Here is a 68,417-nt window from a genome sequence, read left to right as displayed (position 1 = left end):
CATAGGACGCTTCATCTTTTCAACAACGAGATCGATCAAGCGTCTGTTGAGAGGAAATTTTTTCTTATTCGTAATTATAATCTTTCTTTTCTTCGAGAGAAATAAAGAGACGAGACTTTCGAGCGACACATTGAAAGAACTTTAATTGAATCAGCGTGAAAAGTTTGTGGAGTGTCGCGAGGTTCTACAGCGCTAAAAGGGGTGGGGTGGGGGTAGAGAGGGCCTGGCACCCAGTGGTGGCCGCCGGTGGGGCTACGGGGGCGCTCTCGTCGCTATAGTTTAATGCGACGCTATCACACTACATAGCGTGACGGTCAGCAGCAATATACATTAACGAGTCAGCGACCACCACTGGCACAGGATCTCTGCCACGGTTCTATATATATATATATATATATATACACAACTGGCAAATGAGTGCAAGCATACGAGGGCACAGCTTTTTCCTCGTTATTGAACAATCCGCGCCATTATGATGGCGACTAGAACACTTTTGGTACTGCGTGCATGCGACTGGCTAATACGATGTGACTCGTACCCCCACCCCTCCTGTTTATCGAATCCTTCCAAACTCGCGCGTTAAATTCGGCAAATTTGCCAAAAACCACGACTCGCCACCATTGCTTTTCTTAATTGCCTCCTGCTGAAGTATATATATATATATATATATATATATACATTTATTTCAATAATGGATCGAATTTTTCTCAGGGGGTTATGGTTTTTGGTTTCACGGTTTCAGCGACTGGCTGCTCTTATATGCTAATGTCTCGTTTGGCTCGTGTTTCAGAGTAGTTTCAATATTTTACTAGCTCGAGCTAACACCCTCGCAGGGGCGCGGCTCAATCAATTACGACTATGGACAGGGTGCGGTCTCTCCTACCAGCCAGCTTTTACCTTTAGCCCTGGCGTAGCAACAAATCCAACTCCACTCTGCCATTTATCTCTTTCTTTCTTTATAAATTCTCCGAATGCTGAAAATCTTGCATATAGAATCTGTAAATGAAGAGGAAAAAAGTTGGAACGTTATCGGTGGACGAGAAACGAAGGTGATTGCTCGAAAGGGGATTATGCTCGGATTCGATCATTTCCGGGCGATTGCCTCATCGATGATAAAAGTTGCCTCGCAACTTTTGCCATTGCCGTTGGAAAATTTTCAGTGGTGAATCCGATAGGTCGGCTGAAATTCGTGCACAAATATTGTTCGAGGTACGAGGATAAGTATATTTCTCAAGCTCGCGTCACTCGAGTGTTATTCGAATAACGGTGAATCGCGCGTATTTTTTCGCGTTTTTCCCTCAAACGCGCGAAAGAAACTTGGAAGAGCGCCCTCTGCAACGTCGACGCCATTGATGAAAATTCTTCGCGGTAAATTGAGTGAAAAATCTTCAAAATTTCAACGACACTTTCGTTTACGCGTTTGTCGCAATTTTAACTCGAGACTCGCGAAAAATGTTGTTACTTGCAGGATTCAAGATGGCCGCCACGAAGGTTCTCACCAGGCATGCGTGGATCGTCGACAATCGAAATAGAAAGAAGCGCGTCCCTTGTAATAATTTTGAAAAGTCTCGGAGAGAGATATTGCTCCACCGATGACAGGAGTTGCCTCAGCACTGTCGCAATTATCGCTGAGCAAGAAGAAGACCTCTCTTCTCGGATTGTGGATTGGTTTCGTAAGGAGGAGAGGGGGTGGGGGCTCCTCATTTTATTTATAAACCGTCGCTTTTTCACACTGGGAAGAAAAAAATACACGATATAAGCCAAGTGAGATACGAAAAAATGGCGCAAGGTTATCGAGAAATCGTTCGTTTTATCCTTCGTGTTTCGGAGCTTGTAATCTCTAACGGCCACTTTATGTACTCTCCTCCCCTATACAAATAATGAAAAAGTCCCATAAACTTAAAAATAGTACAAAACCATGCTTAGGAGCTTATCTCGGAAACGACTTACGAGATGGTTCAACTTTTTATGTAGATTAATTTCAATTATTAGACAACGAAACGTTGTGTGTGTATATATAACAATAATAATTTCTTTGTTACTGCTATTCGATGGATAAATTTAGTCTTTAGCATTTCAGTACTTTCTTATATATAATATATATATATATATATATATTCACAAGTATCCCGTCTCATAATCAGATGAGATATACAAGAATACGGTACGTATATATATATATATATATATATATATATACGAGTGTAGCAAATATCGATTATATTATCGAGTCTCGGAAGACATTTCCCCTTGACGAATGATTCTCGGGTTTCTAGCAAATACGATAAAGCGCGGAAAAAGCTTGCTACCTAAAAGGAACGCGCTTGGATAAGATAGCCGAGCAGTAATTAAGATAAAGGAAAAGCGCTTCTTTGTTCGACTCGTTCGCTCGTTATTATACAGAGCTTAACAGTTTCTTATACCGATACAACGTTGCAACGGTTACAAAAAAATGAACTATTTATGCAAAAGCCAATTAATCTTTCATGTTGAAAAACATTAATTTTTCTTCAAAAAAATAATAATTTCTTCATCGATGCTCGTCGACGAGGAAAATTGATATTTCTTCCAGTTGAAATCGTCAAGCGAATGTTTCATCCTCTCTAACCTCTCGTGCTTTTGCCTTTTTTCTTTTGTTGGTTTCTGGCGCGATGCGCCGCGACGCGACGCGACGCGACGACTTCTAAATATATACCGGGGATAGGACGGGGACTCTCTTTCTCTCTCTCTCTCTCTCTCTCTCTCTCGTGACACTTGTTTCATGTAAATCAAGTCGGGACACAAGGCAAAAGAGCGTCCCGTCATGGTCGCTATGAATATATAACAGAAGAGACGACTCTCGATATTGGTATAGAAAAATTTCTCTCTCTCTCTCTCTCTCTCTCTCTCTCTCTCTCTCTCTCTCTCTCTCTCTCTCTCTCTTTCTGCTATATAAATTGACTTTTGTAGATCGAACGCGAATGAAATTGAGAGATGGGAGAGCGAAGGAGGGTAGGGCGAGTTTGCTGATTCTCATGCTGGCTGTCAGGTGCAGCAAGCAGATAATTAGCATCGCGTCTGTATTTATTGAAAATCAATGGGATCCGATATAATCTGAAGAATTCTCATGGGCGAAGATCGACGATAAGCTGCTCCCATGCAGCCAGGGAGAGTCGAGCACACACACATTTACACGATGCATGGACCGCCGCCTCCATACATCGGATCTCCAGACGCTGGCTCTCCCGATACTCGCAATCGCTGAGTCACCTTCGGACAAATCGCTATTCGCCATCGCTCCTCCAGTCGAATCCCTCGGCCAGGCCCCTTATATTGCCCCGAAAACTATTCCGTTCTTCCGGAAATTAAATTATGGACCAGAGACTAAATTACGTACGCACCAATTTTTCAAAAGAAAAGGAATATTTTATCGTACGAGCGAACGTTTTTCTATGTAATTTTTGACGGAGTAATGAAATGGAGGCGCCATCTTGCCTAATAATTGGAATGTGGAAATTGACAAAGTTGGTTTCTCCGAAGAAAAAGGAAAGAATTCCGTGTAGAATTTCACGTGGGAATGGCTTTCTCGTTGATATTGGACTCCTAACTTCCTTGTACCGATTGTGAGAAGACCCTACGTACCGAAGGAGCGTCAGCAAGGCGTTCTTCTTCTTCGCCGTGCGATAAGAAGGACGAAGAAATATAAGGCGACCTACACGCACACACATCAGGATTTCTTATCGTTCCTCCACGCACGGTACTCCTCCTCTCGACGGAATCACAATTTTCAACGGTATATGCACTCAGTTTTACCTGCAATATATATATATATATATATATATAGAAGCTATGACGTGTTATTTCGATTGGATAAAAATATAGTCAAAACTATGGAGTGAAAATATGTGTAATCAAAGATAGGTTGCAAGAGCCGTAGGAAAAAAATATTCAATAAAGATTGATTGTTGGCTAAAAATAATAATCGAGAGCATGCGAAAAGAGTTGGTAGTTAATTAAAGAGATTGTGATTAGAGGGGAAAATTCGAAAGAGACAAATTGTGTGGTAAAATGGAGGAAATAATGTTGGGGATATATGAAAGTATTTTATCGGAAGATCTGAGTAGGACCGGTGAACGATAAAGATGCCGTTAATTGGCTGTCGTAAGTTCCACGTTAATTATACTCGAGTGCGTTATTACAGTCTATTGGTAACGGTAAGTGCCAGGGTAATCGAAGGAAAGCTAACTCCAATTATTTCAGCCCTATAATCGATGATTTTCGGGCCCCGCGCCGGTCTCGTATCATTTGCCCTTCCAGTCTCACCGTTCCTTCTTCCCCGAGCAATATAATTCCCTATAACGTCATTCATTAATAAAATACAGCAATTTTACCATTTGTACTCACACATTTCAGTATCGATGATTGTACGGAATTAATAGCCAGACACGATTTATAGCTTATGGACAGGAAATTGATCGAGATCGATGATTTTTTGGTCGATAAAGCCTCCGTGTTCGTTACAAATGCATCGAGATGCAGAATTTTATTCATGAGCGCTCCTGAAAGTTACATAATACATTAGGATTCAGGAAACCGTTTATGCATCGGGCCTCCGTAATCTGTAGATCGTCTGGATCTCGATCTTCTTGAGGCTAACTCAAGCGACTGTGAGAAGTGGTTAATAAAACGCCTAGGAAATAGCATTTCTACACCACTCTTCAACAATGCTCGTAATTTCAGTTAGAAAAATGATACAGGAATACCGGACAATACTTTAACGACCTTTGGAACCAACTGCACGAGCCTAGGAGGGAACAGGAAGTACTTGTACGTTTTATTCCATACTCTTTAAATAGAAAATTATTTAACTTTACTGTTCCTTGTGAAGACGACAATCTTGGATCACGATGATATTTGCGAAACGGTCGAAGATAGAAAGGCTGAACGAAACGTTCTTCACCATCGTCTTATAGCTGTACCTACTCCCGTTCAAATATTCCACACTGCGAATCCCTCGACTCAACCTGTAGACGCATCTTCGAAAAGCCAGTCGAATCTTTTTTCTCTCAAAGATGAAACCATAGCAAATCCTTGCAACGAAACAACATGAAAATGACATTGGAATGTTCAATTAGGTTGCTGTGAAAAATCTCGGCTAACCCTGAAGCGATCATATTTGGACGCAACTTTGATGCGTGGGTACACTTTTTCTGGTAGGGTCTAAATATCAGAGAGAAAGAGAGAGAGATAAGGTGGTCTAATGGTGGATTAGTGTAGAGATTAGAAAGGTGGAGGTGGGGATAGTTTACGGGGTCAGAAAAGGATGGGGCTGAGACTAGGATGGAATATGGAAAAGGGCAGAAGGGCAGAACTGGAGCGCACGCGAAGCTTCACCACCACTTATCACGAAAGTCAAGCGAGTTCTCGTCCCATATCGAAGTCTCTTGCAATATACTGGAATTTCAAGACTCCGATACGCCTCAAAAACTCGCGTGACCGATAATAAAATATCTCTAGCTTCGTGTTGGATCCTTATCGAAGCTTCGTGTCGAGAAAATTCACGAAGAAAGCTCGCCTCTTTCCGTTCTTCGCTCATAAACGAAAAGTCCTTTCGCCAAATTGAATCGTTCGTCGAATCGTTGATAGGTTAACTGAAACAATAAAATTAAATAAAGAAACAGTCATTATCAAGGTAAAAGGGACGAAAAGGCGATTGACATCTCTGAGAGACTCTGTTCTCAATTGTCAATCGCTCTTTTCTTTCCGAGTCTTAAAGGTTGCGGTTTTACAGGCGATACGTGTGTGTGGACATTGTCACCCGAGGCGGTGGCGTTGGTTCATCGATTTTCTGAAAGGCTGCAAGCCAAAGTACAACCTCAAAAGGTCGGTTTTATTTGCATAGCCTGCATGCCATCCGCCAAGTTTCATAACCTAAAAATTCGTACGCGTAGACTCGCGCTATTTATTCCCGTAATCGTGAGGAGCTATTATTTACACAATTTTATGCTCTTTGTCCTTTTATATATATGTACATTCTCCACTCGTGTCCTTTAAAGACGCTTCGTACTGTTCTTCCTCTTCCCCCCATTTCCATAGTATAATTATTTGTCTTTCTCATATTTATTACTTTGCCTGCCGTCTCTCTCGATCTCCTGTTTTCCTTCTCTTGTTTCAACTCAATCCTCCCCCCCCCCCCCCATCCACCTTCTCCAATTCTCGCACCTTACACACATATAATTATTTACAGATAAGAGGAATGGATATGGATAAAGTAGATAAGATACTGGGTTTCTTAAATGACGCGAAGAATAAGAGAAAAATGTATTAATAGCGCCGGGTCTTGTTGGCGGTAGCTTCTCGCCGTCTAATTATAGCAGAGACTCGATAAAGTTGAAGCGAAAGCAATGGCGGGCATTCGTACGATGACAGAGGAGTAGACGGAAAAGGGATATAGAGAGAGAGAGAGAGAGAGCGTGCGCGCGTGTGTGGACGTGTATGGGATGAGGGGGAGGTGAAAACGGCGTCTGGCGTCGTTTACTTGGACAGTGACGAAAGAGATTCTCTCCCGCATGCAAGTAACTATTAACCTTAGAGAACACTCGAATCCCTACATCGTCTCGATAACTCACCGTAATAACTCTGAAAAAGCAGCAGCAGTCTCTCGAGTCCGAGAAATTTCCGACTAAATTGGGAAATTGTTGGGAATGGAACGTGAGTTGCGAGGTGAGAAGCTACAAGAATTCCCGAGTATCGCGTAAACGGGCCGTGATTGTAAAATACCTAGAGTAAATTGTGCATGAATGAGAGTGGAACTTCCGGTGGGAGCTGCGTGCGTGGTCTGCTGTTGCTCAGGTGAATCGTTGCGGACGAGCGTCGCCTGCGTCGCCTGCGTTGCTCGGCTGCTAACGGCCGACGGCTGGGAGAGGGGGGAATGATTGGCGCGATTCTCGTTAGAGCGCAGCATTTTCGAGTCTATTTATAGAACGGCGTGGCAATGGCAAGTATGCGCCAGCGAGCGGTAATAGCAAGTGGTAGCAGCCGGCCAGCATGTGTCGCTTTCTCCGCCAATGAAGATAAGTCCTACTCTCCTCGGTGCCTCGACGGAAATGGTCGAGATATTTGCAGTCCGAGGACGCACTCGCTTCCACTCAACTCGAAACACCATTGGATTCCCACCCTATTCCCTCTCTCTCCGAATAACCTCTGATAAATAGGTTAGTTTTCTACACGGTTTAGGATGCACTCGCAGGCAGGCATTTGCATTTAAAACATTATGACATTTTTGCAGCCTCTCCGGTCCATTTGCTCTTAAAGCAATATAGGGAATTTGCTTTAACGACCAGTTTCATAAATCGACGAATCTCTTTGAAAATTACATTAGGTTCTTTAACTGTAGCCTTTTTTAAGGTAACGTAATGCGGTGTTTGAGTAAGAATAAACGGAGGAGGATCGTGGACCTCCCTGCACTTATACCTACTTACGTGGTTACACCTTGGCTTGCTGTAAATTACGCGTCGATGGCACTCTCGGCTAAAAAGGAGAATGAGAGAGGAGAAAGAGAGTAAAGTGGACGAAACGAGAAGTGGCGAGGACGCGGGATCCGAGATGCATACCGCAGTGCCGTATAAACAACCGACATTTTTCCAGAAAAATTAACAATTTGTTAACTTTTCATTCTCAGCCAGGTGGGAGGTTTCGACAATTATGTATAATTTTACTCTTGGAGGAATAGTTTAACAATCGAATAGTGGAAGAAACGATTATATCGATCGCGTTGGACGCAGAAAATACACGAGCAGTGGGAAAATTTGAGACTCGCTCGAAGCTTAAATATGGAGGGCAGGAATGTTGTTGATCCCGAGGAGATAAGTTGCATTTTAGAGTATATCAGGAGCGGAGGAAGAAGTTTGAGGGGAAGAGGCGGTACATGATCGGGGCAACAAGGATCCGAGGACCGATCCTGCGGAGGAGCAGGATGGTACGAAGGGTGGATCAACCGGTCCTTGGTCCGAGACTGGCTTGGCTTATCCAGTCAACGAACTCGACCGTCGACGAGTCTACGGCGTGACACTGACCCCTCCAGGGTAAACGGCCCAAGCCTGCCGCAAGCTATATCAATGTAAACGCTACTTTTTATGCATCGGCATTTCCAAAATTCTTCCAAACTCTCCATCCGGAACCGTGACAATCTATGTAGATACAAACAACTATCTCTCTTTTTAACATATCTTTTCGAAACGAAACAAAATGTTGGTTCTGGAAGAGGAGGGATTTCGAGCGAGAGAGAATCCGTTGAGAAATGCCACAGGTTCGGAGAATAAAATAATTTGCGGTGGATCGCGGGGGCGGTACATCGTGGATAGATCGACCATCGATCATACCGCTGGCTGGACAATTACGCGGGCCTCATTAGCATCCCGGAATAGACGGGATGGCTGGTGTAGGTAGGTAGGACCACGCGACGCGGTGACCGATCGTTGTCTACCCAGACCCGAGGACGCCGTTGGCGGTTGGCTCGGTCCACCCGGCACCCGACACCCCAGTCTCTCTCGTCACTGCTCCCGCAAACTTTCTCAACGCAAACAGCCAGACTTGAGACGCGTCCATTAATTTCCCACCTCCCCTCGAATGCTCTAAACTCTCTCTCTCTCTCTCTCTCTCAAAACCAACAATTCGATTCTCCAAATTCGTTTTGATGGATCGACTCGATAACAACGGTGACTCTTGTGTTTACCCCCATTAAACTTATCAAGATCCTTGGTGATCTTGGAAAAATCCTTCAGAAATGAATCAATATAGGTTAATTTTGCATGGATCGAGGAAAATTCTTCGCTTCGCTAGTCTGTTTCCTTCATTGAAATTGTGAGAAAAACGTTAATAACACATTTTTTACACGAATCGTGATCTTGTCGAAATTGGAAGTTTTGCTGGCTCTTTGATCGAATGTTATGTTAAGAGATCAATGGAAGAGTCTCCAGAAGAATTAGCCAGGCGAGTTCGATGGAGGAGTCCAAGTGGAATAGAATGATTCTCTTCTCGGCTACGGGGATATAATTATAACCTTTCCACCTAGACTCTCCCTCTCCCTCTCTCCGGCCTCTTTCTTTCTCATCGCTGCTCCAAGATCTAACTTTACACTCCTCCGCAGCCAAAATAGGCGTCTCTAAAATAGGCTAAACTAACCCAAAGCAATCTCGCTGCAATTCCACTATATACGAGGGCGCCACCTTCGTTCCAGCCTACCGCGCGCCCGCGCAGATCATGCTTTGACATTTTTCGGTCAAATCGGCTCGTCCCATCCCATCCCATCAAGCGTTAACGCGTTTAACGTCAAATTCCTCTCCAATCCTTCATAAGAAAAAAGTACCGCATTGTATTTCTTTATGTGCACAAATGAAATAATCGAACCGAATTTCTCGAGACGAGAAAAAAACAATTTGCATCAGCAATTGCGCCAATACTCGAGGGTCGCCAGACCTTTTCTTACTCTTACAAATTACTAAAAAAGTAGGTTGAGTCTCTGACGGCCTTGTTATCTCCACCGACTGTCCAATGGTCTAACGTCTGCCAAAAAACAATAGTAGCGTCTAATATGCATAAACCGAGCAAATAGCAACCGAGGAGCTCGTATCGATTAAAAATTGAGATTATTCGTTATCCGTGAAGGATTCTTATAGCGACCAAGGTTTTTTTCGTGTCGAAGATCACCTTATCCTATATACGCATATTTTATGAGTGACGTATGTATGACGTATATTTATGGTCTCGTAGCAAAGTGCGAGTCAATATGGACCTTCGACCCGGCTCGGCCGGCTCTAGATGAACTTAGCCTCGACTCAACTTGCGCAATGCACGCTTTTCTTTTCGGCCCAAACCATTTTTACCTCGTCGAGTCTGTCGAATCTTCATCCACTCGCTCATAATTAATGGCGCGCGCGCAATATTATTAGAGTATAATTATAATAATCGCAATTACCGCCGCTATTATTGTTCCTATTGACGTTGATGGATCTTATCGAGTCTGGCCAATTGATAATTTCCATGCTGGACGTCGCACACGTAGGAATATTTGCAGGGTTCGGAGCGAGGTGTGTGTGTGTGTGTGTGTGTGCGTGAGCTGGCTGCCACGAATGTCGGGGCCAGGGAGCCACCGTGCACCGACGCACCGTGCGCCCTATGTATTCATATATATATATATATATATATATATAGTCAGTGAGCAGCGGTGAGTACTGAGGCTGCGCTACGAGATCGTACGGATATCGTGTCTCGGTCTTTATCCAATCGGTTCAATCGACCTCAGGCCGTAATTTAATGCAAGGTGCGATTGCGATCCACCGATCTCCAAAAAAGAACTCCTCCCTTCATCCCCCCTCTCCCTATCAACCTTCATTCATTCTTGCCGAATAAAATCCAAGCTGATCAGTGAAAATACGGTGCACGCTCCAACACTAATATCTTTTATCGCTTCTCTCTCTCTCTCTCTCGTTACGAATATTATCCCACGATAATTTATCGCTATTTTCACGCTGCAGCGCCCCGCATTCGCGGACAATCGGAGGGCTAGAAACGGTGCTGCCATTAATCTTCGCTCTCCCAAGCGAAATCACTGAAAGATTTTTCTTTCTTCTTTTTCACAAAATTATGGCCAAAAGGACTATACGTTGCCTCTTACTTTCGGTTCTATGGTATACATATATAGCATATAGTGACCATCGCATTAGTTTTTGGTATCAGAGCCTCCTAACTCTTAGTTTAAAAATTTAACCAATCGAGCTATATATTATAAGTTACAATTTCACACAAATGTTAATTATTAATTTTTCCTAGATTTTTGGACAAAGATTAACAAAGTTTGTTCGTTATCCCTCATTACAAAATAAATATGTATAGTTACAGTACATTATATATGATATATCTAAACGATATACTGCTCGGAGCTTTAATCGTGTTTCTCGTAAGGATGGATGTTATTAAAATGATCCAGGCACACTCTTACATTCACGAGGATAATCCTGGATTAACACGAATTTCCATGAGAAGAGAAGAGAGGCTAATGGACCAAAAATTCGCACCCTCGCTCGGCCCGTAACTTGTCAACGTTTATTTCTGTTTTCTTGGTGCTATATGTGTTCACCTATGTATCTATATAACTACACGCATAGGTAGGTTTTACAGCGGAGAATATAGGAATAAATTAAGCTCGTGTATGTTTTATTCAGAGGAGAAACTCGAGCTTAAATATGCGCTCCTTTCAGTGGAGATCCTCGAGTTCCGACTCTTTTATTGCACCATCCATAATTCGTCGCGGGCACCGGATGACCCATGTGGAACCATGCTAATTCCTCTTGCAGCGAGAACAATAAATATTCCTCAGAAAATATCCATTCTTTCTCGAATCGGACACTCTAGGATCTCGAGTGTCCCATCCCCGATGCAGTTGAGGAACGCCAGAATTCTTCCACCGAAGACCGCAGCGCAGGATCGGAAGAGACAGCGAGGGAAATATTGAAATCGGGGAAGGAGAGAAAATTTCTCCTTCTCCAACTAAACACAAGTTATTATTGCAGTGTCACGAGGTAGAATGGTGAAACTCGCAACGCTTCTTGTTAATCTTAATCGAGCGATATAATTTTAATTGACAAACCAGGGTGGCTTGTGTTATTTATACGGATAAGCATGCACGGAAGTGGCCGAATTGCCATCATCCTTGCAAGTCAGTGTTTGTGGCTGGGCACACGCGTGAATATGTATATATGCAGGCGGCAGGTCAGGGGTCAGCTTACATATTCATTGACAGTGTGCCACTTGCTTCCGCCCCGGTCAAGCTTGCTATATACGCTCGTTACTTTCAAATCGTTGTTATAATGCCCTAGCTTCCTATCCGAGTCTAAATACTCGCTTGAATTTTTAATTTTGCCCATTGTCCGCTTTTCCAGCTTGTTATTTCATTCCCATCGGCTTATTCGATCAATCAATATATTGCTCCTTTCATTAAACCCAATTCATTTCAGTCTTCCTTTATACGTCTCTCTATATATCTTCTATATATATATATATATATATATATATATATATATATATATATATATAATAATTCTATCTCTATTTCTAATTTGTTAATTTTCTTTAAAAATAATATAGCAATAAAAAGGTATAGAGAGTTTATCCTTTCACTCGATCTTTCTACATGTGTTTTATCTCTCTATTACTCTTCGGCTCTGTCCCCCTTTGCTTCTCCAATCTACTCAAACGATAAACTATTATTATACAATATTCCTATACGCAGTTTCGAGAAAAAATTATAAAAAGTATGGCGGTATATACGTAAACGTATATTTTTGCTGGGCGTATAGACTTGCGTAAAGTTTTTTACGCGTTATCTGACTCGTTAATGTCAGCGAGTCGGGAGATAGGGTGTTTACGTGGTGTTTCGCCGCGAACCATGACATCTTCACCCCCTCCGATCCCACGGGACTCGGCGTCGATAACCTTCGAGGCCGACCCAGAGTTCTTCATTGCGAGTATTTTTACGCCAGTAGCATTTTATCGTCTACACCAAGCTCTCTGCACCACACACAACTCGGACATTATCAAAACTTTTCCACTTTCCAAGCAAGCCCACATGGCCAATATTTTTCCTGCAGCTAGAATTCACCCCTATTTTACAAAAAAGTTTCCAGCAAATTAACCTTTCTAGCTTCGCTCGCCTTATATTCCAAGCGTATCCTTTCGACCTAAATCAGTATATACATATAGACACAATAATCTCTGTCTATCATCTGACGGTGGGATTTTTACAATTCGACGTCGAAGCTGCATCGGTCGCTCGATCTGCATGGCCGACGATAATCTATTCATCAATATTTAAGCGACGCCTCTGTTTCTCCTGCGCCGCGAGTAAATTCATCATAATTCATGGTGGATTCGAAACCTGTTGGTCCATTGCTTCCGTTGCATCGATTAGCATAATTCCCTGTCGATTTATCATTGCGCAGGAACTCGCGTACCGAGCCTCGGTCGTTCATCGCGAGCCTCCTCTTTCTCCTCGCATATATATATATATATATATATATATATATATACATGCAATCTTCCCTCTCCTTCCATCAACTTTCAATTACCGCATTAATTCTTATTTCAGGGGGGTGCTCTCTCGTCCCTGGCGTAAATCCATCGGAGGAGAGGGACGAGCGAGCGACGGATTGAACGATCCAAGGTGGTTTTTTGGAAGTTTTCTGCTTGACGGCTGAAGGAGTTGTAGGTCTCGAGACAGCCTACACGAGGTGGCCCCGAGGGACCGAGCAGTCGGCCCATATTAGTCCACGAAGAGACCCGAAGCGAGCTGACGTCAGAGCAAGGGACTCGGACGAAACACACTCTGTCAGGATACTCCGGACGGTCAGGACTTTACAGGCTCTATACCCGCCTTCGGCCACTAACAAATACCTACGCTCGTCCATCTCGATAATTTTCACCGAGCAGTCGTCGCACTCTTTCCATGGTGCATGGGACCACGTCGTTCTATCCTCTCCATATGTATACATAAGAATGTTTTATCTTGCGTTCCGTATATCCCGATGAATCCTTTGGAACCAATAAAAACATTCCAATAACGGATACAGCAGGATCTAACCTGAAAGGAGAAAAATCTCCAATTACTTTTCAATAGTGTTTTTTCATTAGGGCTATAATTAGAGGTGGAAATGAGAAGAGGCAGGCTTCTTTCTCCTATGCGGTTTTCTCCTTTGGAAATCTCCGAAGAATCTTACCAAATGCGCCAGGTTTATTGCATCTGTAACGCATTGTGGATTGTGGCACGTAGTGCTTGCCTGTCCATTTATCGCTGCAGTGTCTCTCCTTCCTTCGAGCCGATTACGTCGAGCGTCGACTTGTTCGACGAGTATAGTCAAGTTGATTGGTTCGACGATGATCCCTCTCCTCTTTCCCCGTCGAAAGGTACCCCCTCTCTCCTGTCCTTACCAAATTTCTTCCCAATCGCGTCTTCTCTCTCTGCAGCCTCTAAATAAACAAAAACAATCGTTGCAAAGTTACGAGCAATTTTTCAATCAGTCCATGACACGTTTCTATATATGCATGTATCATAATAGATAAGAATCTTTCATAAAAAGTTGGGGGGAGCGCCTCATCATCAACAGGGAGTGAAAGCGGAGAAGGAATTGGTTAATTGGATTTGCGCAATTTGTGTGATTGAATTGGGTTTAATTGAGGGGAGGCAGATATTATCATTTTGTCACGACATTGAAGACGAAGAAAGAAAGAAAGAAAGAGAGAGAGAGAGATGGCATCTGACTGGTTGGTGGCAAATCGTTAGGTGCGCCTAAAGGCAGCACAAATCGATAGTGACCGCCACTAAACGACCGCAAAGTCACGCAATGATTACGCACTCACCCCTACATTTCGCGAGCAACACGCAATTGCGCTAATCGCTTCACAATTGCTGCCTTCGCGCGCATTCGTCCTCCACATTTTTTTCTTCTTCGAATATCCGTCGAGCTATATATATATATATATATATATATATATTAGAACCAAAACTTTCCTGGAATTTTCTCTCCAATTTATCACACTCAGATTTTTTATATAAAAAAGTTTCCAGAGATTTCGATGCTAGGTACTCCGCCATTTTGCAGGGTAAAGGTGGTTGCTGGTCCAGAAGGGATGCTGCGCGTACGCATCATCGCAGGGGATGTCGAAATTCATTGGACCAATGAGATGCGGTTGCTGGAAAGAGCTCGTCATTTGTCCGTTGTTGCCAATCTTATCGCTGGCGAATTATTTGGAGAATGGCGAAAAACCTCCATTCTTTCCAGACCCTGTAGGAGTAAAAATATTTTGCATTAATAACAAAAAGAAATAGGAATAGAGAACAAGAGAGAATTGTGTTGTCTCAACCACCTTTCCAAATAGGGGGTGGTAGAGGGTGCGGCTTTCCTTCGTAATCAATACCATTCTGCGGTCTCCAGGTTCTTGCTGAGCTACGTAATACCATTCTCACTCTCACTCTCTCTCTCTCTTCTTATAATTCATGCGTATTGCGACCTCTTAGTTAATATATTTTTGTTTATGAGAGTGCTGTTTTTGTTATTTCAAGTATATATTATATATTTTGCTCTTAGGCAGCTCCGATATTCTTGTACATAATAAATATATATATATATATATATATACCTCTTTTTCATTGTTATCGATTCCTTCCTCAAGAGCACCAAATATTGCGCAATTCATCACTTTGATATCTTCACACTATCGATTGTAAAATCAATAAAGTCCGGGTCTCATTAAAGTGGTCTCTTGCTCAGTGTTTTCCGTCTTATTTTCAAAACTATATGATTAAAATTCTACGACCATCATAGCCACATTACTACTTTCTCCAACGACCGGTGTATTACATAGCTTGTTTACTATTAATCGGATGAATGAATTCTTGCACCCAATGTTTATCGTTGCGGCCTACTGTAGTTTCCCTATTGCACACTAATACACTATATGCAAATACATGGCCTTACCGACATTCTCGAGGCTTCGTCGCCAGCTTTTTGCCAAGTTGAACCAAGTATTCCATTTATTCTCCTTGAGAGGAAAAGTTAATTTTATTGTAAACGGGCTGACGGTAAGATATATACATATATGTGTATAACCGCAGTCATGTGCTGCCACGTTACTTATTTACTTCTTGCCTCACACAACTTACCAAATAATTTCAATCTCACGTGTTCCCATCGTCTGAAAATTCAATCGCAACAAAAACCTTATTTTTCACCCATTCGCGTTCATATAATGAGTTTCTTTATTCATCGGTGTATAATTGGACTGCATTTATAAATTAAATCCTCTTGTTTATTTTTCTTCTTGTTGCCTATCGTGTGTCGTACATATAAAACTTCGGTATTGCTTCGTTGAAACGTGATTTAAGGTTACTGCTAAAAGTTTTATGATTGTTTTCTTTTTCCATAAGAGTTTATATCCACAAGATGAACGTAATGCAAGTTGCTTGATGCTGTAGTGACTGTAGTGGTTGAAAATATTTTGTTTTTCAATGAGATTGAACACATGTTCGAGATAAGTGAGGTGGCTTATTACTTAGAAATTCATGTTTAGCATTTTTATGCTTATGTGAATTAGGACGTTTTAATTAATGAGGCCAGAACTGCAGAAGCCAGTAGCGCCTCCCGTCAACAAAATACCAGAGCGATGACAATTATAACGACGACGGGACGCGGGAGTGACTCCTGCTGACTGCTAAGGACTACTGTATTAGTATACTGAAGTGTCTGAAACAACGAAGCTGTGTGCATAATCGTTGCGTTCAGATTTCAGATTAAAATCGAAAATGATTTTCTTACCTGTCCTAAAGCTCATTAAATCTTTTTTTAAAATGGTGAATCTCTTAAATTTTATCTTACTTATATTTATAAAGGAAAATTATTCCAATGAAATACTCTTCTCATTCTTTCAAACAACGCTAAATGGTTCGATTTATCTCAGTTGTTTGTTTTGTTATCCTTCCTGCGCCGGTAAAATAGATACCTTTGTTGCTCAGTGGATACAATGATTGACGAAATTTGACCAGATGGAGCTGTTGTCAATGAGATAAAAACTAGTAACAGTTTTAAAGGTTAACAACAGCAACACGTGGAAAATCGTCGTGGTATTATTTTCAATGTTTATCTGTGATATTTAAAGTATAAAAAATATAAATTACAGTTGAATATATGCCATGAGTTTTCAAAGAGGAAATTCGAATCGAACCAGACCCCAAAAATATAAAAATCAGCACGCGTTCAAGAATGATTTACATGATAAAACTGTCAAGACAAAATTTATTAACAATTTACAGGTGGCTAATGTTTGTGAGAGATGCAAGAAGATAATAGAATGGAAAATTAAATATAAGAAATATAAGCCTTTAAAATCACCTGCCAAATGTACGAAATGCTCTGAGAAAACTGTGAAGCATGCTTATCATATAATGTGCCTACGCTGTTCAAAGGAAAATGATGTTTGTCCAAAGTGTGGAGAAAAAGGACCCGTTCTTGAAGGTGAACTCAGTTTAGAAGAGACTATGAAACTTGATGCTGATATGCAATTAATGCTGAAAAGTCTGCCAGAAAGAAAACGAAGAACGTTTCTCAGATATATGAGTAGCGATGGTGGGTATATTAAATATAATAAATTGATTTTACTGTTGGTACACTTTTTATTGCTATATTTTGGGTTTAGCTGCAAAGAAGGATGGAACAAAAACTCTGGAGATAAAAGGAGTAGACTCAAGTTTAAATTTGGAAGAATATACCGAAGACAGGAAAGCCAATACGAAACATGATTTGATACAAAAATTGAAACAACTTAGTGTAAACACAAAGGAAAATGATTCTGATGCTGAGTTAGATGATCCTGATGAGTCTAATTATACCTCCGATGACAGTGATAAAGATAATATGTAATAAAAAAATGTAAAAAAAATGTTAATAAAAATGTTCAATTAAAAACCCCTCTCTTTCTATCTCCATGAATTGCATGTTTCCAAAATCAGATTTCGTTTGTTTTAGGAAAAATAGAAACCATAACCAAATTCAACAACAAAATGACAACTGTTTAGGCCACAAAACTATCAAAATTTTCCATATTAATTAACTGAAAAAATAAATTAAAAAATATAGAAAAATGTCATCAAAAAGGGAAGATGCACCGAAAGAGCAGTCAATCATTTGCGGAAAAATAGGTAAAATAATATATTTTATGAGAAACAGATTTTTTTAAGTTACAGGTTCTCCTTATGAATAATATTTCTGTATAATTATAGTTCCTGGACCAAAGTACAAGCCGAAGCCTCTTGTGGGCTACAAGGATCATTGCACATCAAAATATCGCAGTCCTGCGTACTCCTTTGGCAGCCGAAGATTTCCCGATCCAATTTGTAGAAGCCCTGGACCCAAATATAAACTAGAATATCCCCATGGGATTGGCTATAGCCTCGGACTTCCTTCAAAACGAAATTGTGCGTAGCCTTTTTTACAATTCTTCTTTTTCAAAAATTTATCAGTTTTTAAAATTAATTAAACATGATACACGTACGAATAATATAGGGGTAAGCGAATCGCCAGGACCTAAGTATGATATACGAGCAGGGCCAAAAGGGCCCGTTTACTCCATCAAGGGAAGAACAGACACCAGATCCACAGATTGCAATCCAGGACCTTATGGTGTTCCACCAATAAGAGACGCTCCAGCTTTTACAATGTAAATAATTTTTTCTTGATTTTTACATTTATATCCTATATGAAACCTACCATTTAATTTATTACTGAAAAAAATTTTAGGGGAATACCACTAGCTGATCTGCGACGCCATATTGGACCTGGTCCTGCCCACACACCATCCAATTTGAATGCCTATAAACCGAAATATCCTGTTTATAGTTTCGGCCAAGACTTACATAGGAAATTACTTTGCGACAGCCCTGGTCCCAAGTATGACCCAACGACCATACACTTCAAACGGGCCCCGATTTATTCATTTGGTACCAGACATAGTCCCTGCGCACCTCCGTATATTGTAGAGGGCGATGACAGATGTTAAATACTGACACTAAAGAATATACAAAACCTCAAAGAGACTCAATTCACGTGAGGAAGTGATTTAAGCTCTAACTGAAAAGATCTGATTCTCTTATCATTGTAAGCCGCAGCTCCAGTAATCTCATGCCAATACAATGTACTCTCTTTCGGTTTTACATCCTCGTTCGCTTTAATTTCCTCCTGAATTGTTTCGGTTGCTTCCGACATGCAGTAAGAGATTAATTTATGCAGAACTTCGATAAAGTTTATAATACTCAAGCCGAGAAAAAAACTGCAAATGCCACCATAGCAACCTGACAAGAGCGAACAATAGAGGATTTTACAACGCAATTCGATACACAGACATATATATATATATATTACATAATTTTTCATACTCACTCATGAGCTCATACCAATAAAAAAGCACGTCCTGCCTCAATCTTATGCTCTCTGGCTGACCAAAAAATATATGCACCAAACTGTGGTTTCTTATTATAAATCTTTCCCTTTTAAAATAATAATAAAAAAAACGTAAAACATTTTAAATATACAATGTGCCTTTTTACGTTTGGAAGTATACCTGTCGTAGACTAATTCCGAAACGTTAATAGGAATACTGCTGGTGTATGCAGAATAAGAGAAATGTTCGCACGTTGGTAAACAATTGCAATTTAAATATTTCCAGCTTTCCGATGAACCAGCTTTCGTAAATGGGACCATAGGTCTCTCTATTCTGGGCTTCAGATTTATCCATCTTTCTGCACAACAATTCATTAACGATGTACCAGAAGACTGCAGAAAATCTTTACTCGCAAATTCTTACTTTACCTTCAAATTGAAACAAACAATGCAAATCCATCAAGTTGCAAGTCCTCAAAGTGGCTGTGCAAAATATTACAAATTATTCCCTCTTATATATATATATATATATATCCTATACAGGGTGAGACACATAAGTCGCTCCAGATAATGGATGCAGAAAGATGCTTATCTCTTTAACTATAAAAGATATTCACTTTTTGCATAGGACCTTTTCGAAGCCTCTTGTTATTTACTTTCAGAAAAGTCATATGTGAAAAGTGAATATCTTTTATAGTTAAAGAGATACGCGCCCTTTTGTATCGACGCTTTGGGGCGGCTTAAGTGCCTCACCCATTTTATATATTTTCTCTCCATTCTACCTTTATTTTCCAATGATGGATAGAAGAATGGCAAACATTTGCAAATTTTTATAACATCCTCCATTCGACAAAGAACAATGCAATCGCTATAGGAATAGTATCCTTGAAATTTTGAAGATTGCTCCGAGCTAAAAAAACAGTCTCGTTCCAATACATCGTAGTCCTTTACTGCCTGCAAAATGAAAAGAATCACGAGGGAAAAATTGAGCTCGTATAAAATTAATTGCAATCGTGATCATACCGGTATTGCATAAACAGAGATGGCTTCCAAGCTGACAAAATTTTCCGTTTTTGGGGAAACGAGAATTTCCTGTAGACTTCCACTGGTCGCGTCAGGATAATCCAGGGAGGAATGGATCAAAATCTGATTTGGAGTGGAAAATAGTTTCATCGGAAAGATAGACGAGTAAGAATAAATTTATATAGGTAAAATACTGTACTTGAAATCCATTCGAAGGTAAGATGGAGAACGAGTAATCTTCCAATTGGGGATTTAGAAGAATCGAGAGTCCGAATTGTGGACCAGTATTTTTTGAACGCTCTACTCTCTGAGAGGCGAAAATATCCCTTTGTGCGCTGGGGAAAAGAGAGAGAAACTATTAATTTTCAGGAAGCAAATTGTCATAGCGTCAAAAACATTCTTAAACCGTGGGAATGCGTTAAATTGAGTACTGGGAACGTTTTAGGAACGTTTCTGCCACATGTTAGATATATATATATATAGGGTCCGTCACTTAAAATGATCCAGAGCAACGAAGACACAACAATATACGTAACTTTGCAACTGTTGAAGATACAAAAATATCTTGTAAATCCTCATTTTCAAATTCGAATAACAAGAGATTTTAAAAAGGTCCCAAGGAACAATACAACGACTCTTCATGATTGCAGAGATTTATGTATTCTTCCAAGAGTCCCGTGTCATTTTAAATGGCGGACCCTGTAGACGGAAATTAATTTACGAATCTGAGGAGAATACCTGCCGAAGGCTCCATCTCTCCTCCCGTAATTAAAAGTGCAACAATATCCGTTCCTCGTGGTCTTGACGTAAAAGATGTCCTCGCAGATCTGATGCCTTCCGGCCCAGGAGCACCGACGCAGCTGGCCCCTGCACGTCGGTGCTAGCTGTACAAAATTTCAAAATTATATTAATTTATAAGAAAATCAAACATTTACCATTTTAAATTATTCCTCGCAGTAATTATAAAATTCACCCTTTTCATTATTCTTTTAACGTTGTAACCATTGTATCCACGCTCCAAAATTGTATGTAATAATTTCAGCTTTTCCGAGCTCTCCCACCGAATTTCAAAATGATAAAGGTATCCCAGGTAACTCAGCATCTCGGTTAAATCATCTACCGTAACATTCGCCACGTAAGTCGTAGTTGGAAAATCCAATCTAAATATACGAGTTAATTAATAAAGAGTTTCGTGCTTCTTTCAATCAATTACTATAATTATTGTTTTCTTTTTTTTTGTATATTCGTTTCAATGAAATTGATTAAAACTCACAATTCTTCGGCCAGGTCAATTACAGCCTTCTTGCTGATTCTGTTAACGTTGCAAATGGAAATTCCTGGGAAATCTATTTTTTGTATGGGATACTTGTGGAGCTCTGCTGTGGTCACAGTTGGACTCTTCTTGTATTCATCAGTAGCATCGATTATCATATAAATCATTGCCAATATAGCTAAAATATTGATCAGACACCATAATCCTCTGCAAGAAGGTGTGAATAAAATTGCCAAAATTTTCATCAATAAGTAATTCACCCTTTTCTCTACCTTTCCACTGGATGCCTGTATGGTGACAAGTGGTTTTTAAAATGTTTAACGATTTCAAGGACGAATGGATTTTTCAGCAAACATTTCAGCGAGCTTTTCCAATATCTAATTTTCTTTAATCGAGAGGCTTTTTTTACTCGAAGAAAATCCCCCTTTTCTGGTAAAGTCGAGATAGCCATTCTTCTCGAAACACTTTTCTCTACTGAAACCTCCCATCATTATATATATTCTCGTGCACGCTTTGATTAATTATTCAGGTTAGTCCGTCGTGGATAGTAATTTAGCACCGTAACAGATCTTATCAAGCAAAAAATGGGTAATAAAAAGGGAAATTAATGAGCAGAGTTTTTCGATCGATGTGAAAAGATTGACAAAAACAGCTTTAGTTTAACGAACTCTTTTAATATTCTTTCAGAGTACAGCATATACTTTTCAATCGATTGCATTTCTAACAATTGTACACTTTACATTCAAAGTTTAACTTGCTTAATTCTGAATAGCAAAAAATATTTACTTACACGCGGAGCAAAGCGTATATGAGATTTAATTGTTAGATTTTTTCTGGCACATTTTAACAAAAATGCTTTACTTACGAGAAGTATGGAAAGCATATATATATATATATATATATATGAGCGAAATTGATAGAGCTTCGAATTCAATTAAATTGTCTATTTCGCCTGATCGTTTATTTACACAGAAAGAAATACTTCGTGCAATTCATCTAATTTCCTTTGATTAGATTATTATTTGTAATCGGTTATAGATTGTTGAAATAAAAAATTGCGTATATGGCTCATTTTGTTAATTAATTCGTATAAAGGCACGTACGTAATAGTGAAAATGATTAATTACATAATAAACTAATTAATTTCTGGTAACTTTTGTATGGTGTAATTTATCTCGAATGTAATTTATAACACATCAAAATATTATCAATGACTAGTTACATTCGATCATTTACAGTGTTTCACAATTTCTAATATTAGATTATCTTAATTCATATTGTCAACTAAATGAACTTTCTCCAGACGAAAACATCTTTCGGATCTAAAAGAAAAGTTCATACGCAAGTAGACGGTAGAAACTTCTTTTTCATATTAGTTAAATCATTGGTGCCAAATACTATTTTCACTTAAGTGTGTCAGTTGAAATTTATATTCTCTAGTATTTTTTATACATATTTCATATTCGTGTTTGCAGATTCCTCGTAGATATTTGAGCAACTTATATTGTAGCGTATTTTTTTTTTTTAATTAAAATAATTAATATTAATATATTTTTAAAATTTATGCGTTAAATTATTGCTATGAGATTAATCTATACGTATACATTATACATGTCTATAAATTATTGTGATTATCAAGCTGCGCAGAATATATCGTGTAAAGTTATTCATCAATTATAAATTTTCAAATTGATAGGGAAGCAAGCTAACACATGATCAAAGGCTATTATAATTCATTTACAATAATAACTATTTTTGGCATATCCGCGTTACATCTTTCTAAGAATAGATGATATATCTTAAAAATAGAATATTGCTTTTTAATTTATGTCAATTCAATACTTTCTTCTTTTTTTGGAAGCACCAGGCTTTTCTAGTAATAAATTATAATTTATAAAAAAATAGGTCTATGAGAGATCAATAAAATAGCTTCACAGTTTCTAACAATCGTAACTATTACTCCACGTGTATGGAAAGTTGTAGGTTTTTATACGCGTAAATCATCTCAACTCACTGATAGATATCTTTTACGAATATAATGCAATTGTCTGAATTGTCCTTAAATTCATCGATTCATCAATTCCTCGATGTTGGTTATTGATCAATAGCTATTCTCAAAATATATATATTCAGATTACGCCATATTTGATAACAATTATTACTGCACAAATTTCAATTTTACAATTTGTATTATTATTATTGTAATTATTATTCATTGGACGAACTCGTCGACCTCTGTTTAACTTTGAATACACTTTATTAAGATCCTCATCAGTTTCCGATTCAACGGACTTTATATAGTTATGGATAAACGAGTCGAATTAAGAAAAGTATGTGCAATTGTAATTACGCAGATTAGTAAAGTTCTATGTAAGAGAACATCTGCGTGATATGATTTGCTTTTACATGTGGTCCATGCGAGTCCTGGAATTCACACCTGAGGTGCACTTTAAGGCCTTAAATATAATCTAAGCCAATAAGACTCTTGTTTGCCAGCAAAACATCGCTCTCGCAGAGATTTATCAATTTGTTTCCTCAAACGTTTCGAAATTCAAGTTTTTATGTTATGAGCATAATTCTTTTCGTTGAGATCTACACGATTAATAAATACATTATTGAAATATTTTAGATATTTTAGATTTTTCATTAAGACTTTTAGTTAGCCCAATAAATTTTCTACCTTCTTATCTCGAAAGGGGACTGAGGAAAAAGGTTTAAAAATTTGTTTCGATCTACACAGAAAAGTTTTAAACACTGATCTGAGAGTCTGGCAGTAAAAGTAGAATAAGACGATAGATCATCCTGACATTCGTTTACGAATGAAAGAATTATGTAATTGAAACATTATTGTAGTAAAAAGTCACTCTAAGCGATGATTCGAGTGACGGTGTAAAGAATTCTGAAGCGATATAAAAAACATTTTTGTTGAAATCAAACATTCAGCAATATATAAATTAAAATTGGGCAATAAAAATTCATAATATCGAAGAGCTTAACTTTACATGGAAGTATAGTCTATGTCGCTTAGTAAAATGGACAGAAGAGGCAATAACAGAATTGTACTACCTGAACACGCATTAATGCTTAGTAACTTTCGCACTTGGATGCCTCGATTGTTATAATTTAATCTACCAGCAACCTCGTTGATTAGTGTAAACATTGACATACGACATATATGCTAAAAAGCCCAATGAAGATCGGCTGAAGTCGGAAAATCTAAAATGACTATTGCAAAAATCACAAGTTAAATATTTACGCATAAAAATCACCCGATGATATCAATTGATTATAAATAATTCAAAATTAAAATACTTAATTGTGCTAAATAGGCCTATAAAAAAATTAATTTAGGAATTAAGTAAGATTCGTAAAACAATTACATGATTCGAGCTAAGCCTCCTCCAGAAAAATTTGCCTTAGTTTTCCCTGGAATAAAGAGTACCTTAAAGTACCGGATATTTCGATTGAAAACAATCGTTTCCTATTGTCTATCTAATTCTATATAGCCTCGTGTGGGTTTCAAGTGAAAAGTGCGCCAGTTAGCACATGGTTTCGGATGCTGGTGCAGGAACAGTGGCCAAGGATTTATCATTAACATCTGGAGTTTCCGGATCACGAATGGCTGGTGGTCGTGAAAGAGTCTGCTCGATCTCCCTGGTAACGCTGATGATCGGAGGTGGTCTGCGGGATGACAGCTGATCCTCGTCGATGGCGGAAGATCTTCGGAGTCTGGGATGTTCGCAGGAGAGAAAATAAGGTATAGTGGCAGGCTCGCTGGGTAAACTAACCGAATCCCCTCCCATTACATCATCGTCGCTTTGCATGTATCTACGTTGAATAAGATCCTCCATTTGCTGATAGTCGCTTGCTTCTGCATCGCGCAGGTGCTCGTTCTCAATTTGCCAAGCCATTTCAGGATTCAACATTTCAAAGTTCCTACTGCGGGAAGGAGGAGGAGAGACCGGAGGAGTTCTCGGTGGACTTAGAAGGCCACAGTAGCTCTCAAGCTCATCGGTGATACTCGTATAATCAGCGCGCATTGCGAGAAGAATCGACCTTGGATTGCTAGCGGCTTGAGATATCACAGCGACCCTGGGCTCGGCCCAAGTTACTCCACGCTGAATCCCCGTTGCCGAAGCTATCATGATATCATCGGATTCTGATCTACTCCTACTGTTCTGCCTGGTCGGACGTTCGGTCGAGTCCTGCCTGGTATCAGAGGCGGTTGGATCGCTACTGGTGTCTCTATCCAGATGCGCCTCCACCTTCCTCACATTGGTCTCTTCGATTTCCGGTACGTCTTTGCTGGTCTCCGTCTCTTGACTCGTTGAAACTTTAAAGTCTTCTTGTACATTCGACGCGTCAACGCTGGTCGACGAGTCATTTCGACTCAAGTTTTCTCTAGACGCTATGGTCTCGGAATTCCTCAGGATGTTCTCCTCCGTAGGCTCGCCTAAATGTAGAAATGTTCCATCCGTTAACGATTTCAGCAGTCTTTTTCGTCTCGTCATTATCGTTGGTAGTTGGGAGTGCGAGTCTGATTCGGACTGGGCTTCCGATCTTTCGGATACACGACGCTGACGTACACCGATTTCCACGTTAAGAAAACCCTCGTTTGGCATGTGCGTAGCCATGAATCGATGAATCACTCCAAGGTGAGCTAAAGTTTGCTCGCTCAGCTCCTCCAGTTTCCTAATGCGAAATTCCACAGCCTGAGGGTAAAACAGTTGTTTTATCAACGAGAGACACGTACGTGTGTATATATATATATATATATATGAATATGTCAAGACAAATTTTTTAGAGAGAATAAATTACCTGAAGCGAGGCATTCTGGTTGCTCTCCTTCTTGTCGATATCTTCTATCTTCGAATGCATATTCTCGACTCTTTCAGTGGTGATCTTCACTCGCTCCTCGGTAGACATCTGCAGCTTTTGCTCCTGCTCTCTAAAATAACCCTCGACGCAATCCTCCTCAAAATCGTACAATCTTTCCATATCGTCAGCTTCCAAGAATAATTTCAGTCCATTGTCACACGTCTCTCCTGCAGTTTGTTTGCCCTGAGTGATGTAGCGGAACAAGTACTTGACCAGTAAATAAACGTGACAGATTGCGATTAAGGGGGGAGGCAAAACAGGCTTCTGCTCGTATTCCATCACCACGGTAAACCTCTGAAACATCCATACTTGATGGGCTACAGCATTCACTTCGTTAAAGATGTTATTGAAGACCGCGATTAAGAGATTTATCAACAAAATATTTGCTACTAAAAGGTACATGGACATCGCTGCTGGAGTGATCCAACGACCCGGTAGGCACGCGATCATTCCTGGCTCATCACCACAATCAGGATCAATATTGTCCGCATATACTTCTCCGTATAACATGAAATATGGTTCCAAGAATATCTTAAAAAGTGACAAAAAAAAAGACTGATGAGCATTTATTTTAATTATAAACGTTGGAGAAACTCTATTAGCAGAAAATACGTACATCTCGAACGATTCTCCATTTTGGTTCTGCATTTGGATGGAGAATAGCTTGCCGCGCTACGCCGAAACTCATTAAAACAACCAGTAACAGCACCACAAAATATATCATGTTCTTTACCATTTTTCCCATCATTGTTACTAATGGACCTATTTATAAATAGCAAGAAATGTTTGGACGTCAGCATACCTTATAGTACAGTTATGATTATTTTGATTTTCTTCAATAATAAATTAATGTACCTAAATATTTGTTAACGCCTAAAATATTCAGTATACGCAAATACCAGTAGATACAATCCACGCAATAAATGACCCGACCAATATCGAAAGTTGTGTGGCGTAATCTCAGTGCAAGGCCAATTAGAAAGAAAATAATTGCAGCCGCGTCGCATGGATTCCACATGTTCCAGGCCCAGACACTAAATTTGTGCGATAGAGTTGCTGGCTCCGACGTGGCTATTTCTCGTACTTTTTCACAGCCAAGTGTGCATATGTATGCAATTGCATAGATTTCTGCCAAAGATGGGCGATCGGTCATTCGAACTAGGATACAGTACGAGAAGAGAAGTAGAAATATGATATATGCTATCTGCGAAAGAAAGTACGAAAAAATGTATTAAAATAAATGAATAGATAAACGATTATATATAATTTCATCATCGTACTTACAGCGTTTGCCCAGAATTTAGCAATTGGTGCAGTGTAAAATTCATACAACTTTTTTTTCAGTCGAAGGGGCCTGCTACCATAGGCACGATGGTTTCCATCCTCGCTATCAGTCAAAACCTTCCCATTCTCTTGCACGATCGTTTCCTTCACAATTGTTGTGTTGTGTTCGTTACTAATTAAAGCCTAAAGGAAAGCATGGACAAGTTCAAGTTTACAACACATAACGAGACTTTACAATGAAGGCAAGGAAATTCTGAAACATTTTAAGGTAAAAAAGTAGGTTTTCATAGCCCCACTAGGACCACTCACCATCGATACAATTAAGAGATAGGAATTATTTGGACATTTTGAGAATTTATAAGCAAGAAAAAATTTAGGAAAAATAAAACTAAAGTATATTAGAATTCAAGACAGTAGTCGTAATAAATTCTAAATACTATTCAATGACAAACAGAAATTTAAGACAAAAATTAAACAAAAAATTTCTAAAACCTACTTTGTTCGTAGAATAAAAATATTTTGTAAAATATACCAATTATATAGTAGGGCTATGTGTGTAGCTCTAATTTTTAACGATCATTATCATATGGTATGAGGATTCTTTTGCAAAACAGAGTATTTTTTAAGTAGGGTGAGCCAGCAGAAGCTGTAGCAACAGAATATATATGATTAAGGAGTGAGATAAAAAATCGCAAGCTATTTTAAGCAAACATTGGAAGCCTGTGAGCCTGGTGAGAGACAATTTTTCGACAAGAGTTGCAGTGCAATTTCACGAAAGAAAAGCTACTTGTATCGTTAGAATAATGGGATGATTTGCGCGGCATAAGCTTGTTTGGCGATATGAAAGAAAAAATAAATACAACTGTAAGGTGCGCGAGAAAATACAAGATTATTAAGTTACGGATCGTTGCGTTCAGGTCAATATTAATATACCTTAACGCCTTGCTGGCTGTTGGATTTGTTGCGTACACTCAGACCCCTGTGCGGACGTTTCTAAAAAATAATTTATACGCATACCCACACAGTCTACAAATGACAAACATATTAACATTCTCTCAAATAAATAAAATACATTTATAAGACTCATCAAACTACGAACCTTGAAACTCTACCAAGAATCAACGACTAAATAGTACAAAGAATATTTGAAGGAAGTTTTACGCCCGTAAAATTATAATACCACTGAGAAAACTTTAAAACCAGCAACAATCCTGTTTTCGTTCGAAGCGGCTGAAGCAGTTCTTTTTAAATCAAAGCTGTCTTTAAACAATAATTCGCATTATAAGCATGATTGTTTATTTTAGTAATGTTCGCAATTTCTTTCGCATTATGAGTCATGTTCCTAAATATTATTTAGAATGACTTCTACGTTATTCTTTTAGTGCACTTTTATCTCAATAAAAAACTAGGTTAGCTAACTAACATTTATTTCTTGTTTACCTCTACATCTGGACCTGTCGGAGTACCGTGCTCAAAGTCGCTATCCTCCTTTTCGTCCTCGAGTGCTATCTGATGCTCCTCATGGGTTTGTGGCATTAGCTGTAATTCTTCCCGACTTTTAAACTCTAACTTTGCTATGTAAATAGGAAATATAAGTCCTAGAATCACCTAAAAATTATATAAATGATCAATTTTCGACCGGCTACTATTTTTTAATTACTAAATATTCCTACTTTAAGGTTTGTATTTTTTCGAGTACGAAGACCACCCATCCAAAGATCAGCTAATATAATCTGACTGCAAGGATGTGCCAGCAGTGGACGATGATTTGCTGTGACTGCAAGTGACAAGCAAGTTTGACCAGACCAATTTTGGAGCTCCGAAGTTAATAATTGCTGAGTTTGGTCGTCATCTTGTCGATAACAATAATCCAGTAACTCCAGAGCTGGAAAATGTAAAAAGTGTAATACACGAAAAAGCATTCGTTCTAATTTTGAAATGTCAAAGTGTAGTAATTCTGTTACCAATATTTTCAAATTCTTTGCCATAACTCTTTAACTCGTCGTATACTTCTGTCTCCAGGTCATCTTCAGCTGCCTCGTGCGCCATTGCTTTATAAAGTTTTAGTCCTACCAAAGCTTTAGCCAAAGCTTCTTCCCCATGCTGCCACATCAATAGTGCCATTTGCTGGCGTTTCGTTAGCACAGCCCAGATAAGGAGCTCGTTGAATGGATAATCAAAAAGTGGTGTATCGCGATTAGCTGGTAAAGTTTCAGCTAACAAAGACATAGTTAAACTGTCCGATTTTCCACCGGCACCTGAGTGGTAACGATTACTGCCGCTTATGGCACAGCTATTTCGATGAATGTGTTGCTGATGACCACCGGATCGTTTCATAACTTTTGTGTAAATAGTACGAAATCTTCTTCTTGTATACTGAGCGCGATATGCGCCACCCATTAGCTTATTAATAACTAAACCAATATCGTGTAGAGTGTACATGTAATCTCTTGGAATATGTGGACGTACGTCGCGCAGAATGTATCCTAAAGTATTGGATGGACCTTCTTTCTGTAAGTTTAAATGTAATAAAAGCATTACCATGGCTAATTCATTTATGCTTTGTCTCAATCTTATCAAGAAACAATACAAACCGTATTATATAGCTCTTCCAAACGAGGTATAGACAAGAACTTTCGCATTGAAACCCCATTTTCCAAAAGCAATTTTACAAAGTCAATTCTATCGTGTTGAAGAGCCTGCATCATTGCTTGTTCCAAAGCACCCGGAGGCCATTTCTGTCCATAAACAAAAATTTCGCTACGTGCAATATCTACTCTGTTCCAAATTAGAGATAATGATAGCTGTTCGGCTGGTGTTAATTGCTTTGACTTAAATAAAGCTGTTAGTATTGTTTGATCGAGTTCCTGAGGTCGATCTTGGCTTATCCTGAAAACGGTTATCTGAAAATTGATGTAACAGTAAATAAATATTAAGTTTAAAATTCGTACAAATATGGTGCTACTCATATTATTTAGCTACCAAGTGTTTCTTTCTAGTACACTGCAATAGTTCGGAGTATAGCTGACTGGCTTGTTCCGATGAAACTTTAAAAGTCCTCTTGATAGTCTCTAAAAGTTGGTCACGCATACTTTCCAGTGGGCCTTCGCTCTCGGTTGAGTCTCCGTCCCCTTCTACCGCGTATCTATTAAATTATTGCTTAAATTTTGCGATTGGAACGATTTAAGTTATTTAATAAAAGTTTCATTTGTATTACTTGTGCATAAACGCAATTAGATCTGCAGCACGTCCAGAGCCATCACAAACAACAACCGGAACTGGAGGATTATCCGTGACATATTCCAAAACCGATCGAATAGTATTCGTTCCTCCTTCTATTACTAATGCTACTACGGGAATACTACTGTGCGTGTCTGTAATCGAAATTATACATGTATATTTATATGCTTCTAACATTTATATTAACTTGGAGCTTACATGGTTGCAGTTTCAAATTAGAAATATATTTCTCCAACTTTCTCCGAAGAACAATTTCTGCGCCATAACGTCCACCAGTACCATTGTCAACCAATAAAAAATATGCGTGTCGATTATTAAGAACAACATATTTCGACCTAAAAAGTATTAATCAAAATAATCATTATTTTTCAAACAAATAAATATAATTATTTTAATGCAAAATTCAATCAATTACCAAGGAGACGAAAGAAAATCATAGGACACTTCTCCTCCTCGACTGATCAATTCGTGGCTTTTATCTAGGACTCCCCAAGGTGCTATTCCTATACTAACTACTCGACCTTGCCGCTGCGAACGCTCTAACAGCAAAGCATCGCCTACCTGACGCGTAACACCTGAATTTTTTACGACGATATAAACATTAATAAAACTAATAATATAGTAGATTGATTGAAACAGAGAAATAACATATACCAGTATTGGTTCCTCCTGTAAAGATCCATGCTCCTGTAGTTTTGGCAGCTTTAAGCAATCCCTTTCGTAGAATTTTTTTCAAGCTAGGCTGCAGCTCAAAATTAGAACGACCACCATGAACAGTAATCAACAATTTCGGTAATCCTAAGCTCCACTCTCGACAAAGCAATTGTACAATAGGCTCAGGTCGAGTATCATGAGCCATTCGTACATACTGAAAATTTTAAATCAGTTTAATTGGAACAGAAAATATTAATTATTAATAATTTTTTTCATTAAAGAAGATATTTCATTGATAAGTATAAGCTTTAAAACCTGAGCTTTCGTAGGGTGTGGACCTCCTTGAAATTCAATGGTACCATAAGCATCGGTTGGAAACGGTTTTGTGTTTTTTCCTGGAGACCATTGCTCTCGTTCTTTTTCAGCTTCGCTTCCAGTGGAATAACTCTGAATATCCGCTCCCGTTCCACAATGGTGTGTATAGGAATTACCGCAGCAACATCTAGAAATTAAATAATTAAGTATTAAAACTTAAAAACTTCTAACAATTAAAAAAACCTATATTGATCATATTTAATTAAATTACTTAAGTTAATATTCAGTGTATTTAGCATGCGTATGCTATAAAGTTCCATGTTTATGTACTATATAAAATTCATACACACAATTACAGATTAATTATTTTATATAAATATTTATAGGAGAAGAGAAATCATTTGAGGTGCAATGAAATATGAAAATGTTTATAGAAAATGGAATTACTTTAAATGATTCTCTACTGAGGAGATCAAGCATACGTAGATACTCTTGCATTTTCAATAACAAATATTGAATAACAGGTATTTTTATCAAACAAACCTTTGAAAAATATAAGCACTAAACTCTTACCTAGATGTAGTAATAACGTCGTATTCAGCACTCTTATCACCTTGTATTTCTTCATACCTACAAATGTAATGAAAGGAAGAAAAATAAATTAAAGAAAAATGACTAGTGTATAAATTAATTGATGCAGCTTGTTAGTAGCCTTCTAAATAAATTATTTTCTGTAAATCTGAAAAATAGAATTATTTGAGTTACCATGCTTTTTAAGTTGTAACATGCTCACACAGTTATGAATGTTATTAAATGCAATTGTGCAAGTGCAGAATTCATTAAGTTAGTGTAAATGTAAGAATATAGAAAGTTAGAATTTATGATAAATTTTTTATTCATATAAAATCTTTATTCTTTCATTACATGAAAAAGTAGTTTTATTCAGATAAGTTAATTAATTAAAATAAAAACACTAAATAGCACACGCTAAATGTTCTACAATAAAAAATTGTTTTCATGATTAAATAATATAACGTCCTCAATTAAAATTTAAACATTAAACAAATATAAACACTGACTAGCAAAGAAATGTTACTAAATTGTTTCATCCTTAAATAAACCATGGGTTCTTGTTAAATTACCTATGCTCATCTGTAGCACTTGGTATGAATTTAGTGCATTCCCTCTTTTGAAATGTGCCTTCTATCCAACTGCGTTCATTTGACTAAAAAGAATAACATATTAGAAAATTCCAGTAGTTAGAAAATTGTTTGTAATGAATAAACTTGTATGATATAATGAATACTAAAATCTGTAAACAGAAAATACCTTATTCTTTTTTCTTTTCACTTTAGGGGTATTTGCACCACAAATAATACTTCCAATAGCCATCTTGATAAAAATTATAGAGTAATGTTCTCCCCTTTAGCTAAGCTACTTGAAAAACTAAAATAGCGTGCAAATGAAATAAACAAAATGTGATAAATGATTAGAACACGTAGTAATTTCAAATGATTTACAACGGAAATGAAATTATTAAGCAAAACGTAACGATAATCATGCTATTTAAAGTTTTTTTTTTCAAGTACTTACGATTCGATTCACTTTGTTTTTTTCAATCATCTCTACATATTTGGAATACATTCAGCAGCCTTGGCAAATTAAAAGTACTCGCTGCTATTGTATAATTAATTCGATTTAATTAAGGTACAATAGTAAAAAGTCATTTCTTCTCTTATATGTTACATCATGATATATTGCAGGGTTTAACTAAAAAGTAGAAAAGCAGATTAGTCAGTAACATTATAAGTAATAAAAATATTCCATATACTACTAATATCATAAAAATGACTCCACTATCGAATATATACAATGAAGTAAAAAAATTCATATTGTGTAAATAATATAACTCTATATAGAATTGTTATGAAATAAAAATTGAAATATGATGGTGCACTTGTCAAATATGAGAATCATATTTCTATACTAAAAATTTAAATAATATTTCGAAAAAAAATGAACTGTCAAATTATTATGGCATGTGTGAATCCAGTTTAACCTCATTTACGACTTTAATTTGGTATTTGCAAATTTTACCTAATTAAAGATTACTTTTAAAACGATCGATTAACAATGTTTAAAAATAAGTTAAACAGTTACTTTAAACTTTAAATACTTCGGAAAATTACAGGAAATGCCTCAAAACCAAACGAAAAATTCTAATGCAACCTAATTCACCTTTCCAAAATTTTCTAAATATTCTTTTTCAGCGTTAAAAAAAATATTCTATAAAGATTTCTGAGGCACGAAAAATGTTTTCACACTACGCAGAAAAATTTTCTATCGCGATCAATTCCGGAACTGATAAATTTAACTCGTCACAAGACAAATACACAAGTTTTAAACTACCAATATTTACATAGTATTTTGTCCGTAACTCTTGTCGTTCCAATAAAATTCTCGATAATTATTCATTTTAGGAGGGAAAAAAAACTCATTATTTACATGTCTAACATAAGTATTTAAATTTTAAATGAATCTAAACAAGTTTTTTTATCCAGAACATACCAACCCCTATATTTTTCGCAAGAATATGTAAACACCAGTAAAAACACGCTCTATGCATGAAGCTGCATACCCTGCATACTGCAAGTGCATACTAGATGGGCAGTAGCCTGTCTGTATCCTGACGGAATTGGACGGAATCTGATGCATTTCTATGATCTATAAGCGAAATACATTGAAATGGCACTTAGCATGAAGCTTTTAAACGCTTAATACTTTTTTATTTTAGAAATTGCCTTGTTTCAATGATAAAATTGAAAGATCTGGTAAAAAGACAGAGCAATACTTCAAAATGAAGATGGCCTCTTATTGTATAAAATAGTAATAAATACTTTTGGAATTTTATAAATTTATGATTTTATCAATGAAAGTTGATTCATAATTAACTTTCCAATCCAATTTAATATATTTAAATAACAACAGATTTCAGATGTCATATAAAACATCATTTTCGTCGGCTCTTTTATCTTGTTCCAAGTGATTAACATGGGTATCCTAATACACACAGACAGATACAGATAATTAAATAGTTAATTGTGTAACCATTTTGTAATTAGTGCAGGAAGAATAGAGAACAATTGAATTATTTTTATTTTAATGATTAAATATTTCCTGATATAGTTAGATGTTGTATTTATGTACAAAACATTGAAGTGAAATGAAAGTTTCTCATGAGTAGATTTAAAATGATTATTCCTTTTCTGGAAACGAAACTTTTGGCTTTATGGATGTTTCTGGATCTGGTTTGTTAGATCTATTGGAACGAAGAACTGCCCCAGGGCTAGGATAAGGCCTCATTTGATATAAAGGACCAGATGCAGTTGTGTCTGCACCAGTTTTAGCTTCATTATTTCTAGCTAAACCATCTGACCATTTTCCCCTAAAAATCAATTAGTTTATTAAGTGATAGTCTTAAATGCATTATTGTAACAGAATATTGACTCACCTCGGAATATCACTATAAGAAGCTGGATCCATAGGATCCAGGGTTCTATCCTTTTTGTCTTTATTCTCTACTCTTGCTACTCTTCTATTTTCTAGTCTATATTTCCCTCGTGGCTTTTCTTCTTTCTTTTCTTTCTTTACATCTGCTTCATCAACATCCATAGATTCTTGTTCACTCCCACTCTCATCACTTGACATATTATCATCCTGCTCAGCAGCTTTTAAGTGTAACTCCTCACGCAATTGCGATGCTGGCTGAGAAATCTGACATTTTGGATGGCCAGGTGGTAGCCAAGATACTAAGTCAGAAGCCCAATCCCAGTAATAATGCTGGCCACTAATAAAGATTAAAATATAATGTTAATTCTTCATGTTCTTTATTATTAAAAGTATATGATATTTTTCATTTATTACCATCCAGGATCATAAACAGCTTTCCAAGTTTCAGGTAAAGGATATTTTTGTATTAAGTTCAATTGACGTCTCAAATATTTTTCTGAAGGTTGTACTTGTCCCAATCCCCAAAGCTCCTTACATTTCTTTGTACATTCATGATGAATATTATACTTATTTGGACAGCCACTGTATCCCTAAAAAATATTATTACACGATTTATTTAGCAACTTCAAATGATGTACGAATAATTAAACTTTACATACCATAAATTTCTGAGAGATGTCTATTTCGTCAATTTCATCTTTGGTGTTGTCATAATCTTCTGCGATTACTTCTTCATGTACTTTTTTCTTTGGATCATTTTTCGAGAATTCTATGAAACATAATTCATCTTAAAGTGAAATATATTCAAATAACCAAAACATAAACAAAGAGGTTAGGTTACCAGTTTTCTCAGAGCCAGAAATGATGCCCCTTTTTGCAAGTTTGGCAGCTAAAGCAGCAGGAAGTGGCATTTTAATTTATTTTGTTGAATATGTCATACTAAACGATGGCATATACTCATATGTTTAAATAAAATTGGAATTGACCAACACAATTGACTCCAATCACCCCAAATCAAACTAGTACTAGTAGTACTACTTTTACAGTAGTCCACTCGCCACTCACACACACACTCACACTGTCCAGCTAGCTATAGACTAGTCCAACCAGATCAAACTCCCAAGTGGTCCCAAGGGTCCAGGTCCACATCCACAGACTGGCTTCACTGATCCACAATTCACATCAGTGTACACACATTCATACACAAGTTAACTGTATGTAGTGAGTAGTGACACTGTCAACTATTTAGTTTTCTTGAAAATGAGTTTTTTAATTTGAAATTGGCAAAAGTATAAAAAATGAATTATCTACAAATTTAAATTGTTACAATTATTTTATTAAAATTGTTATATATTTATAAAATTATTCATCTCCATTAAAAATATTATTATCTAAATGCCCTTCAATTTCCTCTTCTGAGTTTTCTCCACTTCCAATAAATGTTTCTTCTTCAACTTTAAAAGAAGGAGGCAATTTCACTCCAAGATGTAATGTAGAAAACAATGGACCTTGATCTTGAGATTCATCGCCTTTGTTAATATTATAATGATTTTCATAGCACTTATTTACCTTTTTCTCATTACTTTTCTTCACTGAATTATTAAAAAAAGAATTAGATTTTCTTATTGAAATATTAAAATTAGGCATAGGAGGGGGCACAGGTATAAACGAAGAACTAATATTTGTATGAGTAGAAGAATTAGAATCCCTAACAATATTTTTGTACATTCTTTTCAATGCAATAGATTCACGCTCAGACATACTTATCTGTTTATCTATTAAAGCTTCCTTTAATTCTGACATAAAATTTTTTGCAAGTAACTTATCCAACTGATTTTGTTCTGATAGGTCTTCATCATTAATTTCACATAAAGGCCCTATATATTCATTTTTAATATATTCTTCAAATACTTCATCAATAATTTCTGGCTCTGTATCATGCACTATGCAAGATTCAGGTTGCTCTTCAGGCTTCAATAAATCTTGTATACAAACTTCCTGCTTGTTACTGGAACATCTGATTTTTGTAATTAACAAAGTACTGAATTCTGCAAAATTTCTAACAGTATCTATCTGCTTTTGAGCCTCGTTCATCTTATTCATAATTATATCTAATTTTTCATCGTCCTCCAAGTTTTCAATATCTGCTAATATAGATGTTAAGTGGTTATAAGCAATTTGTATCCTTTGACAAGTTAACTCTAGATGCAAGCAGGCATCTTGCCATTTTGATCCAGCAGCTCTACTATATTGATAATGAGCTATTTGCCCTTGACAATTGTAATAATCAGTTATTATTCTTGACAGTCCTATTTTATATTTTTTTAAAAAAATGTTAAGTGAAAAAATAATATGATATAATTTATTCTCTGCATTATTGGTTTCATTTTTAAACTGCAAAGTTATGTTATTATAGGCTGTTGCTAAGAGATACAGTACTTCTGATTGCACAAGCATATATGTTTGATATAATTCCTACAAAATAATTTTGTAGATAATAAAATAATTAGATTTGCCTTAGTGTATTTATTGTTGTGAATACCTTTATCGCTTGATAATCTAGCTCTCCATTGATAAAATTAATTATTGATTTATAGTTTAATTTTGTGACCAATAATTCCTCTGCATAACTTTTCGGTAATAACTCTACTATTATAACAGAAGCTTTATAATATGCAAGTGTTAAAATTTCTAAATATTTCACTAAACTTTCCACCAAAGGTTGTAAATATTGTAATTTATGTGCAGACAAAATACTGTAAAATACATTAATCACTTAAGAATTTATGAATAACAAAGCATAGACAAAATAAGTACTTACCTAAATTTCATATAAAATTTTTTAGATCCTACTTTCATATCAAAACCATTCCTTAATATGTTAAGACTCTTTTTACATAAGTCATACATTTCATTTTGTAGCAAAATTAAATATTCTAACTGTTCAAAGCTATACTTATTATAAAATATATTTTTCAAAATACAAAATACTGTTGTAGATGCAAAAACAGTAGCAAAAGTTTTATTAAATTTATATAATGCTAAGGAAGTAAGAGCAGTGAATGAAGAAACAAACCCATATTTTTTCAATATAACCCTGAAAAAATATTTGACATTACCTTTTTGTTTTTAAAATATCTTTCACAAACACAAATGTTACCTTGAAGAAATATTTGAAAATCTTTCCAAATATTCATAAATAGTTGATGCATGTTCATTCAATAATATTCTTGATCTTAAAATAGATTTGAAATATTTTTGGTAAAGATCATCTCTCTGTAAAGTTTTGAGTATTAAATTAAATACATCTTTTACATTGCTAGGATATCAGTTATAATTAATATACTTGTAAAATCCAAGAAAGGGCTATTGAAGTTTTAGAAACAATAGCTTCAGGAAAAGTAGATATTTTCTAAAATTATGCCCTTTATAAGTTTATGTCTGCACATTATTAATAGTAGCTGTTATTTTACATACTGTCAACATGGATAACCTATGCATATCATATTGAGTTCTTGCAATTGATATGCTTTCAAAATCTGTAAAACCTTCCTTATATAAATGAGTATGCAGATCAGTACCCTGGAATAGATAAGTAAATAACAAATTCATAGTTTGATAAAAACAGAAAAATAACCTCAAATACAACATCTTCATCCTCTATTTCATTAGAATAACGTTTTATCATTGTTGGAGATCGGTCGGTGTCTTCGGGGACCGGGGTAATGCCAGGCCAGCGCCAGGCAATGCCAGGGACCACCAGGACCAGGGTACTTGGCACTACTTGGTAAGAAGGCGGCGGGTCCTGGCCTGGCCTTGCAGTAAGGTTGCCAAGTGTAGTACTTTCGGTACTACCGCCGTCGGCGCCGTCCGTCAGTCAGTAGTCAGTACCGTTTCTGTGAATTTTGAAACACGGCCATAGTGGTAATAGTAGGGGATTGGCGCATGTGCAATATTGCAATCTTGTATCGCCCCTATTTAAAAAAACCGTTAGAACGTCTTTACTTGAAGCGCGGTTGCTTGAATTCTTTATATTCATTTTGTTAAATAGCAGCGTATATTTACATTATTTTAATAACCATTCTATCGCTTTGGCTGTCTATAGTCGATAATATATTTTATTAATTATTTCATTGTAGAGGTATAAAACGTAAAGTTAGCAAGTTGTAAACTTTATTAAGTTGTTAACATTCAATATATTTCTCACTAATTATATAATTGTTTTTTGTCTTGATATTTTGTTAATTATTTATTGGTTGAATTAGATGTATAACAGTGAAAGTGCTTTTTCAATCCGTCGAAAGGGTAAACTTTCGCATGTTTGGCTAGCAGCAACTCTGAATTTCAAAAAATTTAAAGAAAATGTTCCAGCTTCTACCATTAAGAAAATTAAAGTTGCTGATACATGGCAAGTATAAATTATTTTCATCTATGTTTGAGAGAATAATCTTTTGATAAAACTCATAGCTTTGTTACAAATACTTGTTAGATTTTTTGTATGTTTTAATTCATTTAATTTTTTGCAACAGTGATGAGATTATTACAATTATTAACAATCAGAATGATACAACTTCTGAGCGATGCAGCTTAAATTTATCATCTCAATTGATGCTAGGAGTAACAAAAATACATGCCTATCAAACAGAATACTTTGAACGTGAACTTAAGGAGACCAAGAAGATACTCTTTGGTACCCATGCATTAGAGTAAGTTATTTTAACTATAATGTATATTGTATTTAAAATTGATCAATCTTATTATTTCTTATAGTCAACATAAAGATATAGATGTTTATGATGAAATTGATTTGAGAAAACCTGCTGTCTCTCCCTCAAAATTGCTTTATAAATCAATAAAGGGAAGAAAAGACATACATCTTCTTTCAGACGAAGAACCAGTTGAAGCTTTAAGAAAATTGGTGAATTTGCACATATAATAAGATTAAAAGCATCTTGAAGTCTATTTATTTTTCACTTTAATATGATATTTAATCTCTATGTGTTTGTGATAAATAGATACAGAATGAAGCACCGTTAGGCTTTGGGGAACTGACAGTAGAAAATATGGAAGATTATTTTAATTCTGGTGACTCATGGTTAATATTTGATATTTCTGTTAAAAATTTCAGATGTTTAAGTTTTTACATTAGCTTGATATAATTAACATTTTTCTAAAAGTGATACACCAAACAATAAATTATCAAAGGTTGTTTTTTTTAATGTTGTAATACTCTGAGCAATAAAAATAAGAATATTTTGAATTAATTGCATGTAGGAAAATGGTGGAAAGAAATATTGACCCAGCTACTGATAAACACGATAGAGGGTCTGTAAATTCATCAGAGCTTGATGAATTTCTTCCACGAATAGAAGCTATTAATATTGATGATGTGAATATAGAAGAACAAACAGTTTGTACTCGTTATCCTCAATTGAGCCCTTCAAAGCTAGTAACACTGAGGACTGTATCTAATAACGATAATTTGCCAAGTATTAATTAATTTCTTATTCAGTTGTTGGTATTTTATTTATATGTAAGTTGATATGATATGGAACTTTCATGTTAATAGTTTTATCACCAAAAAGGCGACGCTCTGCAGATTCGGAGAACAGGGAACGCGGAAATTTGTCGAAAAAACGCATTGTAAGAGACTTAAATTATCTTTGTAGATTTCATTGGGAAAATTTAATGCTGATATTAATCTTATACTATTTTACATTTTGAAGTAATGGAACAATCGTTTAACAAACATTTTCATATTACAGATTACTCCTGAAATTGAGATGGAAACTATGAGAGAGCATGAAACTGCAAATATTTTAGATATTCAGGTAGAAAGTGTGGGAGAGCAAGAAACTACAAATATTCCTGAAATTGGTGCAGAAATGACGAGAGAACAAGAACCTAGAAATTTACTTACTGGGTTACAGCCCTTGCAAGGGGTAATAAAATTACCTGTAATTCCAAGGAGAAAAAAAATTATGGATGAAAAGAAAGAATTGCCGGGTGAATTCATTAAAAAATTGCTTGCCGATGTTCAAGTTCATACTCAGGTAAAATAGTTTTCTTCCTAGTTATATAAATATATTTGCTTTCTATCATTTCTATTATAATACCTTAAAAGTTGAACAGTATCCACATTTATTGTAAATCTTTAATAATTCTAGCCAAGAAATAATTTGCCTTCTGTTCACATGCCATTGAAAAATTTAATGGCTCTACCCGCAACATTTACAGTGTTTGGTCGTGATGGAAAACTTTTAAGAGAAAGAAAATGGGCAAAGCCTTTATACAATCTATACAAAGATAATATTACAGCCCCGTTGCTGTTGAACGCATTTATAGAGCCAGAAGGTGATAGTTACCTTTTATTACATTAGTTTTAATGTTTACTTTAAAATTCGGTCTCTCCCATGTAACGGAAAACATTTAATATTTTCATATTTTATATATAAGAACACAATTAATATTATAACTTTTAATAATGAGAAGAATTTTTTTATATAGTCAGTAGTCCAATACGGTTTGGAGTTAGTTACAACAAAACTGCCGATGTCGATCATCCATCTCACTTTCCTATTGAAAGCGCCTTATTGGAAAACACTTCCAATATTTCAAGAGGTGTAAATATATCAAACCCCATTGAACCAATAGCCAATGCAAGTGAACCCATTCAAGAGGAGACGTCAACAATTGACGCTGGACAACTTGCATTAATTCCAGAGGAAATGTGAGATAAACGAACAATTTGATAAAAAAAACTTATGATTTCCTAACAGTTTTATGATATTCAGTGCAAAATTATACATTGTGCATTCATACAATTTCAGGAGTATAGAAGACCAAATTAATTCTAGGAGTAACTGGGTGAAAGCCGATGTATTGGCAAAGGTGCGTGAACTATGGCGAAAGAATGAATATTACACTGAGCATGAGAATCTTAATGTAACAAAACTTAGCGATGTTATTCCAGAAAGTGAAACTAATAGAATTGATGCGGCTCGTTGTTTCGAGTACCTGCTTGGTAAATATTTCATTAATATTGAAATTAATCAATATTGCATTTCTTCAAAATATATAAATATTGCTTACTTTTAACAGAATTAAATGCTGAGAACTTGGTAGAGTTAGTGCAGAATCACCCGTATGAGGATATTTTTATTAGACCAGATATTAATGGTCCTTGAAGCACTAATTTTTTAAAATATTTATACTAAAAGAAAGTGATTTTCTTATCAGTATTATTATTTTTGACATGATTTTTACCTCGGTAAGGCTGTCTTTTTTTTCATGAGTGTTTTAAGTTAAACCTTTTTATGAAATTGTTAATGTATTCCTCCTGGGGTACTATAAAGCTTAAGGTATGCAATAAATTGTTACTAAAATATAAGCATACAGAGAGAGAGAGAGAGAGAGAGAGAGAGAGAGAGAGAGAGAGAGGCTATACAACTGTGATATTGAAACGGTTATTTTTATACATTTATATAGCTTAATAGTTTTTATCCTTATTTTATTTAAGGCAAAAGTACGGTAATATTCTTTCCTACAAATATTTAAAATATGTCTTTTAAAATAAATACTACATTTTAAGAAATTTCTTACTAATGTTTTGTTCATTATAATCTTGAAATTTTTGCCAAAGTATTAATCTATTGTCGTGATTTTATCTGCCATTTACAATTAGAAGCATATTGCAAAACGCCACAGCACACAAGCATTTTATGAACTTCAAAAGAACATCTTTAACAAAAAGATTCCGTTTTGCACATCCATAAGACATTTGCGCTCAATTGCGCAGCACGAAATTTGATTTAGGTTGCTGGATGGGCAGCATTCAGAGATCCTAGATTTCTCATTGTAACAGTTAACACACGTTCACGTATCCTACGCATGTTTCTCTAGTGAGCGCTTGTGATTCCCTCCAATCGATCAATTGCTTGTTAAAGGGCAGAATTTTACATACACTGGCCGTATTGCGCGAATTGAATGGACTGTGTGTGCCTTCCCTACTTATCGTCGGTGCGCCGCATAGCTGGTGAGCAGTGTACTTCAATCTGTCATCGATAGATTTGCCAAAATAAGTAATTTCTCTTTCCCGTATTGTCTCCTATTGCCATGTTACACAGGGAATAGAGTCGTAATGAGTTGGAAAAACAAGAAATTTTCCGTTTTTCTGGCAACTTCTGTTCTCGGAGTTTTCAATCAACAGATTGTGGAATGAATAAGGATAGGCTGCTCCTGTACACTTATCTCTCCATCGTTATCCTACAGGGCACATTGAACCTCTATTTTCGACAATTTCGAAATTCATTCTTAAGTTTTTGAGATATTGGGTGCATCCAGAAGCACAACCGCTCAGTGAGCGCTCGGTGAGCGCTCGCCAAATCCCCTAGACAAAAGTACTGGATGAAACCAGAGATGAAACGGGAGATTGCTCATGCGAGGTCCCGAGGCAATCCCTACCGGTAGGCGGCGCTGGTGTTGGCAAACGCGTGTCTCAGGTCCATCTAACCCCTAACGCCATCTATCGGAAGAGACCACGAAGCACGAGCGTTAAGCTTAGAATAGGGTAAAACATATATGCATTGTTGCCAGAAAGCGGAATAAAGAGAGAGCGGAGATATTTTCTCGGACCTCTCTGTCTTTCTCGCTGTTAGCTTCTAGCAGAAGAGTCGAGGCAAAATCTTTCCGTTTCGCTTTGCCGAAAATCTACCAATATTCGATGTCATTTATATTTGCAGGCCAATGCCTTTATACATGATTTTTTCAGCATATTTATTTATCAGCATTGACTTATTTAAATCAATAATAAATTAAGGAAATGCGTATTTGATATATAATAATTATTTTAACTATAATTTCATCGTTATATTTCGCCTATTTCCGTAAAATCTGCATTTCTTTAGTTTATTATTGATTATTGTAAGTCAATGGCAATTTAAAAAAATTTAATCTTAAAAAAAAAAGAAAAGTACCGATCAGGAATCGAACCCGGACCCACGAATCGCCACGCGATTACCTTACCTCTTAGACCACGAGGCTTCTTCAGTGCAACGTAAACAGATAGTCTTTTTAAGGGCTTGAAATCTTCTATTGAACCATATAAATAAACGAAGAACCGACATCTTTATTCATTATTATTCTATCATAATGGTACACAAATTAAAGAATAATTATATAATGTAGATTTTCAAAAGCTTTTCCAATAACCAAGAACGGAAACTGCGAGCGTTGATTATTTATCTTCGTTCTTGGCTATTGGAAAAGCTTTTGAAAACTATTCAAAATATAATTATTCCTTAATTTGTGTACCATTATGACAGAATAATAATGAATAAAGCTGTCGGTTGCTCGTTTATTAATATGGTTTAAAAGAAGATTTCAAGCCCTTAAAAAGACTATCTGTTTACGGTGCTCTGAAGAAGCCTCGTGGTCTAGGCGGTAAGGTAATCGCGTGGCGATTCGTGGGTCCGGGTTCGATTCCTGATCGGTACTTTTTTTTTTTTTTTAAGATTAAATTTTTTTTAATTGCCATTGACTTACAATAATCAATAATAAACTAAAGAAATGCAGATTTTACGGAAATAAGCGAAATATAACGATGAAATTATAGTTAAAATAATTATTATATATCAAATACGCATTTCCTTAATTTATTATTGATTTAAATAAGTCAATGCTGATAAATAAATATGCTGAAAAAATCATGTATAAAGGCATTGGCCTGCAAATATAAATGACATCGATTATTGGTAGATTTTCGGCAAAGCGAAATGGAAAGATTTTGCCTCGACTCTTCTGCTAGAAGCTAACAGCGAGAAAGACAGAGAGGTCCGAGAAAATATCTCCGCTCTCTCTTTATTCCGCTTTCTGGCAACAATGCATATATGTTTTACCCTATTCTAAGCTTAACGCTCGTGCTTCGTGGTCTCTTCCGATAGATGGCGTTAGGGGTTAGATGGACCTGAGACACGCGTTTGCCAACACCAGCGCCGCCTACCGGTAGGGATTGCCTCGGGACCTCGCATGAGCAATCTCCCGTTTCATCTCTGATGAAACTGCTCATTTAAGCTGCTCAGAGTGAGCGCCCGCCATTTTCGTGAGCCTAATTTTCAGTCGCTCACTCAGCCTCACTTTCTGCTCACTCTGAAGTTTTCGCGCGAAATTTAAAAGTTACTTAACATCCCTAGATCAGTAAAATAAATTTGAAATGGTTGCAAGTAGTCTGGGATACCGTTTCGTTGTAAAAAATGTCCTATTTTCTTTTAAAAGTGAAGAAACTTTAATTAACTTTTTAAAAAATAAAACATATGTAAAGGGTATAATGGCATTAGAATTAGATAAGGATATTAAATTTGCCCAAGTGAATTCATAGTATAAAATGTGTAAAACAGTGTGTCAGTCCCCTAGTCAAAATGTAATACAATCAAACTAACATTTTTTTTGTTTTTCAGTTTGACTATAGATATCAAGGGGCACAAGAATTCACAAGTAAATTATATTTTCTTAATCTTGTCTTAGTAATATAAACTGTTTATTTATTTATTTCTGTTTTTTGCATCAATGTCATTTGGACACCGTGAATGTTGCACTATTTGCCACATAACCAAATACACATAACCAGCACCGGCAAACAGCATGTACACATTTTGAAGCATTATTCTTTAAACCCTTCTTCAGCTATTGATAAACTGAAATTCATGCCTTCTGCTTTCTATCATTTCCAGACTTCTAGTCATAAATCCTAACATTCCTAACTCAATTCTAATTTGTCTAATTCTCAATATTATCATCAGCATTTCTATTTAAAGGCATAACTACAAGCCTGAATTACCCCCTGCGCATTTTCTTATGCTCCTAAAATGCGCCTTAAGGGGGTATCCTGCTTTGGAAGGCCTAAAAAACCGTTTTTTAGGGAATTTTTTTAAGATAGAAAAAATGACCAACTCCAGTGAACTTTCAGGAATATTTCAGTATATAATTGAACATTATAAACAAATTTTTTTAAAGAAAAATATCGAAATGCAGCCGATTATTAAGCCTGCGGCACACTGCTGGATTTCGTGCTAGTTTGCTTGCGGGCTACTGTGTTGGCTAGTTTGCTTGCTTAGAAGCTGGAAAATGACGTCACTTGATTGGAACAGTGCTTGTTTTTCCGATGGATTTGTTGTTAGAACTGGTGCTATTAATTTATCATGCTAGTTTAGTATTTCGGCAGGAGGATCATTATAATAAGGTGGTATAGTATATGAGCCATGAGTTTTCCGACGTTTCATAATTTATCTCCTTCAAGCTCATGGCAGCCGGTTTTTTTAAAGAATTTTATTTAGTTATTGCAATTACAATACAATTATATTATAACAATAAGTGATAAATCATATTATACACGTGGTTTGTCCGCGGTATATTCAAACAAATACCTATATATATATATATATATATAGTATGCTGTATGTACATACAGTGAAAATTGACTTGCAGGCGGTATTTACAAGTTGACTTGAAGTCAACTGGTAAATGCCAAACTCAAGTCAACTTTTAATAGTTGACATAGAATTTTACTAGACGAGTCGACTTACAGTCGACAATTACAAGTTGACTTCAGGTTGACTAATAAAAGGCGACTTTCAGTCAACTTTTAGTTAAGTGTGCTGTTAGGGTATATAGAAATAAAAATACAAGATGGCCACCAATATATGGCGAATTTTTAAAGAAATTAGCGTTTTTATGTAGTTTATGCCATTTAATTATGGTAAATTTACATTTAATTTCCTATATATAGCGTTTAATTGTGTCTCAATAAATAAATAATCACTAAGAGGGCTAAATACACAAGAGATTAAAAATTCCAGTTTTTTTTTACATTTTTATAATCTTTCTCTGTCATAAATTGCTGATGAGATTACATTTTTCAAATTTCACCGTGTAATGGTTACAAACTTCGAATAATAGCTTCTTTAATTATATTTTTAATTTTGTCTTCATCTGAGAAAAATTTTATTTTCCTATTTTCATATATTACATTACATTATATTATATTCTACGAATGAGTACGCTAATTTCTTGAAAAACTCGCCATATCTTGGCGGCCATCTTGTATTTTTGTGTCTATATAGACTCATCTTTTAGATAAAGTCATTCTGCCACTAGATCCCTAATGCTAAGATGATTCGTTGATGTTATCATGAGGAAAAATGAAAAATTATTGCTCCAAATGCGATTTTCTTCACACTTTTTGTAGTATAAACTGGAATACCGGTTAAATGGACCAAGATATCAAAAAAATAATGTTGGATTTCGAAAGAGTACATCTTAAAATATTATGGTACAAAGTTCCGAAAAGATCTATAAAAGATGACTATGAAAATTGATTTAAAAGAAAAGAAGATTAAATTTATGCCATTTTGGTATGAAACGGGTTAATTGTAACCACGATGAAGACCTTTCTTAAAATGGAATTAGTAATGCTTGTATGTAAACATATCTCTATGTTAATTTAATGCTTTCATGAACATACTACAAAATAAAAATTACTTCTACATAAGAATTATCAAACGAAGATAATAACGCGCTATAATTTCTGTTGTAAAATATGAATGTACAGTTTGAAATATGAAGTTATATCGTTCAGATGCCGAAAATCATTGGAAGGAATCGACGGGGTCGGGAGATCCAAAATCCAAAAAGATTTTTAACAACGTCATCAGATGATGATGTTGTTAGCAAACGTGCAGAGGCAAAATGATTCCCCAATCGTCCATGTCGACTAAGTTGAAGGGATTACGCGAGATGTCGCCTTACCCAAAACCGTCTTCGTCAGGTTTGTCAAAGTGTGAGACAGGTAATATGTCAGTTCCTTGTACGGGTTGGAATATGGAGAGAACAAGTAGCGTAGTAGATAGCGATACATTAGTATATCACGAAGTGTCTAATGTTATGGTACCTCCTCACATCACAATTAGTGAACAAAATTCACTGTTGAGTGGGACTGAAGGTCACGATTATTTGCCTTCGAATAATGACCTATGTTTAGAATGCAATGAAATTGTTAATGACAATGAAGGTTCTGTTATATCAGAAGATGTAAATGCATCAAATAGATATAATAGGGAAAATGAAGAGGCAGAAAATGAAGACGATATAAATATGAATGAAGGAAATATTATTCATAATGAAATAATTGATGGTAATAATGCTTCATGTAGTGTTAATGTCGAAGCTCCAATTATTTACAATTATGATAATATGTCAGATAGAGATATTCTAATAGCTATGCATACTGACATTATTTGTCTGAACAAAAAAGTGGATTTACTAACAAAAAGGGTTGATTTATTGGAGAAAGAAAAAACTAATGTGTTTGTCGAATGTGAAAGACCGGAAGGCTTTCCAATGAGAAACCTTGAACAGTATGACCAATTCAACAGGGATACAAAGAAACAATCAGAGCTGTATTCGTATTTAGTATATTTGGGTGGTGTTAGTCTTAGAGATTGTATTAACACGTTCTTGAAAGAAAGTGTAGGCAACGAAATAATAGACTCTTTTTCCTGGACTGGTTTTACGTCTAAAGAAAATAAAACCAGCATTGCACTGAAAACGAGTAAATTGTCAAGATTATTTTTCAAAGCAATATTACAATTTAGTAATATACCAAGGCCAACAAGTAAAGTATTTAGTGTTGCAATGCAAGATGGTTTGAAAGCAGCTAAGCAACGTTTACGAGATTCTGAAAAACGTTCAGAAGCAACGAACAGTTCTCGTAATGAATATGAAAATAAAATGGAACGATACTATGGTGAAAGCGCAGAATTATGCGATACGGATGAATAGAAAAAAAATGTGATATTGTTTTTTCTGATTCTCATAGAAAATTAACGAACTTGATACTATCATTATTCCATATAGTTCTTGCATTTTGTTATTATATGTTTCTTCTATGTGTAAAAAGTTTTTGTTTAAGCATACAATTCTTTCTTCTCATTATTAATGGTGTAATATGTTTCTTTATCATTATGTATTTTTTTTCGCAAGAAGAGGTATTATTTTCCTTGCGTATATAGTATTAATAAATGTTTAATTTGTTAATGTATATGTCATTATATATTCATTCAATTACCCATTGTAAAGTATGACCGGCTGCATTCCATAAATATCATATCATTAATGCCAAAGTACAAAATCCTCTTGAAAATTAAATTTTTTATTAGGTTGTTCCCTAGTTTCGATTTCCAACAGTGGTTCACTTCCGATGGAATGAGTGTAAGTTGCGTGAATGCGAGATATTCCACCTCCACAGTTGCTCCGATCCGGTCCTATGCGGGGTTAGGTTTCATAGGGTTGAAACAACTCACTATGGGATCTACTCTTCGTAGCTGGAGGTACCGGAGGGTAAATGGTGCACAATCAATATTGAAATTGATTTTGAACCATGGAATATGGGAATGTTATATTTACTTTCATTTGACATTTAACAGCCAGATGATGGTGCAATGACATCATGAATCCCCACATGACTGTTCATGCATTCATATCTGGTTGGACAGGCTCGGTCATAAATGAAAGTGAATAAGGGAAGTATTTTTGTGTAGATGAATGAATGAGAGAAGTTAGCATTTCAACAGAATCAGTATTGAATGCGTTGTTTAAAAGATAGAGGTTCAGTAGAAAAAGTTGAAAATGTATTTGGTTGTTTGTCGATGAATAATCAATAGTCATGATTCAGGGTACATTTCCTTCAATGGTGAAAATTGTGAAAGTATTGCAGTTTCTACACTTAATAGAAATTACTCGAAATGTGCTTAGAACTTTCGAATTTTATATATATGCATAGCATTTCTAAGATTTTACGATCGAAATATAAACAAGCATAGTAGCTTTGTGAAGAAATAGATTGTATAGATTTATGTTCGATAAAGTCTCAATTTCATCAAAGAATTACATATTACATGGAAACAAATATCTATCAATATAAGATTAATTGTTGTGCATAGACAAATTTGTAACAATGTGATAATAGATATGTCACAATTCCCTATTCAGGAAACTATATATTTACAAAGTAAATCTTTTGCGAAATAATGGTACGCGCTGAATTCATCATGTATCTTGCATTTTTCAATTTGAGGCAGAAAAATGCTATTTTAAGCCGTTCAATTAGACAATGGTATAACTCCTTCCTTATTTGTGAAATTCAAAGAGTTGTTTTTGGGATAAAATATTTTTAACAAAAATGCTGCAATTTAATGTTATCATTTTCAATTCTAAATTATTATAATTGTAAATTTCGATTCTTCTACTTATAATCGGTATATTGCGAAAATGCTTGTAGTCAGAATTAATACGCAGAAAGGACACATATATGAACCATTTTTGGTTAATTTTATATTGCAATGAAGCATATGTATTCATATTTTTTTTAAATGTTTATACTTAAATAAAGCACTGTTCGTCGTTGTTATGAAGCTATTAAATCAATTGAAAATTGTAGTCAATGGGTAATGGTTCATCGTACCTTCTTTAAGTGTGAAACAGAAAAAACTTAGGTAACGTTGAAGAAGGTATATAATTCAGGACAATTCACTCAATTCAGTCTAAGAAATATTGCGTGATTTAATGTAAAGAAAGTAGACAAAACAAAAAACATTGGTTCATAACTTTTCATTAATTCTTTGTATTGGATTTATTATAAAACTTGAGCGAAGGAATCATAGCAACTGTTAGCCATTGACTGAAATAATTTTGTAAGCTTTATGAGATCGGGAAAATAGAAATAAAATATCGGGAAAGGAAATTGTATTTAATAGAAATTGTTGAAGATACATTTTTATAAGAAAGCATTAGTAATATTAAGCATGGAAAAGAATAAAAGTCATTATTTTTGTTTCTAATTGCTAGTTGTACCTATAGTATTTTAAAAACGAGCTACGATGAGTTGTTCCCAACAGTGAGACATAGTGGAAATTGTAAACACCGAATGCTTCTATTTTATCCTATATAATAATGAATTATAATTTTGTATAGTTAGTTTTATTGGTTAATTTTCGCTGCATTCTTTTATGACTACAGCAGCTTTTGTATTTCCATTCAAGACGTTATACTTTACCTTACGAAATTTTACATTCATTTAAAACTGCTTTAATAACTTATTTTGTGTATCAAATTTTTGTGAAGAATTGTATTTTTTAAATAAATTGTTAATACATTTAAAATTATATATATTATAATTATCTTTATTTACTATAACTAATTCGAACAGAACCACTATTCAATAACGAATATTTCGTTACCGACCCGATTGGCAAAGCCTTGCCCTACCTTATCAACTGTCTGTCTATTCGATATAAATTTCAATTCCGTTACAGTTACCGACTGACCACTCATTCCGACATATGCAGAATTCATACAGAATCTGTCTACTTTCTGTAGACAGTCTGTAGGAAGCTCCTGTACTGCAGATCTGCAGGCCAGATTCCCCGCCATGGCGGAAACAGAAAAGATCAAGATCTGGCCATTTTCTGTAGGCAGGCTGGCGCCAGTCTGTATAAAGATGGTTACTAGGGAAGGTCAAGATCTGGCCATTTTCTGTAGGCAAGCTGGCGCCAGTCTGTATAAAGATGGTTACTAGGGTGGGTTTGAATATCAGCATCAACTTTATAAAGTTAAAATTAGATGCGTAATAGCAGACAAACCAGCAAGAGCATTAATTACTTGTACTAAGCTGTTTAATGGCTATTACGGTTGTAGTAAATGTATTGTTAAAGGAACAAGAGTATTGAGAAGAGTGGTCTTTCTTGACTTAAATTGCCCATTGAGAACAGATACTGACTTTAAAAATAGAGCTCAGTCACAGCATCATGTAGATATATCACCATTTGAAGAACTTGGATTAAATATGATTGAGCAGTTTCCTCTAGATTACATGGATCTAGTATGTCTAGGAGTCATGAAGAAGATACTCTGTGTTTTGATTAAAGAGAAACATTTAACACACAATGATGAATTAAAATTATCCAGTCGTTTGATTACGCAGAGAAAGTATATTCCTACAGAGTTTTCTAGGAAGTGCAGATGTATAGATGCAATAGACACATGGAAAGCAGAAGAATTTAGAGTTTTTTTTATTGTTTGTTGGTATAGTATTCTTAAATGATTTGATACATATTGATAAATATATTCATTTTAATACTTTAAATTGTGCCATGAGACTGCTTTGTGATCCACAGCAATGTATTAAAAATAACAATTATGCAAAAGAACTTCTTGTATATTTTATAAAAAATATATCTACCTTATACGGCCAAGAGCATATAACTTTTAACATGCATAGTTTAATACACTTGCCTTATTATGTTTTACGATTTGGCCCTTTAGATAATTTTAGTGCATTTGTGTATGAAAACTATATGAATCCATTGAAAAAATTAATAAAAAAGGGTGAAAAACCACTTGCTCAATTATATAATAGACTTGTGGAAAAATCTACTATTGTTTTTGAGGAAACGTGTAGCAGTGAAACTTATCCACAATTATTGAAACCAATTAATAAGAGGCTTCCTTTAGGTTGCATTAATGCTCATAAAATTATTAAATTCAAAGATTTTATAATTACCACTAATTTAAATGATAACAATATCCTTTTAAAAGATAATAATATATAATACTGGTTTAGAATATACATATGCTACAAAAATAATAGACCAGTGATAATAGGAAGAAGATGGGAAAACTTAGAATCAATTCCTAATTATCCTTGTGATTCCCGACTAATGAATATGTACAAATCAAGAAAAGTATCTAATGAACTTGAAATATATATGGCCAATCACTGAAATAAAGAAGAAAGTAGAGTTACTATAGAAAATGGGTATAGTTACTTGATACCAATTTTACACTCCATGAACAACTAGAAATATAATAATATTGTCTTACAATACGTAAATTACTCTTTAAAAACATGTAAATGTAAGTTTTGAGTTTATGTACTGATTAAAAAAATAAATGTTATCGAATATCATTAACTTATCATAATTTATTTTTCAAACAAATAGTAAAATAAAAATATACAAAAATAAAAATTATACAAAAAAAATACCTGATACATGTACACTTAAATATACGTATGCATATACATATATTAATTTTGAATGAGCTTCAACAAATAGGCTTATAGTATAATTATCGCACACAACACTTGTACGACAAAATTTTTATAATTTTAATCTACCAACATATAGATTCCACAATACCCTTAGATGCAACACACTTGCAGGTGAGGGGAATATAATTTGACATCTTTTATAGGATCTTGAAAGAACTATATTTATAATAGCCGGTCTCAAAGAATGAAGGATGTCTACTTTAAGACTTCTAAACTCCACTGTGTCCCAAGAAGTCTTGATAGACGTTTTCTCACAGACTCCTCAAGGATAGCAAATTACAGACTTTTTTTAGACTTCACCTTTTGAACGAATTAAAAACAACTTCATTTGAGACGTCTTTCATAAGACTTGATAAGACCCAGAAAAGACAACATTTGTCGGAAGTCTTCAGAGACGTTATTAAAAAGGCCGCTTAAAGACGACATCTGTGAGAAGTCTTGGGAAGTCTTTAAAATGACGTCGCATGGACATCTATTTGACTTACATATATGCTCTGTGGGTACACACACAGCTATGCCTGGTCAGCAGGTGTAATTTAGGGTGAGTCCTACCAAAACCTGTAAGGTAAAATTTTACCATGTAGGATTGCCAATTTTTCAAAAATACATATGCTGATTGGCTAATTCACAGCAAATTGGCAATCCTACATTGTAAAATTTTACCTTACAGGTTTAGGTCGGACTCACCCTTAGACTTCGGGAGACGTCGGCTTTAGAAGAAGAGCGGCTACCGCTGGCTACCGCTAACTAACTCATTTTCACGTGTCATCCGTGTGAAGTGATGCTGCGTTTACCCACAAACACTCGATGGAAATCAAAATCCTTTTCCTAAATTAATTTTTAATTTTTATAAAATGCTTATATGTAACCATTAATTAATTAGATTTGGTAATAAATACAAAAAATGCATTCTTATTATAACAAATAATGTGAGTTGAGGTATAATAAACTCATTGTTTTTATATTAACCTGCTAACAAATGCATTTATTTATTTATTATTAAGTCCAATAAGTTAATGGCTATTAAATAAAAATCCCTTATAATGAAAAAAAAAAGAAAAAAATTTAAACTCCGTCAAGACTCGAACCTGAGCCCGCCGCGTGACAAAACGGTAACCTTATTTCATTAACTCGTTATATACGATCAAGAATTAGCTGCAATAATAAATAAATTTATCTACACAGCATTATTGCACAAAATTTATTATGATTTTAATTTGAAGCTTACTTTTTGCATGAAGATACGGTAGTTTAATGGTACTCATGCAGTACTTTAAATACAAAACTCTATTCATATGCTCTATTATCATAAATTAATTAAGTAATATTATAATTGTGAGATATTGGACCCGGCATGACTTTCAACCGAAAATCAAGAAAGGTTGAAAAAAGGATGGGATGTAGACTGCGCAACCAGAGTGGTGTACGCAGATGGGTTATTGTTAAGCTAAAGGAAAGGACATTGCTATTTGATACTGCACTCCAAAAAGGAAACTAGAGAGCAGAGTCTCTAGGATCAAGACGTTTTCGAGAGACAGCGAACAAGCGTGACTCGCGACTTAAGTACCTCACAGGCAAAATCTTAGCAACGAGAAAGTCGCTACGCGAGCCAGCCACCTGGCAGAGATGTGCCGAACTATGATGTGAAAGAGGGACAAGTGTGCTATAGGCTAGGTAAAGTTATAGTACATACACGGACCTACACTTAGCAGGCAGCAGCAGGGGTTTATGTCAGTTTATGCGATAGTAGTTACTGTGAAGCAAACAGAAATGACGGCGTATATGGAGCCAAGCGAGGTTAGCTTATTTTTAAATCAAAAGCAAAAAGATTCGGATAAAAAATTAGCTGCAGAATGGTCGGCTCTTGAGGAACTTTACAATAAAAGGTAAAATACGTATTTTTCATTATCATGTTACTTCCTCAACTCCAGGCATACTTAACCTCTCTTCTTTCTCGTTCATGACTTGCAGACTTTGGCATCAGTTGACTCTTAAATTGCAAGTATTCGTGAAACATTCTTCTCTTCAAAACGGAGATAATCTCGTGCAATTATACAACAATTTTTTATCCACTTTTGAAAACAAGTAAGTCTACTTTTTAACATTTTCTTATGCCAGATCATCGCAATTTATATTTTTGAAATGTTTTCCCCAACAGAATTAACTCGTTATCATTGGTAGAAATTCTTGCTCATGTAATAACACAGTTCAATGATAAGCAGGAAGCAATCAAGTTTTTGGAAAAAGCTGAAACTAAGGTAAAAAATAACAACGAAGCTGTAGCTTTATGTAAAGTTCTTTCTGGCCAGATCTGGCTGGACAAGCTAAACAATCATGAGCAAACCAAAAGAATTATCGATGAAGTGGAAACAATGCTGGATAATGCGGATGGTATTACAAGTGTACATGGAAGATATTATTTACTAGCTAGTCGTTTGTATAGATTACAAGGGAAGCATGCAGAATATTATCGCACTGCATTAAGGCAACTATTATATACAATAATGAGAAAATTGTTTAGATTTTATACGCTGTAAAAATTATTGGACTCTTTTTTCTTTTAGGTACCTTGGATGTATTGAATTGAATACATTGAGCAAGCAGGAACAAGAACAGCATGCCTTTTTCCTAGGGCTTGCTGCTCTCTTAGGTGACGGTGTCTACAATCTGGGAGAGCTTTTGGCTCATCCTGTTTTAGAATCTTTAAACGGGACTCCAAATTCCTGGTTAATTGATTTGCTTCGAACTTTCAATGCTGGTGATATATCGGCATTGGAAAGTTTAAAACCTCAATGGAGCAAAGTAGCTGATCTTGCAGCTCAAGAATTAAAATTAAGGCAAAAGATTTCTCTACTATGTTTAATGGAAATGACGTTCAAGAGGCAAGCTGGTAATCGGTAATATATTTTTATTTACTCTATTAATGAGATCCTCATAATAACATTACAGAGGAAGAGATCCAAAAACGCGTATTAACGATACGGGGCTATCTGACGACTGATTTCAAATTCATTTATCCATTTCAGTGACGTCGCGTGCTGCTCTTTCTAGTAAAATAATCAGATTTGAAAAACCAAAAAAGAGGAATGATTTTGAAATTGGTTTTTTCGTTTTTTTGAAAATCTGACTTTTATTGGAAAGAGCAGCTCGCGACGTCTCTGAAATGGTTAAATGAATTTAAAATTGGTCGTCAAATAACGACATATTGTTGACACGAGCTTTGTCTGTAATTTCGGTAAGAGAGATCTCTTTCAATTTTTTAATTATCGACTAACAATGGATTCTACATACGTGTATATATATTCTACTTCAGGCAATTGACTTTTGCTGAAATTTCTCACGAAACACGTCTACCTCTAGGGGAGGTAGAACTTTTAGTAATGAAAGCATTGGCGCAAGGTTTAGTTCGTGGTGCTATTGACCAAGTAGCTGGTACTGTTAACATGACTTGGGTACAGCCTCGAGTATTGGATCGTAATCAAATCGCAGGAATGGTTCAAAGACTGGATGGTTGGTGCAAGGATGTCAATTCGATGGAACATTTGTTAGAAAAAGAAGCATCCGAAATTCTTACGTTTTAAAAGTAAGATTATGTTGAGATCGTAAACCGCTAACGTTTCATTTTTAATTTGTATCTTTATAATAAATATTCAAATCAAGAGTTAGGTTTTCGAGTAATCAAGCATCTATTGAATGAATGATGTGAAACTTAAAAATGTATAATATATATTTATTTCATAATTAACACGTGTGCCGACCGAACGAAATAGAATTTAATAAGATTTATAGAAGTACTTGGTACAAGCTAGATCATCAAAAATTGTTTTTAATTGCACAGTTTACGATAAAATCGTGACTTTTGTCTAACCAGTTGTTATTTATATACTCCATTCAAAGTGCTTTGTTATCCAGAGGGTAATTCTTACCATCAACATTTACCGATCTGAACAACGTTGTTTTTCGGTACGAAATCCTTTTGGATCAAAATCCTTTTGTGTCATACGCAATATTATCTCGGGAATCTGCTGCCAGTAGTGTTAGTACTGCAGTAATAGTCGGAATGAAGGAGTTAGGGAATTGCTGCGCGGCCCCTGTCATCATCGATCGTAGGTAACCACCGATAATATTACAGGTGTGTTACAGTCGCGGCTTACCGATCCGAACATGGCGGTGTTTCGGGACAAAATGCTCTTAGATTATAAGCTCCCTTGAGTCAAAATCCACTTGAGGGTAAAAATCTTCTATCATAATCTATACTATTCACATACACATACGTGCGTGCGAGCAAGAAAACAAAGAGCTTTTATTGACCAAAGATAAAGAAGAAATCTCATTCATCTCAAAGATTATTTTACCGAGTTTGTGTCAAAATAACTCGATTAGTCGCGTCTAGATGTCGTTTAAAGTAATTTAAAAATTTCTTAATGCTGTTTTATTACGCCAACGATTTATTGGACGTTTGATAAAATATTTGCCACGATAGAAGGGATGTAGTACAGTATTTTGAATGGAATAACCAATTGTTTTGCGCGTATATTGTTCGAGTAAAATGTAAATCGGGCAGAAAGACTGGAGAATGGTTCGCGTGTAATGCATTACAGCGCGCGCAACGGGGCGGTCTGACGAGACAAGCTCAATTGGTTTTGGCAGAAAAAGCAGCCGGAGAAAATCTGCGCTTCTTCGTACGACGTGAGTGGTCTAGCACGGTGTTGCTTCGAAACGGAGTGATTCCTTGACGCGAAATAAGCAGAAAAATAAGAAAGAGAGAAGTCTCTAGCGGCCCGTGTTTAATGTCAGTCAAGCGACGCTGCTTCAGTCGTTCCACATTGAATTACTTACAAGCATGAAAAACGGTATTTAAAAGCACTTAGTGGTCCAACGACCGATTCAACTGACATATCAAAAGCACCTACTATGCGATGCTTCTCCCTCAGATTTTTCATTAAAAAATCGTCATTTCGTCTTAGTCTCTTTCATTTGTCAGAAACAAAAATAAACATTAGGAAGAATGACCTGAAATATACATTGCATAGAATTTAAAGTTAGTTACTACTGTGAGTTTGTACAGCTTTATTTTCCAGTTAACACACAAATAACGTGAGAAACGTTTCTGAGCGCCCAATTCGAGGAGTTAGATCCCTCAAAGAAAAGACTAAAGTTATCGTAGAAAAAAGAAGGTTATTGTTCAGTGTGTTTGATCGAATAACTCGCGAAAGGGATAAAATTTAAAGTTGCATTTTATTTCTTCGTTTTACAATGTCTTAAATTAAACAGTATATATTAGTTATTCGTAATAACTAGTAACTAATCTAGGAATTCGATAAACTTTTCTGTCAACAATGCCGGTAGTGATGACGGCAACATTTTAATGAAGTTGGCGAGTTCTTGGTAGTCCCCGGCGCGTCGCGAAAGGCGAAGCAGCAGCGATGTGATTCCGAGCAAACAGAGTGAGAGCGAGAGAGAGAGAGAGAGAGAGAGAGAGAGAGAGAGAGAGAGAGAGAGAGAGCAAACATAAATAATACAGAGGAGTAAGAAAGGAAGGGCTGGAGTTTGAAGTTGAACGGAGGCAGTTTGTATTAGCATTGGTAGGAAGAGGGACGACAGAACGGAGATGCAGGCGCCACCCAAACACTGATTTCCACTTACCGATTACACTCTACAAAGCTGCCTTCATCTTGTACAGTTTCTACTCGCTAAAGACTTTCTACCCGTTTGAAGTGCGCGTATTTGTATTCGTCGAGATCTCGAGCGTACATCAACTCTAATTCTTTTCATATAATTACCTTACACTCGTTATTAATTGGAAATAATTAGCTATGCGAGTCCACGTATATTGTACCAGATTACAAAGAGTTAGCAGTTAACGCGCGAGGAGAAGAGAGAACCATAGCTTGTAATATATACTGTAAATAATGTGCTGCAGTGTTTTTTCTCCAAGCACTCCAACTATTTAATTAGTTAATATATACTTATACACATTATCCATAGGAAAGCAATATACACATTGAATTCTCTCGTATATTCAACAAATCAGCTCGCACAGATTGTACGTAATTAGAGGCTGCGATATTTCTGTTAATTACTGCTTATTTAATAAATTAATTAGTCTCGGTAGACGAACAGAAATACTTTATTAATGTACGGGGTTCGTATACATATATATATATATATAGCAGATGATAATTGCAGCTAGTCGTTTAACATGAATTATGCTAATTACTATCGAATGGTAATTTTTCAAATAATAATGGAGCATTTCAATGTGCACGAAACATACATATATATAGCGTATATAGATCTTTGGTGCTATTGCTCAAACTCTCAGCGCGAGAGATATAAAAATTTAATTCTTGGAGGAGAATGACGTGCCGGTGATGCCTCGGGCAATCTTCGCCAACCTGTTTCAAATTTCCACGTCTCCGCTCTTCTTTTTCTCTCGAGCCTGATGGCTTTTTTCTTGCGCGCACCCTCCATTTTCTCTTTGACCCTTCTGTCTCCTGTCCACTCTCTCTCTCTCTCTCTCTCTCTTTACCCTCTATTTCCCTCCTTGTCCTCTCCCATTCATGTCTATATATATATATATATAAAACCAAGAACAAACCTCGCCTTATTTCTGTACTCCTCACCTGTGCGCGCCATCAGTGCCCTAGGACATTGAAAACTTCTTCCATTCGCCCGCTCGTTAACGGGATCATTTGTGAAAATTTACCGTTTCACCATCGCTCTAATCCAAACTACTTGTCGAGCTACTTTTTGACGTTATCAATGATTTCGGAGGAGAATCCCCCCCCCCCTCTCTCTCTCTCCTTTGTTCTCGGAGAAAGAAGGGAGGTTGCGCGCAGGCGCCCAGTTTTTCGCTAGGCTTTTCCACGACAGCGAACGATCCGTCTCGAATGCGTTGCTCCCTGGTTGGCTTTTATAAGTAACAGGCAATCTCTGTCTGTGCTAGATAACGCCAGGAGACCTAGGGATCTAGGGAGGGGATAGCTTTTCATCTTACTAAATCATCCGCTTTACTCCCCCTCCGCGTTCTTAGTTATGTCCCTCCATAGTATACCATATATATATATATATATATATATATATATATATGATACTAGAAGCACAAGCCTCGGGCGAACCACAACAAAATTCTCGTCGTCTTTCGACGGTGAATATCGTCGTTTCTTGGCTCCAATATTTGTTGTATATATATAGGTATAATAAGAAAAGAGGTAGTGATTTACATGGAGGGGGGGGGGGGGATATTAGTCCATAGGAGAGGGAAATTTGAAACTTGGAGAAACGTTGGATAATTTTATTGTTGAAGAGAGAGAGAGAGAGAGAGAGATCGAATCGAAGGACGTTGCATCCACCCTCTATATATAGTGTGTCAATCCTCTCTGCGGCTTGGGGGGTGGTTGAAATGGTAGTGGTAGAGAGTATAGCGCGCGCGCGCGCGAGAGAGAGAGAGAGAGAGAGAGAGGGCGGAAGTCAGTGGCAGTGTGGCGCTTGGTATCTGAGAAGAGATAAGGGCGCAATCTCTGCTCGGTGTCCCCTAACCCCTACTCCCTTTTCCCAGTTTTCTTCCACCGCCGGCGGTGCCTTTCCTCCCATCTCCTTTATCCGCGCGCACAATCCCCCACGTTGCGCCTCGCCTTCTCGTTACGTCCCTCTTCCCCACCACCCCATCCCCCCCCCCCTCTCTCTCTCCCTCGGTGGTAGAGAAAGCATGCTTAGCTTTGCTTCGCGAGAGCCCCACGCTGTAGCTGTAGAGGAGAGTCGTATATAGGGGCTCGGGAGGAGGTTTCCCTCTGGAAAAGGGGTGAGAGCGATGAACGCTATAAGCGGCGAGAGGGGGGGGGGGAGGGGTGCGGAGGCAGGCGCCGGTTGCCTGGCAACAACGGGAGGGGTGCCCGACATTATAGATCGCTATCCGGTTCCCTCTTCGGGGGTGGCTTGCGAGTTCTGCCGCTCCGCTACTGGCGAATCCCTCCGCAAGATGGCTTTATTACCTTCCGCCAAGGACTAACCGATTTTCTTGCACTAACTTGCTCCACTCGCTTCAGGAAATGACTTTGGATCCAAATGGACCCAGCTATTCGCTGCCTGCGCACTACGCCATTTCCATATGTGCTGTCTATATATCGTTCTCCGGTTTACGCTACTCTCTCTCTCTCTCTCTCTTTTAATTCGTCCTAAATAGACAAGCACAGTGGGCGTAATTAAACCCAAGTATAGCCGATTAGCGAGTAATTTTCACACACACACACACACACACACACATCTAAGAAAACTCCCTCGTCACTGTGAAACGTTAGTTTATTTATAAATTTGAGAGGGTCGAGGGGTATTTAATTAGAAGCGAGTGTCGCGTGTGTTTGGAGTTTGGTTCGAAGAAAAAGGGGGGATCGGGATCGAAGGTTAGTGCGGCGGTTCTGTGTGCAGGAGCCAACTCCCAGTCCCACTAGTCCCGGTACAACACCGGAGATGGAGCTCCAGACGTAATTTCCGGTTTCGCCTCGGCAGTCGCGCAGCATCGTCCTTCGCACCTTAGCAGTTAGCAGTGCCAAAAGACGATCGCTCAACCAACGAGATAGCTCTCTAGATATAACTTGCGCTTCCCTGAGTCGAGCAAAGAATTTTCCAACAGCTGCCATCCCAACTAATCCAACTCTTCCAGGGATCTTCTTCCACTTTTGCGTTGCGAAATAAACAAAGAAATGCTTATAAGAACCATCTGTACCAACACAATGACAGTGAGATGATAAAGTGTGTTGGTGTAAATGCTTGTATTATCGGTCAATTTTCGCATTTTTTGTAGGGTGTACTTTATGTATATAGCTATATATCGAGAGACTATATATACTGTATCATTGTATTTGTTCTACGTTTATTTAACACGTTAGTTTTGATTTTATACAGCAATTTTTCGATCATCAACATTTTGCGAAGTAAGCAATATTGAACGTCGGTTGGAGACGTTGCACTATTTGCAATGGAAAGAAAGAATCGAGAGTTGAAATATTGGTTGCGTGCGTTTAACACTAATAAAATAAAGTGAGAATGAATAACTGTATACGTATATGAAAAATTTCCAACAAAAATGACCAAATTTACCGATAGGTATAGCGCTGGTAATATTCACATGCACTATTACACACTCTCACCTTATAATATTAGTGTTTGAATGCACGGAGCGAATACGAATATGCGTTATATGGGCCAAGTTGTTTATTATCACGTCTCTTATAGTTAGAATATAAGAATTTATTTTGGCGAGTACACACATGCATTAATGAAGTACCGTCAACAGCGCCCTACGTTGCACACGAGATTTTTAGAAAAGAGGGGATTACTATAATATTTGTTTCTTATCACGTGACATGTGTGTGTATATTGGAACCTATACGTTATAAATGAAGATAAATTTCTTGTTCTATTGAAAAATGCCTGTCGATATATATATATATATATAGTCGTATGTGTAATTTCGTGGACTATGAGCCTAAGAGAGGGAAAGAGAGAAAAAGAAACAAATTGAAATTATATGTATGAGCCATTTTTCTTTCATTTCGCTAATGCGAAAACTTTGTAATAATTTTTAAGCTATTTCATAAGATTTTTCGTCGAAAAAAGATATTACAAGATCAATATTTCGCAAAGCTATTCAATGCAACTAAACCCACAGAATATAGTATAAGTTAATTAAAAATATCAAATAAATAATTGAGAACTCGTGGGAAAATACAAAGAATTGAATATTTATTACAGGGAATTGCATTATACTCCCTGTTGGAAATTTTCGTCCACGAGAGTGTGCAAATGTTCCACGACACCACACGTTACTCAACAATCTTACAAACAGAAAGACGAATCTTTCCCTAAGACTCGACCGAACACACAAAAACAAAGAGTTTGCAAAAGCATCTATAAAAATTGATATCCATTACATAATCACAGAGATAAAAGTGTTGCTCCATTATTACATCAAAGCTTTGGAGCGTCCTAACAAATTCCTCAACCACAACCTGCATGTCAGAAGCAACAAGATGATCCAGAATCCCCCTCTTTCTCTCAATTCTTACAGTTCTGAGGAAAGAAACACGGAGAAAGACGTATAATTTCTATCCAGACACAAGTATAGCAATGTTACAGCAAGAAAAAGTGATAAAGCTATTGATGATCGCTACGGTCGAAGCACTCGGATCTCGAGAGAACCGAGCGAGAGTTGCATCGGATATAAGTTCTGCTACATATAATGTCGTAATATAGTAGATGCGGAGGTATTTTATGTGCACTAGAATTCGCCCACGCATACGAAGCGTGCTATATATATATATATATATATATATATATACATATAGGTATAGCTAATAATGGTAAGCGAATGTTAGATAGGACTGTGTGACACGGCCATGTGCAGCAAGCTAGAGCAACCTCGTAAAGCGTAGTTAAAGTTTTAAAGGGCAGTTAAATTTAAGGCGAGTTAAGCTCTGGCATTATAATGGAGCGTGGCTGCGAGTGCGGCGGGTGGCGGGCGGTATAGAGGCAGACTGGCGGAGGAGGGGGCACGTGGATAGAGAGGGTGGCAGGGCAAGGGTTCGGTAGCTACGCTATGCTATACACGCTACCACCGTGTTCCAATGATGGATCTTTAAATTTTCAACCTAACCCCTTCGCCGTTCGCGTCCCTTGACAAAAGCCTCCCGAACACACTCGATATTTTCAACTGTCCAACAGTAGGCGGAGCGGGAAACCGTTATGATACGTATATCTTGCCATTTTTTCGTGAGAACATTTTTAGCCTGCCTCCTGGTGCGTATGTATATTGATAAACGAGATTTTATACAGAGGTTTTTCATTGTTCTATATAATTACGAATACAATTCGAACGTTCATTTCGAGAAATATATAGATTCTTGAGGAATTTTAATGAGATAATTGTCGGAGAACGGGCGATTCGACCTTGGGTCGTTTTATCGAGGGCAATGATGATTGGAATTAAGAAGAGTGTCGAATAAAAAATTGCGTGATTTTTGCAGTTCGGAGTGGAAAAGTGAAAGGAGGTTGTGCGACGGAGAAGCGGAAGATTCTCATGGGTATCAAGTATATCGATGGTGTTTCCTGCTGTCAGTGCTGTTAGGGGAGGGGGGGGGGGGGGTTGAGAGGAGCCAGAGGCATAGTCGAGAACGAGAGAGAAAGGTTGCGAAGCATTGAAATGTTAAAAAGGGGCGCGCGCCTGACGATCATCCCCCGTTGAAGCTTATATACGGACACGACTCGGTACGGACTGCACCTCTCGTTGCTTCGTTCTTCGAGCCTCTGCAACATTTCCGCGAGCATCCAGCGATACTCACCACCCGCCCCCACCTTTCTATCCCGTATTACGGAGTTTAATTGACTTCTTCAGGCTGAGGATGGAGAAACTGGTCCATCGGAACTCGCGCACGTCGCAGATGTGACAGATCGTCGAAAAGGCAGTCCCCTTTTTTCGTCCCTTTTATACGGACCATATTGATCTTGTCACGAGCTGCCCTGTACCATAATGCACTTGGACTATTTCACACGCGACGATTGTTGTTGAACCCCCGTGGCGCGGTGGCGGCGCCGCCATAAACTTTAAAGTCCGAGGAAGGGTTGAAAAGCGATATCGGTTACTTATTTATTAGCCTACCAATTTGTTCCTGGTGTACGTTCTATATACGACCTTTGGAGTTTCCCGCATTATCACACACACACACACACATACATTTATGTATACTGTTAAAAATATATGCAAGCTTTTGAATCGCTCGAATTAAATTCCATTCCTCCTTTCGATATAAATCTGTCTTCTCCTATATATATATATATATATATAAAATCCTTTGATTTGACTTTATTGAGCATTATGTTCCACAAATCTCATCGCGTGGATTCATTTGCAAAAGATACTCGAATTTTGAAAATTATCGAAAATTGTGACAGCAAAGTTTTGTACGACCGAGCCAACCATGAGGAAGATGCTGGCATTGATTATCCAGTTTATGAATAAGCGAGTATCACGCGCCGAGTTGTTGCGTTCGTTTCTCACGTGGATGACCAAAAAGGTCTCAATGCACGTATAGTATTATCTATATATATGGACGAGAGTCAAGGGATAGTAGGATGTTCCCTATACTAATGATGCAGGCTACTGGCTGATGTCGCTGCATGCTTAAACCAAACTCTCGAGGCTCGCACATATATATATATATAAATGTACATATATATAGATTTGTAGAAACGTGGGCGAGTGTTGGTCGCGAAAGACCGGATGAAAGGCTGTCGATTAATCGCGGTCGTGCCAACTGGACTGTAATGATGAAATATACGAGCAATAACTAGCCATGTCATGCTATACATTCGTAGCCTCGCTAACCTCTACATATATATGTATACGTATATTATTTATCAATCTCCAAGAAAGGTGCATGCATCGTTGACTCGGTGCTGCCCAAGTATTACAATGCACAATAAACTTTTCATATATATATATTCACATGCAAACAAAGACACTAATTACGAATATAGGATCATATATACGTTTAATCGAACACGAAGGTTGTCAAAACATAGCTTGGCAATAATTATACTCAAAAAAGAAGATGATAGAATTTTAGCAGGGCAGAGAGTGAGAGAGGAAGGAAAATGGAGCATCCAAGCGTGGGATAAATTTTATCTATAGAGAAATCGGATGTAATTATGCTAAATTTCGTGTTGTGTGAGTTTTAGTGGGTGGGGTGGGTGCGGAGTAGAGGGGGACCAGAGGCTTTGGCGAATTAGGTCTGACTATAATGCGCGCGAAGGGATAATTCGCTAGGTTGCTTCTGGACCCTCTGTGAATCCCATAGTAAACTAATATTTCTCGACGGTAGGTATATATATATATATATATATACGGTGCAGCCGGTGTGTTTGTTTTATGTCGGCAGATCAAATGGGATTTGCGGAACTTGGAGCTAGCCGGTCCTTCCATTATTAATGTGCGGAGTGCGGTCGACTGTCGCTCTCGGTTCCCAGGATATATTTATGCCGTGCGTATAACGCGCCGTGAACGATCTTCATTCCGTTAAATCTCCGACGGTGCAGCTTCTCTTGGAAAAACTTGACAAATTACGCTGCATATTTAACTCTCCGGCCGATGAGTAAACTTGCTAAAGTAGAGCTCTTTTCAACGTCTTCTCTTCATCCTCGTTTCCCCGAGTTTTTTATTCTTCTTTCTACATAGAGATATACTTGAAAGCGTCCTTTTCGTATTGTTATCGCAGTTATATTCAGGGCGAACGCGATATCGATGCAAAAATTGCATAATTTTTTATCGCGTACGTCTTGGAGAGGTTCGGTGCACGTATACCGCGCGAATCGGACCATTTGGTTACGGCTCGCGGATCATCGAGTATACAAGCCGAGTGTCGCACGTATCACCTGCTCTGCTGCCTTTGCCGCTCCGAGTGCAGACCGGCCGACACATCGAGCAGCCAATCAACCGCCGCGATCCAATCTAATTTGCACCACGATTAACTATCTGCCCATCGCAAATTAGTTTCCTACGGACTCTCGAGCACGACGCGCGCACCTTGTTTCACTTTGCGTTTTGATGAAAAATATTCTGCAAATCATTTTTGATGCAGACTTGGAAGAAAGAAATAATCTTAGCTGTTTCTTAAAAATCGTCATTATATATATATATATATATATATATCTATGTATACACTAGGAAGAAAATACTGGAAGGATGAAAACGGTGGTTAAGTTGATCCAAGCTGAATAGGCAGGATGTTGGTTATTTAATCTTTAATCCCGACTTTAATGACCGATCGAGGGTGACTCCTCCACGCACTCAGACACAAACACTTGCGAGCAGCAGCAGGGGTATGCAGAGATTCCGCAGTATCGCGATTAGGGGTTGGAAGTGAGCTGGTCCCCCCGGCAGTGCGGGAAGCTACGGCACAAAACGGCCAATGATAGGTTGGACAGGAGAAAGGGGACAGAGGGAACGCAATCGATCCCACAGAGATCCTGATACTCGCCACTTTTAGTTATCCGATCTTGTTTAGTCTCCCCCCATTTCTCACTCCAACGACCTACTATTCCACTGCAGTCTACGCAGTTTAACAATTCGAACATTGACCGATCGTATTTTCCAAAGGACCTGGCGAATCGAACACTTCCACGAGGAATCAATGTTTATGAAATATACAAAAAACAAGAGAGGCGCGGGTGATTACTTTGTAGGAGTGTGATTGGGTGATTGGCCAAGGGGCGAAAGCTGCCAAGTCAAATAACAAGTTGGACCAACCCCTTATCCTGCACGCATGGGATGTTATTAAACTGTGAGTTGCAACTTACGAATGACACCTTCTTATGATTTACGAGTGCTCTCCCTCTATGATTAGGTCTTTCTTTATGCGTAGCATTTGCATGCAGCAGACGCCGCGGAGCATGCACGCTCTGCTACTCGATCGTTTCTTTTCTACCTCTTCGTTCTTCCTTCTTAACATTAAATACCGATAGAATTTTCCATATTTTTCACGAGAACCAATTTGGGAGACTCGAATCGTTTCAACTTAACTTAGGGTTGGCGGAATCTCGGAGTCGTACAGGCACGGGAGCTCGATTGAATGAGCTTACAGGATAATATGTATAATCGGATGTGTCCATGCTCCTCGCGTAACGAAAGGCGGGCGACATATTGTTCGTATCAAGGGGGTCTTTCCTTTTCGGGTCGTAGAGTTAGGAATAGAGGGAGGGAGGGGGGGGGGGGGTGTGACTGGTGCCACATCAAGCGGGACCCCCCATGGGAACATTTCACACCGGTAACCACCGCAACCCCGCGCACGCCGGACACCTCTCACCCTCGCTCCACGGATACTTTTGCCCGAGCATATAGGCGACTTAGTCAGGGATGGCTTGTCGGCTGATTTATAACGCTCGAGCTTATCGATGATACCATTTCATCTATACCGATCGCGTACCTTATATCCTTCGAAACGACCTCGAGATACCGCAAACCTTATCGGTATAAAATCTGGAGGAGCGTTTCTCAGCCAAAATGCCCTCCATCTTTCTACAATCAATATTCTGCAATTACAATTTATCCCATAGTGAAAGTCTC

At 36.9% G+C, this 68,417-nt stretch overlaps 8 protein-coding genes across 11 annotated transcripts; 4 read left to right on the top strand and 4 right to left on the bottom strand.

Annotated features, from left to right (window-relative positions):
* The first annotated feature begins 16,602 nt into the window (after positions 1-16,602).
* On the top strand, positions 16,603-17,505 carry LOC136774186 (uncharacterized). Its single transcript, XM_066728333.1, has 2 exons — positions 16,603-17,153; positions 17,224-17,505. Exons 1-2 carry the CDS (start codon positions 16,721-16,723, stop codon positions 17,445-17,447), a joined length of 657 nt encoding a protein of 218 aa, XP_066584430.1. The 5' UTR covers positions 16,603-16,720; the 3' UTR covers positions 17,448-17,505.
* A 53-nt stretch (positions 17,506-17,558) lies between these two features.
* On the top strand, positions 17,559-18,725 carry LOC136774184 (ciliary microtubule associated protein 1A). The gene is made up of 4 exons (XM_066728332.1): positions 17,559-17,725; positions 17,807-18,001; positions 18,090-18,243; positions 18,324-18,725. Exons 1-4 carry the CDS (start codon positions 17,668-17,670, stop codon positions 18,580-18,582), a joined length of 666 nt encoding a protein of 221 aa, XP_066584429.1. The 5' UTR covers positions 17,559-17,667; the 3' UTR covers positions 18,583-18,725.
* Positions 18,621-21,709, bottom strand: LOC136774641 (sodium channel protein Nach-like). Its single transcript, XM_066729057.1, has 11 exons — positions 21,531-21,709; positions 21,259-21,465; positions 20,959-21,145; positions 20,724-20,869; positions 20,185-20,320; positions 19,986-20,108; positions 19,745-19,916; positions 19,392-19,445; positions 19,144-19,321; positions 18,963-19,069; positions 18,621-18,874 (listed from the first exon to the last, which is right to left on the bottom strand). Exons 1-11 carry the CDS (start codon positions 21,707-21,709, stop codon positions 18,621-18,623), a joined length of 1,743 nt encoding a protein of 580 aa, XP_066585154.1.
* A 208-nt stretch (positions 21,710-21,917) lies between these two features.
* Trpm (transient receptor potential cation channel, subfamily M) lies at positions 21,918-34,041 on the bottom strand. 2 transcript variants are annotated; one of them, XM_066729109.1, is made up of 20 exons: positions 33,727-34,041; positions 33,223-33,399; positions 32,959-33,021; positions 32,772-32,854; positions 32,203-32,259; positions 31,630-31,816; positions 31,315-31,528; positions 31,076-31,235; positions 30,859-30,995; positions 30,638-30,794; positions 30,403-30,565; positions 30,015-30,323; positions 29,385-29,931; positions 29,094-29,305; positions 28,861-29,028; positions 27,421-27,603; positions 26,992-27,340; positions 26,753-26,898; positions 26,077-26,667; positions 21,918-25,970 (listed from the first exon to the last, which is right to left on the bottom strand). In XM_066729109.1, exons 2-20 carry the CDS (start codon positions 33,271-33,273, stop codon positions 24,798-24,800), a joined length of 4,950 nt encoding a protein of 1,649 aa, XP_066585206.1. In that variant the 5' UTR covers positions 33,274-33,399; positions 33,727-34,041; the 3' UTR covers positions 21,918-24,797. The 2 variants fall into 2 exon arrangements, with proteins under 2 accessions (XP_066585206.1, XP_066585207.1); XM_066729110.1 differs by lacking the exon at positions 32,203-32,259.
* A 719-nt stretch (positions 34,042-34,760) lies between these two features.
* PQBP1 (poly-glutamine tract binding protein 1) lies at positions 34,761-36,210 on the bottom strand. Its single transcript, XM_066729115.1, has 5 exons — positions 35,981-36,210; positions 35,799-35,908; positions 35,554-35,729; positions 35,141-35,476; positions 34,761-35,074 (listed from the first exon to the last, which is right to left on the bottom strand). Exons 1-5 carry the CDS (start codon positions 36,048-36,050, stop codon positions 34,885-34,887), a joined length of 882 nt encoding a protein of 293 aa, XP_066585212.1. The 5' UTR covers positions 36,051-36,210; the 3' UTR covers positions 34,761-34,884.
* Positions 36,211-36,388: 178 nt separating this feature from the next.
* Positions 36,389-39,007, bottom strand: LOC136774694 (uncharacterized). 3 transcript variants are annotated; one of them, XM_066729112.1, is made up of 7 exons: positions 38,777-39,005; positions 38,617-38,721; positions 38,486-38,551; positions 38,300-38,415; positions 37,961-38,236; positions 37,682-37,895; positions 36,389-37,614 (listed from the first exon to the last, which is right to left on the bottom strand). In XM_066729112.1, the coding sequence occupies exons 1-7, from the start codon at positions 38,825-38,827 to the stop codon at positions 36,502-36,504; spliced, it is 1,941 nt and encodes a 646-aa protein (XP_066585209.1). In that variant the 5' UTR covers positions 38,828-39,005; the 3' UTR covers positions 36,389-36,501. The 3 variants fall into 3 exon arrangements, with proteins under 3 accessions (XP_066585209.1, XP_066585210.1, XP_066585208.1); XM_066729113.1 differs by having other exon boundaries at positions 38,617-38,687; XM_066729111.1 differs by having other exon boundaries at positions 38,617-39,007.
* Positions 39,008-39,144: 137 nt separating this feature from the next.
* LOC136774695 (uncharacterized) lies at positions 39,145-42,365 on the top strand. The gene is made up of 11 exons (XM_066729114.1): positions 39,145-39,280; positions 39,405-39,845; positions 39,910-40,057; positions 40,155-40,234; positions 40,414-40,628; positions 40,709-40,782; positions 40,905-41,192; positions 41,307-41,493; positions 41,647-41,869; positions 41,970-42,163; positions 42,241-42,365. The coding sequence occupies exons 2-11, from the start codon at positions 39,748-39,750 to the stop codon at positions 42,324-42,326; spliced, it is 1,593 nt and encodes a 530-aa protein (XP_066585211.1). The 5' UTR covers positions 39,145-39,280; positions 39,405-39,747; the 3' UTR covers positions 42,327-42,365.
* A 12,634-nt stretch (positions 42,366-54,999) lies between these two features.
* On the top strand, positions 55,000-56,982 carry LOC136774211 (26S proteasome non-ATPase regulatory subunit 13-like). The gene is made up of 5 exons (XM_066728369.1): positions 55,000-55,185; positions 55,271-55,384; positions 55,458-55,784; positions 55,864-56,196; positions 56,613-56,982. Exons 1-5 carry the CDS (start codon positions 55,028-55,030, stop codon positions 56,878-56,880), a joined length of 1,200 nt encoding a protein of 399 aa, XP_066584466.1. The 5' UTR covers positions 55,000-55,027; the 3' UTR covers positions 56,881-56,982.
* The last annotated feature ends 11,435 nt before the right edge of the window (positions 56,983-68,417 follow it).

This window comes from Prorops nasuta, unplaced genomic scaffold, assembly GCF_024137725.1.
Source record: "Prorops nasuta isolate Cenicafe-Biocafe unplaced genomic scaffold, Cenicafe_Pnas_1.2 PNAS00006, whole genome shotgun sequence".
NCBI classification, from domain to species: domain Eukaryota; kingdom Metazoa; phylum Arthropoda; class Insecta; order Hymenoptera; family Bethylidae; genus Prorops; species Prorops nasuta.
Note: the sequence above shows the minus strand (reverse complement) of the source record. Positions and strands in the feature narration are given on the sequence as shown.

Coding starts and splice junctions, on each gene's coding strand:
- LOC136774186 (XM_066728333.1), top strand. CDS start 16,721: ATGAGTTTTCAAAGAGGAAATTCGAATCGAACCAGACCCCAAAAATAT. Junction 17,154..17,223: donor CAGATATATGAGTAGCGATG/GTGGGTATATTA, acceptor TTTTGGGTTTAG/CTGCAAAGAAGGATGGAACA.
- LOC136774184 (XM_066728332.1), top strand. CDS start 17,668: ATGTCATCAAAAAGGGAAGATGCACCGAAAGAGCAGTCAATCATTTGC. Junction 18,002..18,089: donor ACTTCCTTCAAAACGAAATT/GTGCGTAGCCTT, acceptor CGAATAATATAG/GGGTAAGCGAATCGCCAGGA. Junction 18,244..18,323: donor GACGCTCCAGCTTTTACAAT/GTAAATAATTTT, acceptor AAAAAATTTTAG/GGGAATACCACTAGCTGATC.
- LOC136774641 (XM_066729057.1), bottom strand. CDS start 21,709: ATGGCTATCTCGACTTTACCAGAAAAGGGGGATTTTCTTCGAGTAAAA. Junction 19,917..19,985: donor TCTCTGTTTATGCAATACCG/GTATGATCACGA, acceptor TTCATTTTGCAG/GCAGTAAAGGACTACGATGT. Junction 18,875..18,962: donor TTATTGGTATGAGCTCATGA/GTGAGTATGAAA, acceptor CGCTCTTGTCAG/GTTGCTATGGTGGCATTTGC.
- Trpm (XM_066729109.1), bottom strand. CDS start 33,273: ATGTATTCCAAATATGTAGAGATGATTGAAAAAAACAAAGTGAATCGA. Junction 32,260..32,771: donor AGTGCTACAGATGAGCATAG/GTAATTTAACAA, acceptor TTACATTTGTAG/GTATGAAGAAATACAAGGTG. Junction 29,932..30,014: donor TGGAAGAGCTATATAATACG/GTTTGTATTGTT, acceptor TTAAACTTACAG/AAAGAAGGTCCATCCAATAC.
- PQBP1 (XM_066729115.1), bottom strand. CDS start 36,050: ATGCCACTTCCTGCTGCTTTAGCTGCCAAACTTGCAAAAAGGGGCATC. Junction 35,477..35,553: donor GCTGTTTATGATCCTGGATG/GTAATAAATGAA, acceptor AATCTTTATTAG/TGGCCAGCATTATTACTGGG. Junction 35,075..35,140: donor TCTTATAGTGATATTCCGAG/GTGAGTCAATAT, acceptor ATTGATTTTTAG/GGGAAAATGGTCAGATGGTT.
- LOC136774694 (XM_066729111.1), bottom strand. CDS start 38,796: ATGAAGATGTTGTATTTGAGGTTATTTTTCTGTTTTTATCAAACTATG. Junction 38,237..38,299: donor TTTTCAAATATTTCTTCAAG/GTAACATTTGTG, acceptor ATATTTTTTCAG/GGTTATATTGAAAAAATATG. Junction 37,615..37,681: donor TAGATTATCAAGCGATAAAG/GTATTCACAACA, acceptor ATTATTTTGTAG/GAATTATATCAAACATATAT.
- LOC136774695 (XM_066729114.1), top strand. CDS start 39,748: ATGCTAGGAGTAACAAAAATACATGCCTATCAAACAGAATACTTTGAA. Junction 41,494..41,646: donor CGCATTTATAGAGCCAGAAG/GTGATAGTTACC, acceptor TTTTTTATATAG/TCAGTAGTCCAATACGGTTT. Junction 42,164..42,240: donor TTGTTTCGAGTACCTGCTTG/GTAAATATTTCA, acceptor TACTTTTAACAG/AATTAAATGCTGAGAACTTG.
- LOC136774211 (XM_066728369.1), top strand. CDS start 55,028: ATGTCAGTTTATGCGATAGTAGTTACTGTGAAGCAAACAGAAATGACG. Junction 55,186..55,270: donor GAGGAACTTTACAATAAAAG/GTAAAATACGTA, acceptor CATGACTTGCAG/ACTTTGGCATCAGTTGACTC. Junction 56,197..56,612: donor AAGAGGCAAGCTGGTAATCG/GTAATATATTTT, acceptor ATTCTACTTCAG/GCAATTGACTTTTGCTGAAA.